Genomic DNA, 72,089 nt, shown 5'->3' with positions numbered 1-72,089 from the left:
AGCTACTGGGAAGACAGTTAACTCTATCCCAGCTGAAACCAGGACAGCTACATTCTTGCTGGGAAGGGTCTTGTTCAGTCAACATGGCTGTGGTACTCAGCCCTTGGTGTGCCTTTTATGAATTTGGTAGGCTGTTTCTCAAAATATTTTTTTCAGACTTTTTTTACTTCTAATAATCCCTCATGCTCTGCTGTTGACGCATGCAGCATTTGAGGGGAGGAGTTTTGTAGACTCTACTTTGATTACTTTCATGGAGCTTCTTTACTGGAGACTGACACAGAAACTTTAAAGTTAGGTTAAAATCTTATAAGTAAGTGTGTGTGTGTGTGTATATATGTATGTGTATGTGTGCTTACATAAATATATAAAAAATGTAACCTGTCCATAGTGACATGATTATTACTTTGGCATTTTTAATACAGATTTCATGCAATGTACTGTATTCTATACTACATATTTTAAGTATATTTGTAGATTAACATAAATACTATAATTACATAAAGCAAAGATACAGATTACTGCCATAAAATTGGTTTATTCTGTTTTGATGTAATGAATCATACCATTTGTGGGACTTCAAAATGAATTTTGAGGAATGTCTCATTGCTTATATCTATTTGTTCAATAATTATATCTTTCTCTTAGATTCCAGATCTAAGGACAAGTTCCAGCCTGTTTCATTTCCAAGACATTTGCTTGAAAAAAGAATTTTGAAGGCAATGAGTGAAATCGTCATTGTTCTACAGAGCCAAGTGTTCAGAGGTCTGCTTCTGCCATTGACACTCACATGGATAGCAGTTAACTCTGCAGGTAGATCTAATTTTTTATGAGACTGTAAATGTTTAAAAATATTTATTAGTTTGCTATCTCATAAAACTTGAGTTTTGGACATATTAGCCTATAAATATTCCAGTAATAATAATAAATCCCCCACATTTATTTAGCACCTTTCCTCCTAATGCAAAGTGCATTAAAATTTAGTCCTTAATGATATAACACATTATTTATTGCTTCTTGAATTTCTGTGATAACTCTGAAATGCCTTAAGTCGCTATGAGATTTTGAATTAAATTACCCAGTTAATACCTTTATGTTGTTCTAAGGTAAGTGTCCAGAGTAATTTCCTCACAATGTCTGTAGAAGAGAAAGAACATCATCCTATTCTAGTCCATTCTTTGGTAAATTATTTAAATTTTGATTAAAGCTGAAATATGCTTCTTCCTTGGACTCTTAAGTTACCTTATTATTTTAAGTTGTAATGTGAGGGGAGGAAACAATGCCTTTTTTTTAAAAGGTAAAGTTTTAATGAAGGGACATGAATCTGTCATAAATTGTGTTTCTTCTCTTGTATCATAATATCAAAAGTAGAAAAGCAGACATTTAATATAGAAGTTCATACAAAATATTGTATTTTAATCAAATGCCTTATGAATAATTTCATTTCTGCAGACTTAGAGTTTCGTTATGCTCAGTGGTTAGTGGCTGGGGTGGCTGCAGTCCCTTCCACATGTGCCTTGGTGATCAAGGTGCAGGTGCGGATGACAGGCTTATGGGGAGCCAATGCCAGCAGGCTCTAGAAACTGATGACATGTGCCAGAAAGGAGCTGAAGACAACATAGCTTTGGAAACTTGAATGCCATCAACCTCGACAAAGGTGATGTTCAGAATTAAGGCTATTAGGTTTTAATACCTGAGGAATTTCTGGTACATGGGGAGTGGAAGTGCTCAAAACAGGGTTATCTGCAGGTAGATCTGTGCATCTTCGGTATGCTGTATCTTGTTAACAGGGCCTAGATGCTTCTATCACTGCAGAAAACTTCCTGCAACTAATGCTTTGGTGTGGATTAATTGGATTTCATAACCTGAAAGTGCATGTGCAGATGGTTCTGGAGGAGGTTGGTGACAAGCTTAGAGATAGTGCCGGGTTACATGGGAAATTCTGGTACAAATGCAATATGTATCCATGTATTTGTGATTGAAGACGTGAATCTGATGTTTTGTGTGGCTCTCATAAGAGTGTTCTTTCAGGGCATTTAGGAAAGGTCAGTTTCTTCTGCTATAAAAATCTGATCCATTGGATAGAACAACAAGGCTTTAGATGGTTGGTTGGTTTTGGTTTTTTTTTGGTTTGGTTTGGGGTTTTGGGTTTTTTTTCAGAACTAAGACCTGCGAAAAGAAAAAAAGGGTGTATTTTCCAGCTTCCTGAGGCATCCCCTGGTATTCTGCCTAAGCATAAAAGCAGTTTGATAGCTGAAAGAGATCAGATAATTATAAGATATACTTGTAATATCACATCCTTCCCCTCCTCCCCCCCCCATTTATTCTCCTCCAGAAGATGTTCACACAGACTATGGTTATGCTTCCATTTGGTTATGCACTGGGCTGTTACTGTGTCTATGTTTTTTTATGATATATGGTAGTGGGTCAAAATAACCAGGTATGCATTTTCAGAGGACACAAGTTGATGTGTCATTAGTTTGATGACAGTGCTGGGATCGGGGCGACCCAATATGTTCATGCTGCAGCTGGGCAGGAGCAAGTTGGGAAAACTGCAGCTGCAGACCTAAGCAGAAAAAAGCAGTGTTGGAGTATTGCAATAAACTTCAGTGTGCTTCTTGCACTGTCATGTTAGCCTATTCAAGGCTGTGTGAAGTTCATGATGAGGATATACGTAAAGGCTAATTATTATATGTCAAGGATTGTAATTTGTATAGGGACATAAGACTATGCACAGACATATGCACTGTCCATCAGAAAAGCTGCTTCAAGGTGATGTATATGTCTATTGGACATGGGGCCGATGAAAAATAAAGCACAATTTAAAATAAAGCAAAGAGAAATTCGTATGGAACAGGTAGTATGGAGAGATATGCCAAATTCCCTAATCATAGGGTTAGTGCAGTCAGGGGACTAAAGATAATAATAAGTAAAGAAATTATTTGCGGAATGAGAAGCTCAGAGCCAACCAGTAAATTTTGAGCTTCTGGAAATATGGATACAGACTTTCCACTTTCATGGACTATGTCTTATCCAAGTCTGTTCTTACCTAGATAGAGGAGTCTGGACATGTTTTTGTTGTCACAATACAGATGGAAATTGTATACCTGTGCACTGAATGTAATTAAGGCCTGCAGACTACTTCCACAGTGGATACTAATAAATGTTTAGTCATACACAGATTTATACATAAAAGCTGTCATTTGAGATTTTATCCCATCACCATGTCTTGATTCTTCTTTGTGTGACTGTGGCTGAAATGCTTATCTCACTGCAATAGAACTTACCTTTTGCTCTGTAGCAGGGCACTTTGAAACTTTTTTCTTATTACGAGTAATTAACAAAATACTGGAGATCCCAGTTCTCAAATGATTCTGCTTTAGTTTAAACCAGAAAAGTCAACTTGGATAATTATCTGAATGTGACATAGACAGTTGACTTCATATGTTAGATCTCATATAGTGTTAAAACAATTGCAAGAATGCATTAATGTCAAACCAAGACAGCAGTTGTTGTGGTTTAATTGTCTTCAAGAGCAGCATGATCATCTGAAAGTCAAATATGGTGCTTATGTTTTGGCCTTTTGGGGAAAGGTACATTTTAGCAGTTACATGACCCTTTTGCACAGAAATAATTGTCTGGTTTTGGTGCTGCATAAAGGCTAGAGTTTTTTCACTGATAATGTATTCCTGATCTTTGAATGCTGGATTTCAGCCTATGATAGTCGACTGATAATTATTTTCAAACCCAACAGGTCAAAATGCTTATGTATATTTCAATAGTAGCTGCAGACAAAAACAATAAAAAAGAATTGCTTTTGTCTTCGAATGAGTTGGTGTATTTTGCAAAGGAAGAACATTGCACAATAACTGCTCATTTGAGAAGTAATTAACCTTCTTATGCTATTTGCATTATTAATGTACGAGAGTTATCATAATGTCCTAATGTATCTGAATTTCTGTTAATGTTTTCTTCACTAAATAAATAAAAATGAATCAAGTAAAGAAATGACATTTGTTTAATTGTTCATCAGGATTCTTTTTTCCCCTCATCCAAAGCCCTGATAGTTTGTTAAATAGAAATCCTTAAATGGATGGCATTTCATGATAGGTTTTGAACCTAATTATATCAAATGTCATAGCATTATTTATTTAAAAGGCTTTTCAAGATTACTGTACAAGGGGAAAAATGTGTTTTCTTCCTTTTAAAGTGCTTAAAATTTTCTATTAAGTTCTTCTAATTTGTTTAGCACTTTCACAAATACCCTCAATCAAGTTTACTTTTAGACTCCTTTAAAAATGTTTCATTTAAAGGTAGTTAGTCTTGTAATGCTGTTAGCTGCTACTACTGCTTCCCTATATGGAAAGATCTCCTAGAACTGGAATCAGCATAATGCTATGCTTGTTCCGGAAACCTTGGCATGGTTTGCAAGTATTGGAGAGACTAAATGTTGTCACATAAAAGAAGTGATGACCAAAGTAATTTATGTAATTTAATAGTTTTCTTTACAATTAAAATACACTAAGTAAACAGAAAAATTTAAGTTCTGTGTAAATCATGTATACTCTGGTGAGGGAAGAAACTCAGTATATTAGTATGTGCATTGGCCATAACCTGGGGCTTATACAGCTTTGTAGTGTACCAGGAGGAAGAAAGAAGAGCCCAAGAACTACGGAGCATGTGGAAACAGCAAGACTGCTGTATCAGTAGAACTGCATGACAGGAGCAAGTAGAAGGAGTTCTGATTTAATTGTCCTCTTCCACTGCATTTGAATTACTCTAACAAGACATAAGGTATTCAACTATGACTTAAGAAAAACTAGAACAAAAACAGGAGAAAAATTATAATTCAAAATTTCAACAATTTTTATTGAAAGCCAAGAAATCTTTTGTTTTGAGAAGTTAAAACTAATTATTAAAACAACTATTGGAAAATAGAATGCAAAAAGTGTTTTCAACAGCACACATCCCACCCCCAAATAATGATTTAAATTTTTCTACAAAAATGTGTTAGTGATATTGTCACTGTCCACTGGAGACACTGACAGAGACTTCACCCAGCTCTACTGGCATTGCCTAACACTTAATTTCTTATCAGTCCCTAGTGTTTTCACAGGAGGTAAGCAAGGAGAATTCGGGTGTCTTTAATCATTCTATAATGTCCTGCTCTGAATTTCCATCTGGAAAAGCTCAATTCACTCTAAATCATAGAACAATAGCTTTTTTGTTTTGTTTTATTTTATTGTTTTAAATAGGCTTATACCATTACAGAAATGCTTTTATGCATGACCAGCCTTCTCTTTGGGACACCATAGTGTTTAATGAACCCTAGTCAATATGTCTGACAAACAAAAAACCCAACAATTTGTGAGGGCTTCCATCTTCAGATCATTGGGTGACTATTATAGTTCAACCCAGGCCATTTCTTATTTATTGCTTTATCCCCAGAGTATCTTTGGAGAGCTAGTCTCTGATTTTTCCCCAGATTCTTCCTCAAAGCTTATACATTGAAATCAGAGAAGCTTTGCTGGTTTATACCTGTTAAGTCATCCTTTCAGAATGATATACATGCCACAGTAGACTGATACTGTTGTGGCAAGCTACAAACATAATGGTGAAAGCTGATTGAAATACTGTATTTTTTTTCTTAATATTTTGAGTTCTTGCTTGCTTTGAAGTCTGAATACTTGTTTTATTTCTCAAACTAGTGCTTGTAAAAAGAACATTTAAGATCATATTTTTCAGCACTCCTAGTTTGTGCATAATATCTTATTTGCAGCTATGAAACGCAGCTCAGAGAGGCTCCCAACTGTAGGGAACCCAATACAGAAATGAATGTGTGTCTGTGTATTTCTTTAAAGCATTTTAATATTAATGATAGAAATAGGTCAAATAGAATCTAAATGACCAAATCTATCTGTTAAATTGCTCAAAGTATTTTAACTGTAGTAGGTGTGTGCATCAGAACATTTTATTTTTAAAGTTATGAGTCTTTCAATTTTTAGTTGCCATATTGCATATAAAGTTAAGTTCATTTTGTTAGGATTCTCTAGTCTTTCAAGCTTTGAGGAAATGCCACCCCCCAAAAGATTTGAACTAGAAGCTGATACTCTATGTTGCCATGTTTGAATGCTACCTTGTTGGGGAAAAGACAGCAGGTTTCTTAAATAACCTTAGCTACCCTTTACCTTTCAGCTTTAAACACTTACATATAAAAGTGTTGAACTCTTTGCCAGGGGAAAGATTCTCTTTCCATCTCTGTCTCACATGAATCTGCTTGTCGACTGATATTAGAAATAGGCCAGTACTAAAATACTATTGAAAACTACATATTCAGAACCATTGTAACAGTTGTTGGTATCAGTTTAAATCTCCATGGCTAGGAATGAACAAATCATTTGGGAGGGGGTGTTATTTGAATTCTTGCTAATTATCACTTAAAAGGTTCTGCAATGATTGGTGATTGTTTCCCTGCTTTCCTTCCTAAAGTTCTCCAATTGTCTTTTAGTTTCATACCTTTACCCTTTTCCAGATCACACCAGAATCAAAAGTGTGTTACATCCTTAAACATCTGTTCTTGTAGTATTTTTACCTTGACTATAAGATCGCAATTGTCATTTAAAACGGCTATTAAATTATCCTGCATATGTTGCAAATATCATAAAAATCTTTTAAAATATATTGCTAGATTTACAGGCATGCTTTATTGTCTAGGGTTAAAAATAATTTACATGTCATAGTAGCCTGAATGTATCTAAATTCCATTTAGCCAGTTACTGGTACATTCTCTTTTGTAGGTTAGCATTGAGATAATGTAGAGAAATAACAGCACTTTACAATTTCCCCAACTCTGGAAGAAATCCTACCTGCAGGAGAGAAAGCAATGGCTAGGGTATCCCAAAGCCTGCTGATATCAAGGGATATACCAAATATTTGTTAGAGGAAACAGGCTTTGCTTATTTATGATAAAGCCACACCTAATTAAGCATTGCTTCTGCTGCCTTGACCTCTTAGCCACAACTCTGGATCTAGCTTCAAGCTACCTACGACAATTTGTCCAATTCTTTGCAGGGTTAGCTTTACAACTTAAAGAGGTCCACAGAGAAATGCAGAGATAGGAACTAAATCTGTTTGTGAACAGGTTAGTAATCAGTATATCTGACCAACATATTTCTGATCATGGCATAATTCTCCAAATGATTTGATCTTAGGCTTGTTAGACTTCCATTGGAGAGAGGCATAGGGAAAAAACTTGCAGACTTTTGCCTCCTGTGATTTTGCACTTCCTCCTTCAAATCATACTGGCAACCTGTGAAGCATGTAATATTTTTTTTTTCCCCTCTGGTCACAACCACACCAAGAAATCCTTGGTCCTAAATAATTGATTTTTATCTTGGTGGCCATTGTCATAAGAATGAAAGGCTGGAATATTACATTAAAAGAGAGAACTGAAGAATTGACAGTAACCTCAAATTTAAAAGCACACAAATATTCTTTAGTTTCTGTGAAAACTTTTCAGACCTTTCCAAAACCATTCATAAATCCTGACGTCTCAGCTTAACTACACCATAAATGAAACTGCTTCTTAACTCACCTTATCACGTAATTTCCTTTCCCTGAAATCCAATCATTTTCAGATTTAGAACTGGTAAAATATCTGTGTAACATCTGAGATATTACAAGTATTTCTATATAACCATTTTCTCAGGGTTTTAGATGACAACATTATTCCTTACTTACCAGAACTGAGATTGAAGTTCAAAGAATTCATTTCACAATACTTTTAGATGAACTTTTTAATTCTGAACCTCCTCTGTAGATATTCTTTCAGAATCATCACCTTTAAGAATAGTAAGAGGGGTAACATAAATGTCAACTACTAGCACTACTGCAAAATGAAAACAAACCATGTGTATTTGGTTGGATTATTTCTTCCATTGTATATAATACAAAAATCTCCATGACCTAAGGCACCTGTTGCTAGTGGAAGAACTGAGGTGGATGATTTTTTGAACTACTTAAATAGCAGGACACTCAGTCAAAACACAACTTGGATTTACGTTACCAGGCACAAAATGGTGAGGACTGATTTTACAATGGAGCTTATCATCACATCAGGAGTTTCAAATTTATACTGTGAAGGCCCAAGCACCTGATAAAATGTCGATACCATCCTGATTCATTAGGGATGAGTACAGTCATCAGTAAAGAGCCTTCCCTTACTTTCTGTGTATTGGAGATTTTTCCTGTTTATGTATCAAGGGGAGAAAGGGCTAATGGACACCTTCTACTTCTTATTCCCCAGTTCTCTCCCTACTTTTGATCTGAATGAATTCCATGTCACCTTCTTCCATTTTCACATGACCAAATAAATTTCATCGAAGATAGTAGCAGGACAAAGAAATAGAAATTCAGTTGAATTCCAAGCTTTGTACATGAAGATTCAAATGAAAAAGTATCGCTTTAGTAACATTGTAAATGTCATTTAGTCAAATTGAAATAAAAGACTTGTGTTGTATTATCTATCAATCTAATATTGTTTAACCTAATCTGATTTAGGAATAGGTACAATACTAAAGAAAGAAAAGGACATCTACATTGATTCTGAATCTCCAGGAAGCATTGATTTAGAAATGCATGTAATTTTCTGTCATCATACTTGGGGATAAAGGTCTGAACTGTTCTCTGTAAAGCACCGTAGGTATATTACTTTATGAATTGCAATTGTTTGCTTAAAAACAGATGGTGCTCTGAGAATTCCAGAAGGTGTAATATGGATCTAAAAAATATATTTTCTTTGTACAGATAAACTAGGTTAGTTTATCTGAAAGGCACTCTTTGTATTCCAGTTTCATGAGTGAGAACATCACATATTTGTTATGGGTTTGTGCAGATGTACTGTTCAGTGACAGAGGTGTTCAGGCTTTGCTCCACCAAAATAAAGATAACGAGGGTAGAAAACTGTAGAAGGATGGTTCCTTTTTTTTTTTTCCTGGCAGGTCCATATATTTCAAGATACCTGCTTCTTGACATAGGAAGATTGGTAGATTTAGCACATTTATGTTCCAGGACTGTGAAACAAATGTTTCCCTGTCAATAGCAATATACCAGTAACGTTCTCTCCCAGCAACTGTACCAAACCTGTACCAAAGGGGAGAGATTATACAAAGGAAGGAGTACTCTCCAGAGTTTGAATCACTTCAAATTATTTGTTGCTGTTGTTGTTCTCAGACATCCTCAGAGGTTTTATTCAGTCCCAAGGAAAAAAAAAAAAAAAAAAAAAAAAAACGAAAAAACCCACCACCTCTACTCCTCAAATAAACATTATGTTAGTCTATGAATAATGTAATGTAATTTAAAAAAACAAAACCAAACTACAACACCCATTTTCTTGATATCTTATGGACATGTGCTGCATTTGGGAACATATTTTGGGATTTATGGTACTGGAATTAAAGCTGTCATCTTTTAAATGTTTGCAGATCTTTCAGAGTTGATGGATTGCTAAAGTGCTTGCATATAATGAATATGAGATTACATAGATAATGCAAAGCATTTCCAATTCTAGGCTGATGTCCCTGCTCCCATCCTCTGTCTTTCTTTCTATGAAGAGTAAAAATAAACAGAATGTACATTTATATATATATAAAAAAAAGACAGCTCAAATTTCCAGGTGATGATTCAGAATGGAAAGGAATATTAAGTTTTAAATCTTACTTTTAAAATATTTTCCTTAAAGTGAAGCATTCTACTTCGGTGGCATATAACATTTTCTACCTTGTATGCAAATGGAAGAAGAAATGGCACAGTAGCCATCACACTTTCCGTTTTCTCTTGGTAGTTTGTTATCCAATAACAAAAGTTTGTTGTGTGTGTTTACCTCCTATTTGAAGACTTGGTTAATTGCACAATAAAATTAAAAAGCCAGGTAAACTAAAGTTTTAGATTATGACATGCTAAAGCAGCTTTATACAGTATGTCTTAGTACCTTTCATGCTTTTAATATGGCAGGGTTTGTAATAGCAGTCATTCTCTGTGAAAAAAGATGGCCAAAACTACCTTGATTTTTGACAATAAAGACAAAGGATGTTAAGCCTGCCAGAATGATATTTTGGTCCCTTTGAATAAATATAGACAATCTAAACTATCAGTTTCCTATTTTCTTGTAGTCCCCAGCTTCTGGTCTGTCAGGTTTTGTGATATTCAGCAGCATCCCACTGGCAAGAATGGCACCAGTGTTTCTCAGCAATGTTTCTGTTACTTTACTGCTGTACTGTAATTTGCTTCCATATGACAACAAATACTTTTAGGTCTGATTCAAAGCTGAGTCAGAATGATCTTGTGCAAATTGATATCTGATTTATAGATCACCACCTTAGGAAATTCTGTCTGGAAACCTGTTTTGATGGACAGCATTTCAGGATAAGACAGACATAAGCACATGCATCAAAAGAAGAAAACAAAAGAGCCGACTGCTCATAGTGTGTCTTTCTGCTAAATGACCTTTTGCTAAACTGAACCATCCACAAGAGTATTGCTTCAATTTCTCTCCACATTAGACTCTCTGCACATAAGTTACTTGCAATTATAATGAGGATATCTGGTAATTTTAGTTCTTATACTATAGTGAACTGTTATCACATTACATGCTTACATTGATTCCAAATGGTGCTTGTTGCAAGCCCTCAATCGTGCTAAATGTGTTTCTGACATGTTATAACACAGCTGCCCTCAAGAGCTGTGACAGTCTGAGCATTTCAGTAGCTCATATGATCAGAATCTTTATTTTGAAGAGCGCTTCAAAGTCAGCAGTGTTAAAAATCAGTCATCCTTAGCAGAGTGAGAGCATTGGACTAACAGAGTACAAATAGGCACAGCACGGACTCAAACTATTCTGAATATAAGCATGATCTGAATGTTTGAGCTTGGAGGATATCAGTAATGAGACACTTTAGAAAGGAGGAACAAACAAACATGCTACATATGTTTGTTCTTCCCCAGCTATTGATCATGTGGGTTTTTCAAATGTCTGCTAGAAGATATTTTCTGCTGAATCATATCTGCTGTCACATAACATTAACTAGCCAAATCTAGTAAACAAATACCATAATGAGGCAGGCTAGAAATAAATTTATACCAGTTATATCACAGGAACTCCTTGCATATATATCACAACACTTATCTTTCAGCCAAGCTGGGCTGCCACAGAAGGGAAAGAATAGAGGTCAAGGTCTTCTCTTTTTTTTTTCCTCTACCTTTTTCCTTTTCTTTTTTCTTTCTTCTGTCTTTTTGTCTCACCACAAATCAATATGGAATGAGATCGGCTTGCTGGACAGCAAGCTGGTACCTCATGGAAACGGATTGCATGAAAGTTGAAAGCAAAAAATAGAGTGAAATTTCTAACATAAAAAAATTCAACCATGCTATTAGACCTCCTCAAAGAAAAAAGTCATCATGGCTTTCAATGTCCATCACGTTACTCAGTAGAATACATAGGATTATTTTTAAAAACAAATAATATTGAAAATGTGGGGTTTTTTCCTTTGACTACATTAAGCAAATGTATACAATTGTTAGTGGTGGAACAGCATTTACTGCATTCAGCTAGTACATTAAAAGAGTTGTCATATTCATGTTATAAATAAAACACCCACCCACTCAGCCTTAAATACCCACAGGCCCACTTTTCCGTGACTGATGACATGTGCTCTGTAGGCATGACTACACTAAAGTTATGTTTATTGTGTGTCATAATAATGCATATTAAAGATGTATATCATAAAAGAATAAAGGGTTCTGTGACATGTATTGTTTTCTGCAGTACTCCCAAGCCTGAGAGATTAGTTGATGTAAACTATACAGGATCTCCACATTTTGTAGATGAGTTAGTGAAAAGAAAACACAAATGAGAGCATCCAATATGAAACTGAGAAAAATGATTGAAGGCGGTGCTGACTTGCAAAATGAATGGTGCTGGTTCGCACTGTTACAAGCTCTTCTTTCCTTTGTGGAATCTCTTTCTTCCCTGGCAATGAAGTATGTCTTTTCTGAGTACCAACAGATTCATGCTTCTATAGCGAAAAGGTACCATTGTAGCACCTAGTTTGACTTCCACTCTATCACAGGCCATTGACATTTCACTAAGCCATTTTGATAGAGTCTTTAAACATATATTCTTCATCTTATTTCAAGCCTATACTATTTGTTTAAATAATTTAACTTTGGAGACAGGAAGATTAAGAAGTGACCATCACAGCTGACGTTCTTTAAGGTGTTTGGAACCAGCTAGTGTGTAAAGCAAGCTGCTGAGCTGGATGTAAAGCCCAAATATCCCCAAACACTAGTAGGTGAGCTGGGTCCCAAGTGGAAGATAAGGATTCAAATGTTTATGTATTATTTAAGGCATCAGGATATTCCAAGTATGAAAATTCGTAGTTAGCTGCTTCTTACAAAAAGTGTTTCCTATCTTATGAGCTGGAGGTGATTTAAACAATTTAAAGGTGATTTATATATCAATTAGGGTGATTTAAACAGAACTCTCCACAGCTCTCTCACAGCTTTCTGAAATATATAAACAGTGTTTAATCTGTGAGGCCATTTGTGAAGAAAAAATAATTTCTTATGTTCGATAAACAAAAATTCATTTGTTCATTATTTATAAAAGTCATCCTAATTTCACAGAACAACGGCAGTAAAATCAGAATGACATGCTCCTATTTACAATGGAATTTTTATAAATCCTTTCCCTGCTAAGTCATATTTGATGGGATTTTTAGTTGTTTCACCAGTACTTGCAGAATGCAGTCTGCTCAGAATAGTGAGTGACTTTTTCCTAATTCAATAAGCTGTTCAACCGTAGAGCATTGACAACTGCCTTTGTGAAATCCAGTATGAATTGACTTGTGAAAGTCAATTAGAATTCAGTATTTGATTGGAGATTCTTATGCACACAACATCCAGACACCACATCAGTCAGATTCTCTCAACACATATATGTGTAGATTTATTTTACCTGCAATTTGTTTATTTACCCTATGACAGAATTAAATCCTTACAACATTTAATCCATTGTCCTTCAGCACTAGAGGCAGCCTATTCAGCCCTTCGCTGCCATTTTTTATCAGCGTGCTGAATTCCTGCTTGTAGATAATTGTATTACAATATGCAGTCAATCCATAGGGGCAGAAGTACTCTAAACCCAGCTCAGTACTTCTATTTTCCTTCTTACTAAGCAATGAAGAACTGATTGCTCCACCCCTCGTTACTACTAGTCCTTCGAAGTCAGCTACAGCCATTCCTTGTCAAACTGGCTGAAAGCTTTTATGGGCACGTAACAAGCATGGTACAGCTGGCACAGGTTCCATCAGTGCAAAACTAAGGTGTATGGAGATTTTTGTTGTGCGATAGGTAATTTACTATTGCAGACACAGTGTGGACCACAAAACTAATTGAAGTAAGGGTCTAGATTTTCACAGATAAGCAAGAAAAGATGGATTGGGTCTTTTAGTTTTCAAGAGACTAGAAAATTAAAAATAAACAAAACGAAACAAATTGATTCCAAGTGCATCTTTTCAGGATTTCTGCTTGAGAACCTGTGAGACTAAGTTTTCAGGCTATTCAAACCTTGTTTTGTTCTTTAGACTGCCCTGTAACATAGTGCTGTGTTTCCCTACTCTTTCTGTTTCTTCGTTCCCATTTTTCCCTTCAGCATGGCGGATGAAGTTGCATCACTAACCTTGTTTCTTTTGCTTTTTTGTATTTTGGGAAGAGAAATGTAGCCCTTCTCAGCGCTATTATAAAACACAATCAGCTGGATATTTCTCAATCACTGCTCGGTGTCAGGGAGCGGTGAGGACAGCCTCGCAGCCACGGCCGTCCCACCACCCCAGCCAGGGAGCCTGGCCAGCCAGGGGGAGCCAGGGGCAGCCCCAGTCCCGGGCATTGGGCACCTCCACTAGGAACAGGGATGAGCCCAGGCTTGGATTATATTACCTGACCCACTAGCTAGTGACTTCTTCCAGGGCCATAGAGGTACTTCTGAAAGAACACCACAGCAAATTGTTTCCTAAATATAAGGTTACTACCTTCAGTAATCTATTAATAAAGTTTTTGAAAATCCATCTATCTTCCTCTGGTGTCCCTGCCTCCTTCTGAGTCTGAGAAGGTAGTCTGAAACGCTGTGTTAGGTATTTTAATAAGATCTGAATACATGATATCTACCTGCAGAAATATGAATTATGTTCTCTTGATACAGAGCCTGGTTTCATATAGCCTCTATTATGGTGCAGGTACTCTTCTACTGTGTTGATTATTCTTGTCAATATCTCTTTTAATTTGCTCTGGCATTCTTCACATTGAAAAGCTTTTCTTGTGTCTTTGATTTACCTCTGCAAACCTTAATATGTAACTTCAGGTGGCTGAACTTATCCCATTTCTCTCCTCATTTTCTCATCAGAAAATGTCAGAATGACAAATACACACTCTAAAGAATCCAAGATTTCCATGCAAAAGAAATATGAGTAAACAATGGTAGAGCTCAGTCTACTTTCCATTTAGATGTTACCAAAAACACTAGGTATTTTTAAAAGTGCAGCTTCACTTGGTAATATTACAAATAGATGGGCATATTTCTGGCTAGTATGTTCTTGCTCTCAGGGCAGCAATATTGTGCTTTGTTAACTAACAAAAAATGTATTCACTTAGCTGCACAAAAGTGTCAATTTATTACCATCTGTCACAATGGAAATTACAAAACCTACTACAGATAGTGAAGAAATCTGCACGTATGTACCATGCATGCATCCGATCGTGTCTCTGTTGTCTTGTAACCACAGCATCTCCCTTTAAAATGCAACAGATAAATTTTATGATGGTAGTCAACAGTGTTTATCTAGCTCATCAAGGATCTTCATGGGGAATTTGGCTTCCTTTTTTTTTTTTTTAATGTTCCCCAAGTGTATAGGAAACACATATCATTTTTACAGATGAAAATCTTCTTGGTAGCAAGCTGCCCAGAGGCAGAATTTCAGTTATATCCTCTAGCAAACATTCGTGTTTGTAAGTTGCTTAGGTGCAGCTCTGTGTCTCGTGGCAAGAGGTATTATTTTAAATGTATAGGTACTATAGTACAGAAGCAGAGCTGGTGGAAGAAAAACATTTGCATCTTATCTAAGTATTCCTGTGTGGCAAATGCACAGTCTCAAGGTCACAGCCTTCAACTGGTTAAGAGGGAGTCTGACTAGTCATCCTGGGTAAGGGGGACTAGATTTTATGAAGCTTTTTGCTACATTCAGGGTTATCACAGAAGTAGGCGGGTGGGCTGTCTTGGTGAAGATGAGTAAGATGGGTAAATTTCTCCTCAATTACTTCACAGTAAAAATCTCAGTGAATGAATTTAGAAACAGATCTCTGGTATGCATGTGAGCTTGTTAGAAAACAAAGCACCCCAGTCCTTCCTATTCCTATGGTAAGGCTGTTAACATACACACTGATGAGTCCACTTTGAATAATATTCACAGGCCTTGCAGATATCTGGGCAGGGCAGGGCACGATTTCAAGAAACGTGTGACCTAAGAAGTGAGTGGGAAATGTATAAACGAGCAAGTTTCTGCAGACTGCTGAACCAGGTGGTGAAAAGACTCTTCTCAGGAATCCAGAGGTGACTGGGGTGTTGCTCCGGCTGACGAGCCTGTGGGGCTTTTCAAAAGGGCTCTGGACTGAGTGAGTTCATAGCAAACAGAGAGGAGAGTTATTTCTAAGACTTCCTATTTATATTTTGCACTGCCCAGCACACCTAGGCTTTTGATGCTAAAAAATAGATTCAGTTTATGTTCTAATGAAACCTTGGTTTTGCGACGCAAAACTCTTCTTGTGTTTTGATGTTCTCTTTTTTACAGAAAAGGTGTGGGCAAATGCCCACCAAAACTCCATCTGTCTCACCACGTGCTCTAAGGAGATTTCAGAGCACCTTCCTGACATAGTTCCCCTTCGCTTCAGGTTTCTGCCATATTGGAAAGGGGGTTAAAAGTCCATTTTGTGATCTCAGACCTAAGGCAGCAGAGTTAAAAAAAAAATAAAAATCAGAGGCGCCAGCCCAAACCCATCTGAGGTTCCCGGTTGTGATACCAGCTTTCCAGAATCCACCTTCCCCAGCTCCTGCTTCAGAGCTGCAGCCCAGGGGGAGCCCACTGGGCCCGCTGCGGCCAGGGCACGGGCTGCACCCCACCAGCCAAGGCAGGAAGCAAATTCACCTCAGCTGATTTTTAATTACCAGTACTTTTCATTACTTGAACCCAAGCCACTCTCACAGTGGGAACTGCCATTTTAAATGGGTGCGGTGTCCCATGCGAGACCTGATTAGGAGAATCGGGGGTGCCAGCTGGAGCTGATAAAAGGAGAGCAGGGGCAGCTGGGGCTGACTTATCCCGGGAGTCTGGGCTGTGTCTCAGTGTCTCAGTAATGGGTTTCCTGAGGAGTTTGTCCAAGTTGACTCTTCTAATCTAGTAAATGAAAGTTGTGATAGGCATAGACTTTAGTAGTTGTGGATGGGGCTATCTGCTTGCTTCCCTGGTAGAGGGGAAGAGTATAGAGCTGCCCTTGCCTGGGAGGCAATGTGCTTTCATGCCTGTCTGAGGCACTTGCTGTGCAACCTGAGGCTGGTCTCATGCTGGTGTGGCTGGAATAACTGCAGTGCGGTGTGAGCAGCCACAGGAGAAATGAGCTGTAGTTGCTGCCGCCCTTTGCTGTGTATGGAAAGTAGAAGGTAGGAGCAACAGTGATCTGTTGTCTTTGAATTTATTATTACTTAAGGTTATAGCAAATAATGGGCATGTGCTGAGATGCAAATTGTAATTGCTCATCTTCCCAAAAATATATATAAATACCATTAACCTGTGCCCTGTTTATTTCTTCTAACTCCCTAATTTACTGCAGTGGTTTTATAGTGCCTCTTTATTATTATAGTGTCTAAGTGTAGTGGGAGAACGTATATCTTGTTTTTTTTGATAATGAAACCACTCTCCCTAGCCTCGTGATGATGGAATCTACTTCTCTCCTTTTATAGAACTATGTTTTTGACTATATGGCTTCCTTCCTCCCTCTCTCCCTCCCTTTTCTGCTTAGGCTTTCTCACCTGCTGCTTTTAGTAGGAAAGGAATGTACAGCTGAAAGGCTAAAATCCAGCATAGTTGTGACCCTTAATCAATATTTCCCTCTTTCCATCTCTTAAAAACTCTTTTTTCTGGACACTGTGTGCTATGTCTTTCTTGAAGCTCTATGGCTGTCTTGAATACTTACGGTGTAAAAGGCAATCCCTGATATATCTGCAGCTCTCTGCCCAGGTGGGGACTGCTGGAGATGAGGTAGGACTGGCACTGGAGTTCTGGAAACTCTTCCAGAAAGTGAATCTTATTTGAATCATGGTAATGATGACAAGACATGCTAGTCAGGGTGGTGAGCTCTAATGTGCAAGTACTTGCAGTTTTCTGTCAGCAACTTACAGTCAAGGGATATAGTCCCTTCTTATTTCTGTCTCTGAATTCTCTATTCTTGCCACACTCCTTCAGCACATTTCCCATTGTAATCCTCCATATTTTCTTCCTCTTTCTGTGACTTTCTATACATGATAACCCTTCATATACTCTCTGTGAGCTTGCTCAGTCAGATGAAATAGTGGTGATGTTCATGTTGAAATTACAGGTGCACAGGAGGCAAATGTGGCCTTATATGGGCTTATGCCTACCCTCTGTGGGCAAACCTGCTTACCAAACCTTCAATCAAACTTTGAAAAAAGGCTTGTCCTCAATAGTTTGTTGCTGTTTATGCATTGATAAAGCCACACTTCCATCTCAACAGACTTAAGCTGCTGCAGAGCTGGAATTGTTGCTTTAGCAGCAGATGTGCTAGCAGGGTACTTACAGCTACATAAAATGTTCCTGTTCTGGGACAGATTTCTGCATCATCATGCAATACAAACTATGCTTTAAACTGCTCCAGTGCAAGTCATGCACTCATGCAGATGTGTTTTCAAACATAAATATTTATATACATAGCGAGTGGTGTCCCGTGGGAGGGAGGGAAAACACTGAAGGAGACTGATCTAATAGCACACACTGTAGCTTCTGCTTAATATGCTGGGCAAGAGAAGCACAAAAACTGTCTGCCCTTCGTTGAGAAGGATATAATTTTTTTTTATTAGCCTACAAGGGATAAACAGATCTCTCAATATCTTAATACCTCTTTTACTGGTCTCAAACTATTTAGAAAAGTTATAGTATTTCTCCTATTTTTCATCTGCACTTCTGAACTGAACTGTTCTCCAGGCTGTCAGGAGCCTGAACAGCTGCCATGGATAGAGCAGGTGCCCACCTGTTAATTAACAGCAGCATCTCACTTTATACAAGTTGTTAGTGCCTGTGGATGTGGGAATTCAGCTGGTGCTTGGCTGAGGGCTTGAGGACATGAAGCTCAGAGGTACTGTGGTGGGAGAAGGGATAGGGCATAGAGTGGAAAGTCTTACACAAGCAGGTATATGTAGGTGTCTGGGGGTGTAGGTGGGTATTTAACTGGTTTAGGTACTTGTGAAACTATCAAGAGCGCCTGTCTCTGACTTGACTTGTGCTTTGCTGGACCAACACCAAGTAAGTATCCCTATCTGCAGGTGTCCAAATATATGAAAAAAATCTCGTCCTTAGCTGCTGATGTGCAACTTTGTGAAATGTTTCAAACATAAGCTTTCACCTTTCCCAGTCGCGTTTGAGGATCTTGTGCTACAGAAAAACATGACTTTTTCCAACTAAAATTCATTCCTGTTGAACTTTTTTGGTTTTGAGGATGCACCTGCTTCATTAAGAAAAATATAATCTGATTTTATTGTTAAAGCTAGCTAGCAATAACTTAGATTTAAATAACACAATGTCCTTTTCAGGTTGAAATCTGTGTTCTTTTGAGAATAAATCTGTGATGGAGTGGTTACATGTCTTCCATTGGTAAATGCTGCATTTAGTACAGCAACTAAGTAGTCCTATTTCATAGTTAAATGTTCAAGTTTTCATAAATCCATGTGATCAAGTGCATGTAATGTGGTCTCCCTGTATTCTGCTCAGAAGCTGTCTCAAAAACTTTGAAGACTATTTACAGTCTTCATGAATGCAAGTTAATATGTTGTTGCTTTTTGTTAAAAACAGAAGCCCAATGATGCTGCAGTGGTCAATAGATCTTGCACTCAGTAATGTAGACACACTGAAAAAGAAGTGGTTCTCTCCTTTTCATGTGGCTAGCTTGTCTCTTTACTTCAGTCTAGAAAGCATTTCCAGGAGTATTTCCCTGCTGCTACTATATCCCTGTCCCTTTGAAAGGGACACGCAGTAAGCATCTGTTCTGGCAATAAATGATGTCTCTTGTGGTTTTGAATCTGATGCTAATACTGTTTTTTTCTAAAATTAGCCTTAAATTCTCTACTCACTTTAATTTTGTATTTTACACTTGCCACTTGAAAAAAGAGGTCTGATAAATTTTATTTTCTTGTAGGCATCTTAAATTGCACCCGTTTGTATATGAGACTGTAAAATCCTAAATCACACTAACAGGATGCCTGAAATGGACACTGCTGGAGAAGAAAAAAAAAAACCAGAACACAGCTGATACAGATAGTACCTGCTATTTTTAGTTCCTGACAGCCCAAGATTGCTCTTACCCAAGGACCATTCACATTGTTTCTTTCTCTTCTCCTTGCAGCTATCAGTTCTATGATGACTTGGAAACAAAAACACAAAATAAGGGTATTCAGACTAGACGGACATTACTAGGATTAAATAGCAATTTGACAGGAAACTGATCTGCATGATTGCCCTCCTCTGCAGAAGATTGTAGTAGCATGATTGCAATCATTTCTGCTGGTCAGTGTTTTCAGCTTTAACGTAGATACCTAGGGAGCCAGCCAGGCTTTATGTAAGACTTTCTTTGGAACTGAAAGAAAAAGAGGAGAAGAAATTCTCTGATATTTTACTATAGCAGTTTCATATGCTATTGGTGGCATGCAACACAACCACATTTCATATATAGTGTTTACTTGAGGTGCTGCCTTCAGATGTGCTAGTTGTGAGAGCTGCTTCTATAGAAAGCTTATTTATATTACTGCCTGGTTAATCCCCCTTGTAAAATAAAATAAAAAAAAAAAAATTAAACTTCCTAATCTCTTCCAGTTGTTTGCATAAGTATTTGTACCCCTGTTCTGAAGATGGTCAGAGTTAAACAATACTTAATAGATCCTAGATGTTTTAGTTCTGTAGTCAAGATACCCAAATGGTTCAATAGCTGTATACAAACAATGGTATGTTTGGATGGTATTCTGGGACAAAGATGGTGCTCTTTTCTTTGTAGTGAGTATAGTCAAAACTGGCCAAGTTTTAACTTTTTAATTGACAGGCATTTTTAACTGGAAAAATAAAATTTAGAGGTTCAGTTTTTAAATCCTCTAAGTACATAATGTAAACATTTAGCTTATTTTACAGGCTCACTATGGGAAAAGGTTGCAATTAAATGCTGCCTCCTGAGGAGAAGAGGAGGTATTGCCTGTCTCTCAAATTGTATATCTTGGGGGGGGCGGGGAAGAAATAGGGATTTAAGTGAGAGAAAACAGATAACCCAAGACATTTTCACTTCAGTAAGTCCTGTACTGAAGTGGCTGTTGTGTTAAATACAACCAGGACCACAAAAATTAGCAGTCTGAAGAACTTGTTATACAGCAACAGCTTAACTTCAGTGTTTTTCACCCGGTGCTACTGCTAGCACTGTTTGTGCATCCTGTGGTTCACCTCCCCGGGCAACCCCTTCTCAGTTCCTGTGCCTTGATGCTGCTTGCGTGTGGGTCTGCAGAAGGAGTCTGGGTCTTTGTACTGCATGGGGGTGAGAAGCAGGTGATGTATTTTTTGTGGCAGCCACCTAGCCTAGAGCTTGCTCCCTGTCCTCTTACAGAACAGGAGCTTCTTGTAGTGACAGCCTATTCCCAGTCATGGTGTCCTGAGGAATCTGGCTTGGGAATGTGCTTAGTGCACTGGGTCTGTGCGTGACAGTAAATGTGGGCCTATGGGTGCAGGCTGGATCTCTTTGCTGACCTTAGAACTGCAGCTCTCAAGGAGAGAGGTCAGTGTTCACCCTCCCTGTCATTAAATTAAACCAGCTGGTCTAAGTCTTTCTTCAGGAGGGGTGCTGCTCTTAGGCTGATAAGGTGACAGTGTGCATGTGTCTTTCCTTGGCTTAGTGCCCTTAGTGAGCTTCTTACTTGAGCTAGAATTTGTGAAATCTTCAAAGCTTGCTCTTTTTTCTATTAAGAAATTGAATTGCTGAAGTCCCTGAAATGTTTAGTTTTCATCCTTATGCAAGATACTGAGGGATACACTCTTCTCATCCCTTAGGTAATTATTTGCTTTATTATTGCACTGTAGTGAGATAGGATTAATGTAAGTTACAAGTAGTAACAGAATATGAAATAAGACAACAATAAGCACAAGAGCAAAAGATAAAAATAGACTTGGGAATTAACATAGTAGTTTGAGAATTGTATGCATTTATAAAAAGCTTGCAACTATGCTTAAATATATTTTTCTTTCTGATAAAGAATGTATCTTCAGATATTACACATACAAGATTCACTTGGGACATAAAAACTTGAAGAATTTCAAGTGTTCAATGGCAGGAATGAAAAAATAAACTTTTGACTTAGGTTGTCAACCTGAATAGACTATTAGTTAGATTGTGTAATAACCAATGGATAGCTAATAAGAGTGCAATAAAAACACAAATCAAACTGCTCTTTTTTCCCCTTAACCTTTTCCCCACTGTTCCTGTCAAATTTGTTTTTTCTGCCTAGTTCTTTAGTTTGTTTTCCAAACCATTCCATGTCTTCAGTAAATCTTAAGACTATCCTCATGAGTGTATTTGAATAATCAATTTTGATCGTAGGAAGTAGTATCATGTAGTATCAGATTTCACAAACTTGAGTTTATGGATTGAAGGCTTTAGATAATTCAAGGAGACACTGGTGAACGTTCAACCTGATCCCTGGCAGCCTCCAGTCTCTGAAAGGCTGACAATGCAAAACCTGGTGTTTGCTCTGAAAGGCAGGTTACAGGAGAATGAGGAAGTGGCCCTGGCAAGCTTGTTTCCTGGGTGTCATCTTTTATAGTTGTTTTCTTCTAATATTATTAGTAACCAGGCCAATAACCTTTAATTGTTTTTGTTTGTTTGTTTTAATTTATGGCCAGTTGTGCTGGCAGATGGCTGTGACTGCAGTGTAGTACCCCCAGCTTCTGCCAAGCTCTGCTTTATTGGAGCTCGGCTGTACATGAATGCTGCTGTATGTTGAAAGAAATGTTAATGTGAAAAGAAAATGATCACAAATGCAAGCCAGATATATTGTGACATACAAGTGTTTATATAGCACTCTAAAGTCAAATATAGCATCATCATTTAACCACATGCAAGGGAACGTATTCTACTTCTGCTATATAAAAGCTTTGGGATTAAACTGATTTGAATAAATTACAGGCAAATACAGTCTGGGGTGATGTTATACTGAAAAGCCTAGCATGTATTCTGCAGCAGATACTGTGATGTTGACTGATCATTCTAGGAAAAGTTCTTGATTAAGCACTTCTGGGAATCTTAGTTATATCTGATAATCAAGGAAATGCTGTACCTAAATATAAGCAAACTTGATTAACAAGAGGATTAGAATGATTTGATGTAGAAACTTTTTCACTAAACTGTTAAAGATGATTATGTTTGTTTAATCTTATAGTTTAAGTGCAATAAAAATTTGGAAGAGCTGAAATTGAAATACATTTGTTTAAATGGCTTACTTTGGGACAGATTGCATCATCAAAGGGCCTTAATGTTGGAACTACTTCTAAAAGTGTGGATTTTCTACATAGCATGGTCAATTTATAATTTCCAGTCTAAAACTTCTTCACAAAACACTCTGAATCGAACTGTTAAATTAGCTACATCACTAAATTTTTATCTGTAACTGTTTCTACTTCCTCATTGGAAGAAGGTCAGGGGATGGGGGAAGTTAATGTTTTCAATGACTTCTGTACCTCTCTGCACAGAGGTTGCTTTCTGTGTTGAGATTGTTTTCATAATAATTAGCTGACTGTTACAGATGACCATGAGTAGCTAGCAGAAAATGAGAACTAGAAAGCCTAAACTATGAATCTACCTCCATCAATATTATTGTTACTGTTTCAAGGGAAGAGGCATCATTTCAATCAAAATGTTGATACTATTCACTTTTTAACTAAACACTGAGCTCAGGCTGCTGTTCTGTTTGTTTCGTAAATAAATGACATTTTCATTGCAGTAAATGCTCAATGTTATTTGATAGCAGTTATTCCCTTTAATTTAAGTTAATGTGTCTCCATTAGAACTGACTTCTGTACTCAAGAATCTCTCCGTGGTTTATTGAATGGGCACTTTACAGCATCAGTCTAGATTCTTTCCTTTTAGGGCATGAGTAGTCCTATTGACCTGAGTATGTTGCTAGTTTATGAAAGAAAGGTCACTGAATGGGGAATGACATTAGAACAGAGTGGGAGAAAGTAGAACTTGAATGAGTCTACTTGTGGAGTTCAGGTTAGGCGTCTCCTAAATACTTCACTGGGTGGGGGTTTGAAGCTGTAGAAACTATATTAATGGATTAGTCAGAACTAGAGGCTAAATATGAAACATTCCTACTTGGTTTTGCCAACACGTACACTATACAGGGAAAAATCTACATTTTGTTTTAACCTGAGTTCCCATGCTATATTTGATTATAAAACTTTGAGTTATCATTCCTGCCATTTTTGAAGAGTGCAATAGTACATTTTGGGTTTAGGTCTGTCCGTTACTTAAATCAAGAGACACTATGAAAGTGTAAGGCAGTTACATTCCTACTGCCTATTTGTTTATCTTATTCTTGTTTCCTTCCTCAGCCACACTTTCTATGAAATCTAGTAAAAATAGTTATTCTATTTGTTATAAGTAAAAACCAATGGTTTATGCTGTCTACATTCCTTTATGCTCAAGAACCGCTGAGATAGTATTTCTACTATGAGCTATGTTCAATTTTTCTGCCTTCCAAAGATAGACTGGAATATTTTCTGGGGAAGGGAGGGCAAATGACCTCATGTAAAGAGTAAACTGAGGTTTATATTCACTTATATACATTCTATATACTTCCATGCTTGAGCAAGACACAGCTATTGTACTGGTGCTTAAGATGCCAATAGCTTGACGAACCCAGGAATATTGTACAAATCTCTTTCCTTGAAATTGTTCTTATTAGCAGCAAAAAAAATAATTAATACAAAACCTCCAAGTTTAGTGCTACAGAATCATGTTCACCCTCCTCTTGGAATTGGCAGGAATGCTTATTTGAGTACTGTAGACACAAAATGTGCCTCTGATAGAAGCTTTGGTGCCAATGTTCCCTCTTAAGGTTTGACTCCTTCTGTGCTTGAGTGGTACCAAATGTAGGAGGGGTAGAGGAAGAAATCAAACAGCTCGGGAGGCGGAGAGGTAGAAATTTTTTTCCTGATATAGCAAACTCATTGTACTGTCTGTCTGCCCTTCTTAACTCTCTTAAAAGGTGGTCAGTAAAGGAAGGAGAATGATGGACTGCTGGGAGAAAGAAATGGAGGAGCATCAGACTCAGCATCAGCTTTGTCATACTCTTCTAGTGTAATGATTTATGGTACATTGGCATCAGCTGCTAGGTTTTTTTTATTTAGTTTGAAAACAGCTATAACAGACAACCTCCAGCAGAATACTGATTCTTTGAAAACTTTATCTCATAATACTTTGAGGTAAATTCTGTATAAACATAGCAGAAAAGCTAAACAAACTTGTAAAAATAATTTTCCTAGAATGGTGGGGGTTTTATGTTTGTGGGTTGTTTTGTTTTGTTTTTCCTTTTTTCCACTTGACCATTAGAGTCTCAACTCAGCTGAGAAGAATATAAAGCAGCAGCTCTTTCATGTATGGTAAGAGAAAAGCTCCCTCTCTAGACTAAATACACATCTGAGTAGTGGCAGATTGAGGCAGATTTTCTATTGCTGACGTCAAGGGTGTGAGTTACTCCTTTTATCTTCAAGAAGACCTATGAAGAGTTACATCCATTGGGGGAGTTACGTTTGGTGGATGTTACAGCTGGATGACAAAGACTTTGAAACTGAGCTCATAGGGTTTAAGTTGTCAAGTCTGATGCACTTGTCTGTTTTGTGTCTTTTTTTCTTTTTGGTTTCATGATCTTTTCTTTAGTTGAGCCTTTCATCATAATAAATATGGGTTTTCAATTTGTTTAACTTTGCCTCTGGATGATGAACATACCAGTAATCTCTAAAGTGGTGGCTGAACCTATAAAATCTGTTGATTTATAAATCAAAAAATCCGTGACCTCTAATCTTTTCCATGTTTTCTTTTGAAATATGAATTTCATTGATTAAAAAAACTTAACCTGTTTTCACTAAGAATGAAAATAAGCATATCACTGAACAATGGCAGATTTATAAAAGGGTGTAATTTTTATTTTTAAACAGTTAAAAATATTACAAGGCTGGGTATCACAATTGTAGTTTCAGGCAATGCCTACTTGCTCATAGCTTCTATCCAGTTAGCACTTGCTTGCTCCTTGGTGCATTCAGAGTGGAATGAATGGCATCGCCAATAGATGTTGTATTTTTGACTTACTGACAAATAATGCCATTTAAAAATATCTCAGAATGAAATAGCTCCTTATCCTTGTCACAGTGCTTATGGTTTTCCAGTTTGCAGGAAACAAAAGCAACTTGAGGTAAGTGAAATGTGTGTGCGAATGTGCATCTTGCAGATAGCTCAGGAGCTGATCCTGTACACGTAAGGACACAGATTGTAGATGCTAAGGCATTACTCTGTTCTTAAGATTTTTAGCATAATAGCTCTCTTAAGTGAAATTTTTAATTAATTATTAATTTTGGAAACTAGTACATCCTGACCTCTTCCTTCCAATCTCCTTCAGTATTGCCTTCATATAAAGACATCTGACTGCAATCTGTTGGTTGTTCATTAGTAATGACTTCTCTTGCTCTTCTACTTCTTAATGTTGTCAAGTCTGGAAAAAGCTTTCAGTTGCTTATATGCTATGTCAGATTGTTTTCCTGGAGTCGGAAGCCTTGTTTACATGGGTTAGCTTTTGGTTTTACCAGGATCAGATCAATACTGGCTAGGAATAGTGATTTATTTTTTTTTTCCACTAATTCCCATCTAACATTAAATTGTTTTTTTTAAAATGCTTTCTTCCATCTTGAGAGCTAATTAGTATATAGAAGTGGTTTGTTTTGTAAACTGAAGAAAATGTTTCTCATCATATTCTTTCTCTCCCTGGCATACCATGTTTATTTCAAATGTATCCAGTGATACTTTCATCTTTTTATATCTGAGAAGTGGTCTTATTTTGCATAAGATAATACCTAGCATATGACTGCAGGATTTAAATAATTGTTGTAGAAATTAAATCATTCAATTTCTATGTAATGAGAGAAGGAATAATTAACTCAAATTTGGAAAAAAAAAATAACAGCAATAATCTTTCTCAAAGTAGTATTTGGCAAGCCTAAATGCCTTGATGGACAGTTAAAAATGCAAGGAAACAGGCAAGTGTGGGAAACTGGCCTTTCCAAATCAATCCTGAGTAAACAACAAAGTCTTCAGGAAGCCAAATAGGTCAGGCTTACACCACCAACCTGGCTTCACTTGGTACCTGTAACAAGCTGTTTTTTGGCCTATGCCCCAAGAAATAAATAATTAGTGAATTAATCCACTGCACCAAATAGTCTCCTAATACGATGTGCTACTAATGCATTCCCAGGTACACTTATTGACCACTGCTAGTCATTATCATTAATTGAATGGCGGCTCCCTTCTGCTGTTGTCTGAATCTATTGTTACTAATTTAGCTAACGCAGTACTTCCAGCCAAAACAGTTAAATAACGATGCTCTAAGATTAGTTTAATCATCAATTAAGCCTGGAAAGCTGAAACACCATACTAACTGGTATACACAGGTACTCAGGACTGTGTAGCTATAATGTGGCTTTGCTTAGCTGTGTGAATGAGACCTGTTCCTGGGCTACCTTATTGAAGCTCTGGAAATGTTCACCTGGCAGAGGATTATAAACCCTCTCTATTTCATGTCTATGACTGGATAGGTATATGGGATGCATGTTTTACAAGCAGATAGAAAGGGATGCAGGGGTAAATCTTTAATGTTTCTGAAGGGCTCCTATTATATCAAATTGGATACTTCTACTTTTTTTCCCAAACTCTCAGAAAGGCAAGTGATGCGTCTCCAACATGACATTTTTACGCTTAGATGTAAAAGGTCATTTATCTCTTTTCTCTCAGTAAGTGAAAATGTATTCACATGTCAAATCTTTCATATCAGGGAGAATCCAGATTGTGGACTCAAAAGCTTTTCATGTCATGTTTCTAATTAGATCTGTGACTCATTCTCATGAATAATATATCAAGCTGCATATTAACATCTAATCCACCTAAATTGTCAATTTACAGTAAACCTTGGCTGCAGCAACTTTAGTAAAAAAAGTCAGAGGCTGCAACATTTTTCCAACAGCTGTTAAAACTTCTGCAGTGTCTCTGGGTACTAAACTTGCAAAACAAGTGATTAGATTCATGTTGCAGTATTTGGGCATGAATGAATTTGATTAAAATCCTAACAGTAGATTTCTAAAAAGGACTCTGCAGTTAAGGCCGACCTCCCCCCCCGCCTTAGGTACAAATTATTTTCCTTTATGATCCAAGGAGGAGACTAACCAGGTTCAGACTGAAGTGCTGTGTATTTTTAGAATATATTGCTTTTTTTGGTAAGAAACTGATTTGTTTTATATGTGCGAGTGCTGGAACGAAAAGCTAATAAATTATTACAAAGATTTTTAACCTGAAATGAAATCACTTGTCACTTGACCTCAGTCTTGTGGAATATTTTGAAGGATTGTCCCAGCTCCCTTATTAATATGCTGGGTGGGATTGTTGTGGATGTAGCTGGTGTTTTTTGTTTGTGATCATGCTGACAATTGTCGAACAGCTTCACTCCATCATGTGGTATTCATCACCAATTAGTCATTTGACAAGTATAATTTCTTAGTGCTGTGAATCGCTATTGTAACTGTAAATTACCTGTGAAAGTGTCTTCAAATTGTCGTCTCTTCCCACTGTTGTCTGTTTTCCATCACCTAGTTCACGATAGGTTGCTGGCACTGGCATATGCTTCCTTCCTATCTTATTTTATAGACAGAATGATATATTCCTGCCACTCCCTTTCTGACCTTCCCTGCTGCTCCCATCCCTTCTCCAAAGAACTGGGCTTACAGGAGGCTCCACTTGATGACTACTGTGTGTTTGTGTGTCAGAGTAGGGAGAGAAAAATGGTCTATGCCTTTTTTTTCGGTCTTTCCAAATGTTGTTCCATTGCCACATCTGTTGACTTTCACGCAGTAAGAGAGTCTTTGAAAAGGATACAGCTTAGATGTAGCTTCTGTCAGACCACATCAGAATAATCAGCTTTGAAAAAGACAGGTACCATGTGCTTGACTCTTCATGCATATGTATTCTCTCTCCTGCATACATGTTATTTCTGGGACTGTGAACCAATCTCCTATATAATACCTCACTGGAGATCTGTTACAGTCAGAATGTTTGGGACATCCATAAAATATGAGGGTTTTGAACTTAAATTGTGTAGGTCGTGGCTGTTCAACTTAATGTAGCCAAGTTATCGGATGTGATCTGATTGTGCATGTACAACTGTTGCTAGTGAGGGTCTTGTATGGGAATGTGAGATGTTAAGCTAACTTTGCCTTTCTGTTTCAGATGGAGCAAAACTGTCTTCCAGACAGGATCTGGCAGCAAATAGCAAATGTATAACCACCATACATTGAGTTAAAATGTTTCAAAGTGAATGACTTGACAAGGGACTGTTACCAAAAGTTAATGGGAGATAGCGGACAATATTTCCAAGGTGACTTAGAAAACTAAGTCAATAATGCATTTCAAAAAGCAAGATAATATTCTTGTGGGGAAGTAGCAAATGTGATGCCAGTGTCACAGGTTGTTGCATATTGGCACGTGTATGGTATGTAAGGAAACAGTAGGCGTGCTTAGCTGTGCTAGACCATGATTGCAAACTACAGTGACTTTTAAGTATCTTTTAAGCATTTTTTTTGTTGCCTTAAACTTTCTGAACAATAGTGTGGATCTCAACATTCTGAAAGATCCCCTTAATACAATGTCTTTATATTTGTAATGCAAAATCAGGAAAAGAAAGAAAAGGATTGAGTAAATATCATGGACTATTAGGATCAGAGCTTCAATTATGAAAGAAGAAAGATGAGGCACTTCTAAATAGATGATGTGTGCTTGTCATAAGTATCAAAAATCAGAATATACAGGTTGCATATAGGTACACTAGTCTGCATGGGTTGATGTTTAAACTCCATCATATTGCACTTCTCCCTGTTATGTCAATATTATTTGAAAACCTGGGTTAGTGATGATTTTTTAACCTATGAATCTGAGTGCTTTATACACCTGACAATGACATGCATGTACCTTGGCATCCCTGGAAAGTCGCAGTTAACTTAAAATGGTTGCCCTTGTTCTTAAGGACTGAATGTGGGTAAAGAAAAGGTGTTAAAAAAGGATTTCTTGAGTGTGGGGAAGTACCACAGTTTTACTGCTTGCATGTACATGTGTACAGACTTGATACAACTTTTAAATTTGCCTATAACAAGCCCTGGGTGCAAGACCTTAGACAGTATGATTTGAGCTGATTAGCGAGCTGAAATTTTTATATTGTTCCAGCAATTAAAGACTTTCACATAGATTTATGCTCCAATCAACGTGCAGAGCTTGATGCTGTAGTTCTTCAGCAGGTATAATTTTCTCCAGTGGAAGTTTTGCATGAGGAGGGGCTGTTTCTTGAGGCTTTTTATGTACTAATAATGAAAACATTCACATTGTTAGCTTGTTGTGCTCTTAAACAAATGGGTGAATCAAGTTTGTGGAGCTTAGGAAGACAAATGGCACTTCCAAGGTTGCCAGCAATTCTGCATAAACAGCTGGTGATTTAGTTGATCAATAGCAAAGAAAAAAACGTATATCTGTGCTTGACTCCTAGAAAAGGAACAGGATACACTGTCACATCCACTATATAAATTAAAGACTGTGGCAGTTGATTTTTCTATTTTGATTAGATCTTAAACTACATCACATGTTATGAACTACACAGAAATTAGCAAATAGATTAGATTAATGTGGTACTGAACATGAAGGCTAACAGCAGTTTATTTTGATGCAGTGATGATGACAAATACTTTCATTAGAACACTTAAGTAAAGTCGCTCTGAATACACAGATTGAGAACTCCATCTCACTCTGTCTTGTTTCAGTTCTGATATATTTTGCCTACATCTTGCTAATTTCTGCCTGGTTTTGTAGGCTGAGTTGATGTTTTACTTTTTTTTTTTACTTAACAATCCACTTTCTTTGCACCTTTGTTATATATGTGTGCTGGGCTTCAGGGTTTTTTTTGTTATTCTCTTTCTGGAAGCTATTTTAGTCTATTCACTTTGAGTGGCTGATTTAAGGAAATTGAGACATTAGGATAGTGGACAACTGAGATGAATTGAAGTAGTTCATCTTTGTCAGAAAAATTCTGTCTCTCACAGCTGTCCCTCATGCAAGAAAGGAGAAACTGGGCAGAGAGCTAAACTTCAGAGGCACAGAATAATTAGGAAGAAGCAAAGTGAGAAAGAATCTTAAATCTGGGAAAAATGGGTACCCTTTGGACTGAAGTGGGTGCATGGAAGCACCTAATTCCATATGAATCTGTAGCAGTCCATTAATATAGATAGCAAATCTTCAACAAGAGAAAATTCTTAGGGGTATGTTTTCCAAAGAGTAAATATTCAAACTTGTGTTCAATTGATAAGGGTGAGAGGGATATACTTTCCTAAGAGAAATTAAAAAAAAAATGTTTTTTGGAGTAAAAATGTGCAGAGAAGAGAAAAATCTGTATTGTCGCTCAAATGTTTCTTTTTGCTAAGCTGGAATAAAAGAAATATTTAAGCCCAACTTTGTAGTTATTAAAAATATAAATAGTTAAATACAAGTAAACTGTCTTGGGAGGGAAAATGGTGCTATTAATATTTGAAAGGAGAAAAGAGTATACCAAGTATGATAAAGAGATTGACATCAGTGTTAGTAGCTTCTAGGTAATATATTTCAAAGAAGTGTTGAGCTGGGTAGGATCAAAGTCACTTGTACATGCAGACTTTCCAGCATAAAAAGCTATGGGAAGATATGGGTCTGATATAGTCTGAAAGTCTCAGAAGCTATTTGTTATCTGAAAACAGCAGAATAGCCAGCATTGATCACACTTCAGCAGAAGCAGAGGGAATCAAGGTCATGGCAAGGTATGTTCACTTGATCTGCTGAAAACCTGAGACTGTAAGAAATGATTGGTAACATAAAAGCAAAGAGTCTCTTGATAACTTGCTCCAGAGACAGAAGGCCTGCAAGCTTCTAAGGATAGGAAAACTTTAATCACCTTAATCACTTTGAGATTTTCAGAGGAATTAGGTGAGGTGCTTTCCTGGCTCTGTGCAGACGTGGTGCCTCCTGGCTTGCCTCTCCTCAGAACACACTATTTCAGTCTGCTCTGTGCTGAGGTTTCCATGCTGTGTTGAAGCACCCTCCGGCTGGTCTCCGAGTCTTGTAGAAGTACATAATTTTGGAGGGCTGGGGATGGGAGGAGGAGGAAGGGTGCAGGGGGAGATGGTTCAGGCACATATGTAGAATGGATAGTTACAGTGACTTCCCTGGTCTGTCTGACAGATGCTCTGGGAAAGGAAAGCAAGCAAGGGGTGGAAGTCAAGTGCTGGAGCAGGCTTGTTGTCCAGCCTGTGTTTAGCATTATGATTGCAGATGTGAGCACACAGACTTCCTATGATCCGATTCGGGGACAGACATTCAGTTGCAGTGCGTGCCTAAAGAGGTATTTTTTCTGGATGAAGGTGTGCTGTGGGGCATGTTCAGCTGCACCAGACACGGCTCCCAGCCTGTCACTGTGATCAGCAGAAAGGGTCCCTGCCTGCTCGGGTGGTACACTTACTTGCCCAAGGTAGCTATAATTATGAAATTTAAGGAATAAATTAAAAGCAATTGATAATATTTCTTAAACACAGCTGATCAATTTGACCAAGTTGCAAACATTAGAGACTTGAAATGCCTTTATTTTTTAGAAAAATGCTGAACACCCCAAAATTTCTATGATACAACGGGCATTGTAAAGCCCTTCGTTTCAGAGGTTACCTATAACACATTGCTCAGTGAGTAGTGTCTTAGCTACAAAGCCTCAACCAGAACATTTTCTTTTGCTACTGTTGCACTGTTTTACTATGCAAGACTTGCAAGTCTGCAACATATGGCATGGCTATATTGTCCTATAAAGAAGGAAATAACTGTGTATCACTTTTATTTGGATGGTGAAAACTGGGGGGAGAAGTCCCAAGAGTTACTCTTCTAAAACTAAAAGCCAAGGTGTTTGATGTGATGTCAAAGGCTGTTGAAATATGTAATTCATTCCATCTGCTGCCTTTGGTGCATGAGAAGAACGCATTGGTGCCAGCTGCATACGCCTAAAACGGAGAGAGGAAAAACCTTGGCAATCATTCTGTTTACTCTGCTACTTGTAGAGTGCCAGTGAACCACGAATTCTCTTTTATTTTTAGCCCATGTGTCCTGGTTTGCCTGACAGGCCAAGCTTAGAGGGATGTAGGCTGCATGCACTTGAGCTTAGGAGGCTTTCCCTATGTTGCCAATATTGGAGTTCTAAAAATTCATACCCATTCACCAACTTTCTATTGCCATCTGTCTAGGAATTAGGTAGCTTTGGCACTCTTATTCTAGACTCAGTATTACAGAATTTTTATTCCTTTCATTGCTCCTTGGCTGGTCCAACCAAGCTCAGCTATTGGTTATTCAGAACCTGTAGTTAACAGTGAGGTTAGTGACCTAAAAACCACTTATGAAATAATTGGGGTTTTAACAATAGATATCTTCTAATGCTGCATTTCTAAATAAAATACAATGTTTGCAGGCATAGCTCTCTAATCGACAAGTTCTAGGAGATCAATTTTTTCAAATCTCAGAGTTTCTAGTCAAGGATTAATAGTTGCTTGTCCTTTAGGAACTGTTCTCTCCTCTCTCCTCCTCTCTTCTTCCAGAATTTCTAAAACACCCCATTAGTAATCTAGTATCTGTACTTTGTGTGGAGGGCAAATTCAATATATGAAATAGTTATTATCATTAAATCATTCTCCAGCCTTTAGGAAGTCTTACTCTGGCTTGCTTTAGTGCTTTACTATGTGTTACAGTGGTCCAAGAACAGTCAAATGAAAGTGGAATTTACAATTTTCCTTGAATATTTTATTCATGTAAGTAGTAGCACTTGCCTGAGAATTTTTAGATGTGAAACTTTCAAGTTGCTGTTTAATAGAAGGAAGAAAAAATTGAATATCAATAAAATCTTCCTTTTTTCATTTATCAACCAATTATTAAGGAAATAGAAAATTAATCCCATAATAAATTATATTCAGCCCTTTCCCCCTTTCCTGTTATTTATGGAACAGTGGTGCCTGGAAGCTGTGCTGACTATAACTTGTAGCCAATGGATTTGTACATACAATGAAAGACCACGTGGTGAGAGATGATAAAAAAATTGTGAAAAACATAACAGGATTAAAAAACAAACAAACCACAAAATGCTCATGGGCAACAAGATGTCTTAGTGTAATGGAGAATACAGTAACACAGCTGCTGGGTCTAAAAAACCTTATTTTCTTAATATTTTTTTCACTGGTTGTGCTCTACAGAGGAGAAATAAGAATTAAGATCCAAAACAACTTTTGTGGATCTATGTCTCTGTACCAAAATATAAGCATATTCTCAAATCAGTGTGCCATTTACAGGATTCAAGCTTGCTGCATCCTTAAACAACTGCAAGAACTGAAGCCAAATTCACCATGTTACGTGAATCCAAATTGGAGGAGGAGTGTTTAATAGCAATTCATGGGTAATAGGGAGTTTTTAATCTGAAGCCTTCAAAGCTGTTTTTTATTTTGCCATTGAGGGAATGGCCTCTAATTTCATCTGCTTTGTGCAGGCAGTGTTGTTCAGCAGTGACTGACAAATATATTTCTGTACTATGTATTGCTAATATAATAATAATAAAACCAAAAGCACATGTGTGTAAAATCTTAATCTTCCACTGTATCTTTTGCATGCTATAAACAGAGCTTATGCAGATCCCTGCAACTGTAAACTCTTTGATGTGGTACTTCTATAATAAGAGTAATGGGTTTCTGCTCCATAAGTGGTTTCTTACTTGGAACAAATACTACTGCACATCTAACACTGTACTGCTGATAAGCAGTCATCTCTGCCACTATGACTCTGTACTGGAGTCTTTTTGGGGAGAAGTGAAGATGGATTTGTCATAATGACAAATTTGTGGGAAATTGAATCACAGCAGGTGAACTTTACTTACCCAAGCTGGCACTTAACCAGAAAATAAAAGTTAACATTCTTCCTTTTGCAAATATGCTACAGGATCTTTAATAACTGTGAGTAATCAGCACATCTGCTGAATCACAATCCTCTTGGACTGATTCAAAGGCATATTTTTCAAATATTTTTTGCAATTAAAAGTTCTATAATACAGTCAAATATGACAGTTAAAGTCCATTACTCTTCAAAGATTTCAGTTTTGTGTCAGAATATGTTATTGTCGAGCAGAATTTCCTTTATTTGTACATTTATGTTTGTCAGTGATACCTCATGTAGCTTGAGTACTAGTTTACTTGCAACAAGGTGAAACTACTGTTTATTAAAACCTGTAGATGGTTTAGGTAGTAGATAGCAGGTTTGATTATGCATAATACACAACGTGAGTAGTTATTAGTTTTGCAAGCAAGACACTCGGAACAGGAAATGCCAATTTTAGGACTGCCATAACTGTCCCGGATAGCATCCTTTTGTTTATTTAGGGGGACTATTGTTTAAATTCACTGAATTCTTGTGACTTCTATGTCCATGAGAATAATACCTTCTGGGTTTTTAATGTACTTCAATATACCCATACTTTGCGTATAGTATTTTACTACAGATTGTGCAAACCAGATACTGTTGCTGTGGCACAGTACTGATGCATTGATGAGAATTTTGTTATTCACTCAAATATTGAGTACATATACATTAATGAAACTATTCAAGTTTGAAAAGTGAGGAAATTTAACCAGAAAAGTTAGTGTAGACATTTTCAGAAAAGGTCTCAAAGTTTCTCTTATGTAAGCCCCTGTAATGGAGAATTTTAGTGAAACCCCAGATTTTTGCACAATATTTTTTTACTGATCTTCATTTTGAGGTGTGCTTTGTAGGAGAATAACTTTTCATCCGTTGGTCTGCATGAAAGCCAGAAGCCCAAGGGTAAAGTGGAAAAGGAAGGCTTTTAAACATTAACACGTATTTCATTGTTCAAATCTAGAGATAATATTTGGTTTGCACAATCTATGTCTATAGTGTAGAATCAATTTTAATAAATTAGGGAACTATTATAGATAAAGAGGTGAGGTTTTGTATCAATACGAAATAAGAATGTTGAAGGCATATGCAGTTTGGTTTCCTCTGTTTTTTCCCCACTTTAAAAAGCTTTAATTATCCATAGGCACAGAGTAGAAGATAGCTGAAAACACCCATTACAAATATTTACATTTCAAATTATCTGATTCCTATAATTTTCAAAATACATAGGAAGATTATTTTATAGAATAAGGAAATTAATGTTATAGGTAGGTGCTTTGAAGATATTACTCCAATTCACTTTGCTGTTTGAACCCATTTATTTCGGAAAGAACACCTTTACTGTCCACCTAGAGTAATCTGTGTATTACTCTTGTATTTAATATATATTTATTTTCATTTGTATAACTTGTATATTGTTGACATTATGTGAAATTAATTTCATACTGTAATAAAGGATTGGCTAGAGTAAAAAGACAACAAAACAACAAAAAACTCCAAACACAACACAACTCTGCCCCTTTAGCTTTGGTCTTTATACACATAAGATGATCTAACACAAAATATCTTCTAATAAAAGATCGTTTGTGGGATTCTGAAAATAAAATTTTATCTATTGTTTCCTATAAATACTTAGGTTTGCTTGGTTATCTTGTTGCAACATTCGAATTCCTCCCAAAAAATAAGAATCTGTTTTCAGAATGGGAGAAGAAAGTCTTGTGGTGAAAAGACTACCTTTGAAAAGAGGCACGCTTTCTGCCTGAATTGGTTAATTTGTGTCAAACTGCTTAGAAATTATAATATTCTTAAAGCATGGGGAAAGAATGCTCTTAATATTTTTAGCTAATCTCCAGCTTACAGAAAAATAAAAAATGCTATCACTTGATTTAATATTTCCTTAAAAGCATTGAATGAATATCTAGAATTTCCTGCATGGACAATGCATGATTTACCTGTGAAGACTGCTGTTGGTCTAAAAAAGACCAAACCACCCCACAGCACCTCATTTAATGGCTAAGGGAGTACAGGAGTCAAAAATCTGTCTTTGGGAGGAAATGTCATAATTCAGGCTTGTCCCTAATGGTGTGTCCAGTATGGAGACACCGAAACTGGCTTTAAAGCAGTGAGAATCTTTCATTGGCTGCCTGCCTTCTCCAGGAGGACCAGAACTTCCCAGTTTAAGTGACTCCCTGTAGGATTCCCAAGGGCTGCCAAGAGTGTGTGTGGCAGAAAAGTTAAGGGAGACGATCAGTTATTCTCTGATGTCACAGGCAAAAAATGGTAGATATCCCTACATATTTTTACTATTAACTATGGATTCAGTTTTGTGTTTCAAGTTTCTATCTGTGAGCAGGTGACACAATGTGAATCACCGGAGAACTGTCCTACCCATTTAGTGATCATAAGAGGTTATACTCTTGAAGCTAAATGTAAGCAAATGGTGCAAATAACATCTAATTTAAAGTTTGATGGTTTTGGGGCGGGTTGTGTTTGGGGTTTTTGTTGTTTTGTTGGTTTTTTTTCCATGGGAATATATACATTCTTTTAAAATAATACATCAACTTACTAGCTGCAGATTTTTTCTAGTCACTGTTTTGTGCAATGCTTACCAAATTATTTTCAGATCTTAGAAATAATCTACACAAAATGTCAACCTCTTCCAATATTTATCTAGCCTTCCTCTTACTAAAACTATTTTTTGTGAAATAATAGACTACAAATATAAATCCCAGATGTACTCTCTGAATCTATAAATTGCTCATTGTGAAGAAAATACTTTTTTTCGATAAAAATGATGGATTGGTAGAACATAATGGCTTGCTGCTACTGTTATAGTTAAATTTTCTTTGAAATTACTGAATTTCTTGTTGTTTAAAGTAGGTACATCCTCCATAAGGCTAGACAGACAAAGTGCACATCTACAACTAAAATAGGGCAGCTATAAAGAATTCTGATGTTACATTGCTCTCATATTTACTTTTATTCTTTTTTATTCTGAAATGGAGTGGAGAATGCTGAATGCTGTTTCTTTCTAGAGTATATTACACATAGACATGACTTACATATACTTGAGCATTAACAGTCTGCACTTAACTTTTCGCATATACAAGAAAAAAACCTGAAGTGTAGATGCCATTTTGTTTTCCTCCTACAATGAAGACTTAAAAATAGGATTGAATATAATTATCATCTGCAATGACACATGTGATGGAACACATTTGTTTTGAACAAGACACTGAAAAGACTGAATTTACAAGAGTGACAATTGTAAATTGCAGAGACATTGCCTCCATCTTTTTCTCAGGTAACCTAGACTTGTTTTCCTTTATTAAGAAATTAGATAGTTGCTCAGCTGCACTGTTCCTGGCTCTTCCAAAGGAATTACTTGTTAATGGCCAAAGAGGGATTTCACTACCAGGCGAATGAGCAGGAAGCAACATTCCCTGAGAGCTCCCAAGATCTCTGATTTCATACCCAACATGCATATTGGTAAAAGCTGAAGTTATCACCACACCTCTTGAACAGGGAGAGGAAAGAATTTGGGTTATTCATATATCATGTGATGTTTTCAATAATTTTCATCACAGTCTGTGATTCCCATGTGGCCTTGTACTTGTGCTTTCCAGAATCATTTGTAGGGAACTCTACACCTACTGCAGCTTCAATACCTTCTGTCAATGTTGTTATTCTTATCAAAAAATACCAGCGAAACTCAAGTTGTCTTGATGTCTCTTCTAGGGGAAAGTCTGATCTGAAGCGGTCATAGCAGAGTTAATGGACACTGAACTGATCATTACCTTTTTGAAGTGTCTTAAGGTGGTGACAATTAGTGTATGTTCTTGGAGCACACTTAAACCATTATGGACTTTTGCCTCAAATAGTGAGAAGTGTTATATTAATGAGTGAGTGTTACATGTCAAAGAGCAAAACAAGAGGTGTGTGTAGCGAAGAGGGAAGGTGACTCTCAAGCTTAAGCCTTCTATGGATGTAAAACTTTGTTTTAGAACCCAAAAGCTGTGATTCTTTTTGGGTAAGGGTTTTGTAGACTGATGGAGCACATACTGTAAGGGAGGTGTCTACAGTGCAGTCTGACTTTAAAGCAGCCTTTTCACTAGCAGAGGTGAAAGCTTAATTTGTATGAGCCATACAATACAGTGTAGGAATGTACCGCCTTGCAGTAATTTCTGAGATCTGTTACTGTATATAGCTTGGAGGATGAATTTTCAAAAGGAACTTCAGATTTCAGGCACATTTCACCTGAAATCCAAGACCTAGTTATCTCTAAACAGAGAGTTAAGGCTTCAGTCAGAGCTCCCACTTCACTTAGGAAGGACTCAAATACCTGTGAAACAAATTCTAAAACCTCCTCAGATTTAGTTATCACAGAAATTTGGTAGTAAACAATACACTTCCAATAACCTTATTTTTTGGTCATGTAATTTATTATCTCCTTTGTATATGAAAGGAACTGCTCAGTGTAGTAGATCTGTATAAAGGTAGGGGAGGAGCACAGAAAACTCTTGCATTTCTTTTGTTTACACCAGTAAATTTGAGGAATCAAAGTACTTAATTGCTTCAAGGAGTACTGAAATGTAATGAAAAGGATTTAGCTTTTCTTTCTGATTCCTGTAAAACTGCTGTCTATGGTGATAGTGTAGATTAACCTAAATGACATGCTACTTAGACATATTTTTTTTCTCTGAATAACTTGTGTAGTTTATGTAGTACCACCTGCAAAGTATGTTGCACTTAAGATTCTGTGAATACTGTTCTAAGTGTACTGATTCTGATATGTATACAAGAAACTTAATCAAAATTTTTTTAAACCGGATGGAGTGAGCAATGTCCTTTTGTGACCAGAATATTTCCTTTGAGATCTAGTGGCTTAAGAATGAGAATCCAAAAGGCTTGAAGCAATACTGTTATTCAGATGTTTAAAACAAGCAAGCTGGATGCCCAGGGCGGCTGTAGTCTAGTCAGTTGGCACTAAGATTAAGTGAAATAGTAAAGAAAGGAATATGCATTAATGATGTCTGTGGATTTATGGAAAATGCCCTCTGAAATAAGCTGGTTTTATTATCTGGCACTTTAATTAGGGCAAATATTTCTACATGTGAAGGTAGGTGATATGTTTCCATTTCATGCTGTATAACATTGTGGGGAGGAAAAATAGTTATTCCTATACACTGTCGCTTAAGTACAGCTGAGAAGAGATGAATATTTGTTATGGTTCAAAACAATTATTGGAAGGAATCTTATTTAAAGAAGGAATGATTACAGGGAGTTTTGGTGAGGATTGCTACTATGTCCAGTGTCATTTAATATTATCTAGCAATTATCGAAAATAAAGAAAAAGTGAAGGAGATATGGGGTTAACAAAGGTGAGTAAATGAATAGTGAAGCATAAATAATTCTGAAGAGCCAGCCAGGGTGTGCAGTTTAGATTGCTCTGAGAAAACGGATCCCGTTCAAAGAATTCATGTTAATAAAACCCAGTGTGCAATTACTGATGTAGAACTCCACAGAACAAACATACTCAGTCACTTCTTACGGGAGAAGGCTCTGGGCTTCATGGCTAACCATCACCTTAATTTGAATATCACTCAAAGTTTTATATTATCCTTGAATATACAATCAAATATGAGTACAAATATAGAAGTAACTTACCTTTGTGACACTGATGAAATTGGTAATGAAGTTAATGGGAGTTTTAGTGTCCATACTTCAAAACGAATGGTAGGCTTGAGCAAGGTGGAGAAAGCAGCTTCCTTCTGGAAGTTCTGTGTAGAGCAAATATTCCTAATAGAGTTAGATTTAAGCTGTTACATATCTATTTATCTAATATTATATTGTTATGTATGTGATTTTTCTAATATGTGAAAAATCACAAGTGATTTTCTAGTGTATGCTGATAAGGGAAGCACTCTGAATTGAACAATTTTGAAAGAGGAACATTTGCCAATGGACAGTGGCAGGAAAGAAACTGAAGCAAATCGGTGTTTGGACTTTTTCCATATGTAAGAGGGTAATCTTTGGATCGTATTGTCAAAAATAATTGGTTGCTTTTCTGGTTTTTGGTGTCTTCGCAAGAAGTATTGGCACCTTGAGGAAGGTAATCTTGACAAATGTAATTTACTGGATCTAGTGAGGGAGAGGTAGCTGGTTGAAAGTGCAGTGGTTTCTAATACACAGGAAACCAGATTACCTAATCTAATCAAATCATCTCACCTCAAATATCCTATATTTGTATAGCTCTGAGGTCAAAGCCTTTTGGTTCAGAAAAAAAATAGAAAATAATATGCAAATATCTTTTTATAAATCTCTGCTGCATCTTCTGATTTATTTCCTTTATCGTTAATATTCAAACGTTTGAAGTAGCACCACATTGTTGGCATTTGTGTTTTGATGGAGTGGTGGTGGCAAATTTGTAAGACACCTGGAAGTGAAGGAAGATTTGGTAAGTCTGTTCTATACATTCTCCTGCATGGGAGCTCCTTGACCATTTGGCCCATAAAAAAAGGATTTTTAAGGGCTTAGGAGAATCAAAAAGCACACCTCTGTTGTGCTGAGTATTGCTTTTATTTAAAAGGTTGTTTGGGCTCCTTTCATGTTACAAGTTTGCCCTTTAGATCCTTTTGCAATTAGACACACCATTAAGTGTAGTAATTCAGTCTTTCTTTTACGTATGTTCTCATAATATTAAATTAGTAATTCTATGGACAAACTATGTGAAGTCAGGTGGATGTGCCTTTGGAGTGTTGAAAAAAAATAAGTTGGCAGAATGAACAATGAAACTGCCTCTTTTGGCATCATGCTTGTTTGGGTCTGTACTTCCATCATTTCTGTTGAAGCGGAATATCCTGGAGCAGTTTCAGGGCAACTTGTGCATGAATATCTATTTCTTTCAGCATATCATTCTTGCTATGGTTTAGTACCTGGCTTTGTATTCCTTTCTGATTTTATTGTATAATCATAGTTCTCCCCCCCGCCCCCCACAGTCTTTCACAAATAATTGAAGCAAACGTGATAGGGTTTTGGCAGACCATCTGTTATGTACGGTATCACATCCCCAACAAAGACAGAGTGGTCTCATGATAAACAAGTAGACAGATTAAGGACTTTATGTTCCTAAACCTTGGGTAAAACCAGCTTTTCCTTTCTTTCCATTCCAACCATGTTGGCTGGATAACATAATCACTTTTAGCATTTCAATATTAGTGACAATTATGTCAGAAGTTCTGAGTAAATAAAATAGGTGATGATCAAAAAACCTCAACCTCATGATATTAGATGCTCATAGTTCAAGTCTTAGTGGTTTAGTGACTTTTCTGGGTAAAGTGAATGGTGTTCAAAGTGAAGCAGGGAAGTTTTCACACTATACAACTCTCTTCTGCAACCAGCTTTATGTTTTTAGAAACTTTCAGATATATGCTAGAATAGGTGTACTTTCCAGTTACTATCAGAAAAGGTATCTTTTTCAATGCAAATGATACTCCAGGGGATTTTGTATTTCAGTCTTTCATTTTTGTTAAATAAGGCTTTGGCCCAACAATGTAAATGAACACTGTTAAATCTTTACTTAGTGGTAAGACAAAAATAAAATGTTTGCATTTGTCAAAAAGAGAAGTTCATGTACTTTGAAATTGTCACAGCAAGCTTCTGAGTTCATTTTGGAAGGTTGAGTTTACATCATTAACCTCATCTTTCTTCTCAGAATCATTACATTACATACAGGGCAGTTGACCCTAAGTCTGATGGGATGATTGTTCATGGTAAGGAAATTTTACATGGCGTTTCCACACAACTTACAGCCAACCCGGCAATATGGCTTTAATCCACATGTTGCAGATTGCGCAGCTGAGCTATGGGCTGCTTTATCTTACCATGGAGGTAGAAGATAGGTTTGAAATTTAAAGTCATCTTTGTATTCTTCATCCTGGGTTTCTGTTTGTGCTTAAGGAAGAACTTCATTTTACAGTCCGTAGAGAAACATGACATTCTCCATAAGTCACTACCAGAGCCCAGGGGTGATAAATGGGAAAATCCCCACAGGTTTTCACTCCAAATCTTCCAGCCCCCAGTTCCGATTACTCTGTCTCTTCTGAAACACATTTCATGTGTCAAGGAAAGGTAAGAGGATACCTGGAACTGGAGAAAATTACTGAATGGGTTCTATTTTGTATAAAACGTGTTTTGATATTATGGCATAAACCACAAATTTGTCCGCCAGCCACAGATTAGTAAAGCTTAAAAACTTTTCTTATTCAATTAAAGATAAAAATCTCTTGATATTTATCAATATCCTCTGTAAAAAGGATAGGTCATACTTAGGAATGTTACTCTAACTTAGGTATTGGAAGGGAAAGCTCTTGAGTGTGACCTGCTGAGCATATTATCAGCTTTCATTTTATATTCATGTTTGTGACAATGCAGCATTTATTTCTCTCCTTGTAAAATGAGTTCTATTCCTGAGGTCTGCTCTACTTGTATTATTCTTAGTTCACACTGTTTTCTGTTGCTGTGAATATTTCTCAAAGGTATTTGGAACATGCTCATCACTGAGGCATATGTGTGATTTCATACTTGGAGTACGTGTGAAAATCAGAGTCTTCTGTCTCATTTCTTCAACAGAAGTGCAACCCTGCCATGTATTCCCTTTGGTAATAACATCAGTTGTAGATGAGCTATCCTGTTGGTTTGAATAAGTTTCTAAACACAGTATGAGCCCTCATTTTGCAACTCCAGCTTCTCTTAGCTTTTTTTATAAGCCCTTGGTACTTGGTCACTTTATAGCATTTGGTATGGTCCTCAGCTGCATTTCTGTCACTTTGCATCTCCATCAGTGCAAAGCAGTTCTTAAACTGGTCTATCCAGCCACCCAAACTAGAATGACCCATTTTAAGTCCTTCTGACAAACTGCAAATGTAGAACAGAGATTTTTATAGGGTTGAAGCTTCTCTTGGCCTCTCTAAAATCTTCATAGAGCCCTTTATTGACTCTGCTGAATACTGCTGTTCTGCTGTAGTTTAATACATTGGCCTGGGACATGAACAGTCCCAGCTTAGGGAGAGTTTGGCACTGAAGTGACATCTTTTTTACTGATACTTGGCATTGCTAAGTACCATACAAGTTAGAGTCTAAATCATTTAACCACAATAGAAAATGGGTGCCATAAAACTTGCTGCATTTCTTTCAAATCCATTTGTAGAACTGTTGTGTGTCATCTTAAACACATTTTCTTTTTTTTTTTTTTTTTTTTCTTTAAAACAATGTTATATCTAGGCTGTGCCCTAGACTTGGCAATCTAATATGCTTCTCTTGTTTCTTCAGGGAATAGGTCAAACCAAAACCTGCAGGAAAGTCTCTTCAGATTTGTCAGAAAGTATTCAGCAATCAGCTCCACTTTCCAGTTGATTTCTTGTATTGATTGTATTATTTCAGTATAACACCACAAATGTACCATTTTGTGCTCCCTTCCAGGGTACTCTTTTATTCTTAGAAGCTCTTTTTACTTTCTTCCAAGTCTAGTGAACTACGATATCTCAAACTTCTGAACACTTGCAAAATTATGCCCAGAGTTATACTAAGAGGGCAGAAGAATTTCTCTTCTGTGTTATTCAATAATAATTCAAAGGACTTTGAAGGAAATGCTTTGATGGTACCACACAGAGAATCATGTATTTACTGACATAAAATTTATAAATTGGCTTTAGATTTTCACATGCATATCTCAATCTGTGAAAAGCCACATTTTTTTCCTTTTAATTTTGGGTCTGATTAGCGCTTCTATTTTGTACCACCTGTGTTTATGTCTAGTTTTTATAGGAATTTATCTATAATGGAGACCTGGAGAATTCTTTTCTTATTTAGTCAAAGTTAATTAGGATATGACTAAAGTTGTTTGTTATTGCATGAAATGTGCCTATCATAATCTCTAGGTACATGTACATAAATTAATACCTAAAAATGACCTCATTGTCAAATAAAGAGCGCTTACCAACCTTCTCTTTGCTTCTGCAGCCAGCCCCTCAGGCAAAAGCCTGAATAAATAGATAAGCCCTGCAGCATGCCCTGAAGGCTTGTAAACGTGGACTCTGCCAGACTATTGGGGTTAGGGAATTTGAGAGAACCTTGCCATTGGGCAATAAAACATATGCATTTAGGGTTGTTGGTGAGAGCAGATCAGCTGACCTCAACTTCAGGAACAGGACGGAGACTGATTTAATGTTTCAGGGTTTTGTAACTCCAAACAGGACCTTGAAAATCGATGATTTACACTATTACAAAGTGATGCTGCTATAATGCTGCTATAGGACTCCCCCTCCCTCCGCCCCCTCCCAAGGCAACAGTATTTTTCAAAATTTTTCCACCTGGAATAGCAACTTAGTATTTGGGGAGTAAGTCATCAGGCCCAAGTATAGGGAGGTAATGACTACTTACTTTGCAAAATTTGCATATTTTAAAAGTTCAAGCCTATATGTATGTATTATGATTCAGTATTGGTATAAAAAGGAAACAAAGTAAACCACCCCCCACCCCCCATGGTTGTTTCCCTGGGCAGGATAGAATATAGTCCTAAAGTAACAGAAGGAAAAGGAGCTCTTTATTGATGTTGCTTTTTCAATTAACATGCACATTTGTTTTTATTTTGGCTTGATATATTCTTCAGGAAAAATGTAGAAAAACAGAGATCAAGTCTTGCAAATAGTCATGATAGCAGAAAAATAACTTTTTCGTGCTTACCATAAGCTATCTATTTTCTAGATTTTTAGTTTTAATTAGGGCTCTTTTTTTAATGTGTTTGGTTAGATATAGAGCAGAAGGGAAAGAAGGAATGTGATATTAAAGACCCTTGCTCCACTGATTAAAAATCCAAATAAAATTTTTATTTGAATAAGAAATAGCATGGCAATACTATGGAACTTATGCTCAATAAGAAAATTAAAATTTACTAATAACTCATTAGTATAAATGTGCTTTTAATGAAGTGAAGGAACAGCACTAAAGACAAGTGGAAAGAAAGCAAAAAAACTCAGTGAAAACCAATCCTTGATTATTGGGAACACGACCTGCTGCACATGTCTGTAATGTGGTAAACAGTCTCTTGTGCTTTTGAGGCTAATGGTAAGTCATCTGTTGATTGCCAGGGAAAGCTTATCGACTGAACATAATTCCATTAATTTATTCCAGTTACTCTAAAGGTTAATACAATTTATCCTTCAAATATGTATACAAATACTTATTGCAGTGCAATCTGGTGATGAAAAAATAGGAATAAACAGAATAACAGTGAGATCTTTATGAAGAAAATTTAAATCAAAAAGTGCTTTGCATTCACCTAGCCAAAGTGATAGGAGTCTTACTGATTTCACTTGTCTGGGAATAAGTTCTATGTGGAGGGGGTTTGTGTCTTTTTAGCTATTTTTATGCATAGTATCTTAAAAGAAATGAGACTTTATTTGATTATTCAGGGCCAAATATTTGGTGCATAAGTAATAAAAAACTGAGACCTTCAAAGATTTCTTGAAGTGTTCATCATGGTGGAGTGTATAGTATTTGGATTAGCTGTTTGAAACAAGTAATCTTTTTTCCAGTTTATTACTATAGGAAAAAAAACCACCCTCAACTCTTTAGTAAGCCAGGTTTCCCTTTTGCACATAGCAGATAGGATAGTGCTTTTTGATTACCAGAACCTGACCACAGTAGGACAAGTACTGATGGACTTTGAAAGAGCAGAGCTCCTACAAGGCATTCACAAAAGGCCATTTCTTCCAAAGCCTTAAGATGAAAACAAGAGGTGAATATCAAGATGTAGAAAACATATTTCAAAGCTCAACCTCATTTTTAAGATTAGGGAATGAGTAAATCATTGGTAGTAGAAAGAGATAAGCCTTTAGTGCTTCAAAAGTGAGCAATACACTTTTCTCAATCGGTGTAAAATCTAATGTGAAGTGACATGTAGTGCTTACTTGGCACATAGAAATAGCAAAGTACTATCTTGGTATTTCTGAGGAAGTTGAAAGCTGGAAAGCAATTTATCCCATTTCCCAAGGAAGTAAATAGTTTGATTTTTGAAGTGACTTCTGCATAGGTCAATATCTAACTATCATTCTGAAAAATAACAGGCTTCAGTTGCTTTAAAACTTACTGTCTATTTCCAGAAATGATGCTAGAAGATTTGTAACAGGGAGTTGAATCCCTTTACAAAAACTAAGGCAAAAACCTAGAGAGGGAAGCAGTAAGGAAATAAATTCTTTTGTGTGAGCCCTGAAGTGTTGAATACTGATGTGTGCTATTAAAAACAAAACAAAGTAAGACAAAAAACAATGAATTTGAAAGTTTAACAAAGAGAAAAGGGTGAATCCAACTTATAAACCATGGATGTTAGAAGACGTCAATGAACTAGCATAGAAATCAAAATTGGACAAGGAGCAAGAAAAATGGACCCAAAATGTGTTAAAGCACCACTTAACTAACCAGAAGAGGAAAGAATATACTATTATTTGTGGAATAACTTTAAATTATGCTGAATCCTTAGCATGTATGCCAACTGGAGATCTAGTTATACTGTAGAATATTTTTTATGAACAAAATCTGACTCAACCTGGTTTGGGGAAATTTTGGGTCAGTTCTTTCTCTGAATGGCTAAAATTAGCAGTTCTGTAATGCTGTATTAATCATCTGCTTCTAAAAATATATCTTAAAACAACAGCTAGTTCTGACTGTTATACATAAACAGATCTTTTCTATTGATTGGTGATATCTTAATTTTATTTGGCATCCTGTATTTATTATTTCTAGTCTTTCACACTAAAAAGGACCATGGTTCCTTTATGTTTATACATCCCATCCTTACACGGACTTTAGCTTTTGTGTGTATTATACCTGAGCCAATGTCTTGGACATCTTTTAAAGACAAATTTAACCTGGTAAAACAAGATGATTAACTTAAGTAGTTCTTTCACAAAACTTGGCCTAATTTTTCTTCCAATGAAGTAACTTTCCTTTTTACTTATGAGAAGATTTTTACAAATAAATATTTTCACTGTCTCAGTATTGGTTTTTAATTCTTTTCATTTCAGAAAGTCTTTTCTGCAGTTTTATTTTTCAATTGGCAACAGATTATAATGTAAAAATTTTTACAAATCTCATGTTTTCCAGGAAAGTTTCTTTTCCTTCAATGGAGTACAATAGTGCAGAAGACTGTATTATCCTAGTGGTCAAAATTTGGATGGAAGTCCCTGAGAAATGTCAGAAAAAAATTTCAATATTTAGGTAGAGTTATAAACTCTAGATTTACTCTAAATGATTTCCAAGCTTCCTTCATTGAAGTAACTCAGTTAAAACAAAAAAAGCAGCTACTTCTCATTATTAATTCTATTTTAATCAATTTATTAAAAATAATATACAATTGGAAAGCTCCCAGCCTTTTTCTTCAAGCATAATTAGTTGGGACCAACCTAGACAATTAAAGAATAAAAATTGCAGAAAACACTACTATACATTCATGAGCTTGACACTCTACTTTTCCGTTTATAATAAAGTACTTTCTAATCATATTACACATAAACCTAACTTTAGAAGTGTGTTTAAATTTAAGATGGAAGACAATTTGTATTAAAGCATCACATTTTTTCATTTAAACATGGCACATTAAGCAGAAATATTAAAAAAAAAAACAAACACCAAAACCCACCAAAAAAACACAACTATTTACCTTTGGAATTTCAGCTATGAGACCATATTTCATGTGTTCAACTGGGGCACTTCTCACCCAAATGCTGAAAGCTGCTTGTCTAGGTCGAAAAAATCCCAAATTTCTAGGATAAGGCTTCCCTGTGAAAGATCTTCAAATATTTAAGTCTTCTAACTTTTATTAGGAGAAAGTAGCATCAGGAATTTGTGTGTACATTTTCCTTTTTCTCTGGAAAATAAAACACATACATGCCTCTTTGGAAACTCCAGAGGTTTTCTTGCATTATGTGACTGTCTCTTGCTGAACAGAGTCTTGGCTGGCTTCTGAGTGAATGAACTGTTGTGAATACTTGCATGGGAATCAACTATATTACTATCAGATTCAGAAGGGGGCTCTGATTAAACAATACAGGAATAGTCATGATGTGCAAATTATTCTAAGGGTTGGCCATGTGACTTCTGTGGAAGTTGAATTTGGATATCCCAAGTGAGACAAATACGCTAGAAACATCAAGAAAGTCATGTCATGGATTCTTGTGCCTCCTGTGTCACCTACTTCGTTTTCTTGTGATCCACAATTCAGTTTTGAGGGTTTTGCCTCCTACATCTTGAGGTTTTTTTCAGTCCTGTTGTCTTTTGTTGGAGCAAATGAAACTTAGGTGAATTCATTTTGTTGCTGTCTTTCAAGTGTCTCTTAGTCTCTTTGCTGAAAGTATCTGCAGTGTCTCACTGAAACACAAGTTGTGCATGCAAATATGATATATAGTTGTATTTATGATTTTTTTATTCATAAATCAACAGAGTAGACTTAAACTGCTATTTATAGTACCAAGGGAATTTTTCATTTATGTTAAATACTTCCATTTCAGAACATACGGATTTTTTTAATGACCTTAGAAGCTTGGAACTGATCCCATACTGCATTTCTTACCTTCCAAATATAAAAGTTTTCTGTTGTCTGCAAAAATGGGTGGCAAGATTCAGTACCATGCTATGAAGAATGATAGTGGTACAGTGTTTCATGTAATAACGCCTTTCATACTTACTTGTCAAATAGAAGAAGAATAATGCATGAATACATGTCTTCGGGTTCAGTTTCAGGATACAACCCTTTTCAGAACACATTCTGATTTGCTTTCATAAATAGCATTGAATGTGGTGAGTATATACAGCTTCTCCAACACACCAATATATGAAATATATTTGATATTTATTCTAATATTCTGAACTCAATATTCAGTAAGCCAAAACATAAAATGCTAGCATGATTTTACCCTGCTGTCTATTTTGAAAGCTTATGTTGATTTTATTTTTTCATTATCCTACAGAGGATTGTTTTAAAATAATTTTTTTTCCTGAAAGTCTACTTTTTGTTTTCATAAGCTAAAATGTTCTGCTTCATACTGAGCCTCAAATATACAGGGTTCATGATACTTTAGCTACAACAGTTCAACAGAATATTGACATGCCCAAAGGTGTTTGTTTTTTTCTGTGGAGGCTAGTAGTCATCTTCTGCAGATCGTTCCTTACTTTGGAGGAACTTGCTTCTGACAAAATGTGAGGGCTGTGGGCTTGCATCCCCCATAGATGATTTCTATAAGCGTTGATTATAAATACCAGCTGATGAGAAAATTTCTGGCGGAAATCCAGAGGCAGGTAAGGTGCAGTGCACCAAAGCTCAAATCTCTAACCTTGGTGAGACAGTCCCAACACTTTAATAGTAGAAAATCAGACTAGGCAAAACACTTCATTCAGAGAGATGCTTCGTGTACAGAGATGTTCTGCCTTAAAAGAAGGATAAATGAAGGAAGGATAAATGAGCTTCTAGCAAGTCTTTTCTATCAGCCTTTGATTCTGTTGACTCTTACAAGTTTGTGGAATGGAGTATTTTATTAAACACATTTTCGTCAATTATGAATCTCTTTCTGTGCTTTTGTATTGTACGATATGTTCATTCTGTCAGTTGATAATTTTGCTGATTATTGCCTGATCCCAGATTGTGTGTCTGTAATGATGTAAGTAAATGAAGTAATAGTTTAATCTCAGAAGGCTATACAGTAATGAATCAGATGGGCTTTTCCAAATTTTGTAGTGTTTTACAAATAGAATTCAAAAGTGGCTCTGACAATCAAAGAGAAAACTCATTAATGCCATTTTATGCCTACTTCTTCCTCCCACTGGTGCCCCCCCCCCAAAAAAAACCAACCCCAACAAAACAAAACAACCTAAAACAACAAACCCAGAAAACCACCAGACCCCACGAACCCTCACACCAGCTATGTGGGAAGGCATCTTTAAGGTTTTGGTGTCTCCAAATTTAAATAACACTTAACAGCCTGGAAGGCAATAGAATAAACAAACAGTTCAACTGCACTGAAAGAATATGTCCATGGTAAGTAATTTAGCTTATACTGTGGAAGAAAAAAGTGACTGAACAGTAATTAGTTTACTGTATTGTTTGTAATAATGTTATGTGATTAACAGGGCATAAATGGAAGAAGAGTGAGGGATTTTGCATTAGTACTATGGATTGCTGCAGCCTTGATATAAACATGAAAGGATTATCTCTTTATTAAAATGCCTGTTGGCAAAAGATGAAATATTCTTGGTGTTGCTCTGTATAACATCCAATTTTGCAAATAAGGAAATGAAATACTCTTTTTCCAAGGGTCAAAGTTAGCAAAGGAAGAATAGAAATCTACTTTCTTGGGCAATGACACTTGGGTCTGTGAAAAGGAAGGACTACTGCAGATGTTTGGGGTTTTTTAGGCAGTGGCCAGGCTACTGCTTGGCCTAGAAGAAAGGTGACAATATTTTGATATTTTAGGGAGAGTCAAGTGCTGTGGTAAGTTGCACTAGGTAAGCAGATAGAAAAACTTGCTGAGAATTAGTCAATGCCCTTTCCACACAACATTTTAAAACATGTCTATGTGTTCTACATGTTTTCCAAGAGGTTTGAAATTTAAAATTGAAAACTCAGACTTTGGAGCTTGTAATATTTAACTGTTCCTATTTTTCAGTAACAAAGATGAGGAGAGTAAGAAAAATTCAGTTTGTATAACTTGTTTATTATTGAAATTTTCTATAGAAGCTTGCTTACAGTCAGAAAGCTCTTTTTTACTGTAAGCTTGTAAAAAAAAAAAAAAAATTAGTCACCAACTAGAATGATACTACATTTTGCATCTCGTAGAGCTGAATGTTACTGAATAGCAAGGAAACTGGTAACCTAAAACTGTGAAGTGGCTTTGTAAGCTCCTAGCTGAAGAGCCAATAGAGATGAGAATCACAAAATCATTCAGGCTGGTAGGGACCTTGGAGGTTTCTAGTCCAACCTCCTGCTCAAAGTAGGTCAGCTATGAGGATCATTAAGGCTTTGTCCAGTTTGGTTTTGAAAGTCTCCAAGGATGGAGGTTGCACAACCTCTCTGGGCCCCTGCTCCTCTGCATGATTATTATTGTAGCGACACTTTTCCCCTTGTCAGAATCATTTATTTCAATTTATGCCTGCTGTCTCTCACTTTGCTGTTGTGCACCACAATGGCTTTATCTTCTTGATACCCCCCTAGTGCTGGATAGTACTGGAAGGCTACTATTAGGTCCCTCCTAAAGCCTTCTATTTTTTTCCAAACAAAACAAGCACAGTTGCCTCTATCTCTTCAAAGGACATGTGCTTCTGTACACTGACTATTTTTGTGGCCCCCAACTTGCTTGAATATATTAGTATCGTTCCTGTACTAGAAGATCCAGAACTGGGTGCAGTAAGTGCAGACAGTCTGACAAGAGCAAAGACGATTAATTGCTTCCCTTGAACAACTGGCTATGCTTCCATTGATACAGCCCAGGATGCTGTCAGCCTTCACTGCTGCCAGGACACACTGTAGACATGTGTATCGTGCTGTCCACCAGCCCCCTCAAATCATTCTCTTTTCAGTAGAACTGTTCTCCAGCCAGTCTGTCTCTAGCCTGTACTGTTGTTGGGGTAAGTCCCTCCCAAGGGAAAGACTTGGCATTTGTCCTTCTTGAATTTCATGAGGCTGGTCCATTCTTCTGCATCAAATACTTCCTAACTTCTTGGTAGTAGTGGGGTTTCATGGTAGAGTGGATGATAACAGTACTCCCTCCCTGATAACTTTCTACCTGCAGATGGTGGCTTGTGAAGAAGAGATGTTCTTTGCATTCACATCAGATGCATGCCTTCCCCAGGAGCGGGGTAGCTCTGTGGCTAATCTCTGAATACTTGTATGAGATGTCTGTGTTCCCTCCCACCTTTTCTTTTCCCAAAGAAGAAATAAGGAAAAAGAGTCTGTTAACAATGACTTTCATATTGGTTCAAAAGTATAACAAATCTCCCAGGTAGAACAAATATGCTGAATAACCCTGAATACTGAGTGGAAGTTTCTCTTTAGGGAATGGCAATACCACATTTTGAGGACAGGGGAGATTAATGGATATCTTGAAACTATATAAATTAGTAGTCTTCCATAAGATAAGACCACATGCTAGTTATTTATAGTTCCAACAATAATTCAATAGTTATGTCTCTCCTATGCATTTAAACTGTGAGATAAGTAAGAGTTCTGCACCAGATGGTCTAAACTACTTGACACACCACGTTAGAGGAAAAAGTCAATCCATGCACTTGCTTTTAACCTCTGATACAGTAGGTGTTGTTCTTTGGAATATACCACTAAGCACTGCTTCTGTAATGCCTTTGTAATGGTGAGTCAGCTCACTGAGCAGGTTTTGTTTATTCTCTGCATTCTCTTCTGTGATTTCTGAACCGGAAGTTACTTCTGTACGATCTTTTTAGAGCTTTAACAGTAACTTGTAGATGATTGCTATCAGAGGTACTGCGGAGTTCAGGAAGTTTGGTTGTGTTTCTGAAATTGCCACAATTATTACATGGGGTAAGACTACTGTGGTACACATGCAATAAGTAGAACACACATCACTTACTGAAACAATGAACTGCGCTGTAATGCATGTTGAAGAATATTTTTTATGATTCTTTTAGTAACTATTTGTAAGGTGTTTAAAGGGTCAAGGATAGCTTTATCTGTTTCCTGGATGAAAGTATTATGACATTGCACAGAAAAGTGGTTAGCCATTTAAAAATTCCTATCATGGATGAATGCCTTTAATGTGTAAGATGTGAATATTCATTTAGATTCTGATTTCTTTTGACTCTCCTACATTATGTCACTGAAACTTATTTTTCTCCGATAGTCGTATTTTCCTTTATAACTGAAGAACAGTCTTTTACTGGGCTGTCAAAGCAGCATAATATTTTTGTAGTGTTGAGAGTGACATCATGTTTCTGTCGTCTCTCTTTATATGGAAAGAAATCACTTTGCAGTGATATGTAAAAGACTTTACAAATCTTTGGGCTTGAATGTGTTTAGTACAGTTGACATTCTTGAGCTAACTGAGGATGGGGGTGAAAAATGCCAATATCCACAGTTTAGAGACTATCTTACTTTCAATTAATGGGTGAGATCCCCTAATGATTTCTTACTATGGTCATTACATGAAAACAAAGTTTGCAAAGTCTTGAGCCAGAGATCCAATATTTCCATCTCCAAAAGTTGGAGGTAATTGAAGAGAACTGGAGCTGGGTAGATACTCAGTATGCTCAAATCCCCTGCAAAGATTAAGCCTTTCCCTTTAACTGATAATCTAGATCCACAAAGGAAGGTGCTCTTCAAGGTGCTGGGGCGGAGGGGTAGAGCAGTATTGGCACAGTTGCCCCAAATCTGCACTGTCAAATCTATTGCACAGCTTCAGTTTAAATCTGGCTTTTATCTTAAGACACACTTTATCCTTGGAGTCTTTTATGAATTGTTTAAGTGTCTTGCACTCACCTGACAGAATTTCATGTGCTGAACCTAGACAACTCCATATGTTTCAGGAGGAGCTGAGGCATCTTCTTCTTGTGAAGGTGTTGTAGGTTCCAGTAGGGAATGAGAATCCCATCTCCAGTTCCGTGATAGTTAGAGTGTAAGGAAGAACATTGTATCTGGTTAGCATTTGAGATAAAACTTTGCATGGGCAGGTAATTTTAAATAGATTTTCCAGAGATGTAAGAGCCAACTTGTTTCTGGAGTGAAATGCAGGAAGTGCAGTGGCCAGAATCTGTTGGATTACTTGGGGAAAAAGTGTTCATACCTGTTGTATATGTGCAAATGAAAGTGTTTTTTTCTTTGTTTTGGTTTTTTTTCCTTTGGCTACTCGGATGTTTATGCTCCATGTGATTGTATGTTGTTGTCTTCATGAGGGGTTGGTAAATGCTAGATAACCCTTCAGGAAGGAAAAAAAAAGCAATACAAAAATCAAAGTGGGCAGACCCCTTCCAGAGAGGGAAGGTGGTCTCTAGGGAGAAATGAATTGGGTGTTAGGCTGAAGCAGGAAGTTGCTGTGCTGTTTTTGGCTGGAGTCCCGTTGTCAAGAAAGATGTAAATTATTACACTGCCTTGGGGTGTATAGCTTCACTGTGTTGTGTGAATACACAACATTAATGATGTAGCTCCATGCAGAGCACAATGCATCATGTCCATCAGCTTTTGCTGCTGATCTGCAGCACTTGCAGGTGATGAGAAGTGCTGAAGCACCTCCACTGACTACTCTCCCTTGTTCACATCCATACTCTGAGTCTGCTCAGTCCTATCTGCTGTCTCTAATGACAAAAAGTGTTATTTTTTATTAAAATCCAAAGGAAGAAATGAGAGAGCTTGTGTTTTAAGGTAAAGTTGGGTGGCTATGCGCAATTAGCTCAATGCAATAGTTGTCTTGTAAAACTCCTAGTAATGATAAGACCAATTTGAAAGACTCATTTGCTACCAGATGTCTTCTGAGACAGAATGGTGAGAAAATGTAGGTCTTTCTGTGCTTCTTTCAAGTTTGTTGAACCTACCTTCACAATCTCTCTTTTGAGAAAAAAGCTGCTGTTTTTAACTGCAAGGTTTTTGCCACGTCAAATCCAAGTTGATGGTATATTGAATTGCAACAGGAATACTATTACAAGTTCCTGAGCAGAAATATTTTCATGACTGCTCCGTGTTTGAATTAACTGTTGCATGTTTCTAGTTCTTGTAACTGAACAAACATTTTAAAATTCTGATTGATTATCTTTCCTGAATATGGCTACAGACAGGGTTCCTGGAAGTGTTTCCTCATTCATCAGGACTATGTCAAGGGCCACCACTTGCACGTGTCAAGTGACTAGTTCACATTTATGGTATTATATATAACATGACTCTTCTAGGTAATATCACTTTGGGAATTTGGTATTGATTATTGATATTTTTTTTTAATTTCTTTGTGGCAGTGCATAATTGAGAGTAGAAACCAAAAAAAAGCTTTACATAAATTCTCTGTTAAATATCTACTGAGTCTATCCAAGTAAACTTATATGAGATTTTTAAACCAATTTTAATATTTCTTTCTAATGAAATAGTGCTGAAAAAACGGCTACAAAATCAAATACAAACAGCTTACCTGTCCTGTGTGTCTACTGTAAGTTTTTCCTTGCTTTTCAAATGATACACCTTGTTATAGTTACAATTAAATATTAGTGCAAACTGTTATAGGTAAAGGCTCATTGTCATTGCTAGTAATTTATGATACCTGACCCCTTCAGGTTTGGGTTTTTTTTATATAGGTGTATATATATACATCATAAGCTTTGAAATCAATTGCCAATGTAATTACAGTTCTGGAGACAAGCATTTAGTAATTGTCATCTTGTGATGATACAACATGAAAAATCAATCTCTTATTTGATCAAGTAAGAATGCTTTGGTTATATATTTTAAAGATTATGTATTTCAAAGATTATATTTATGTATTTTAAAGATTTGTACTGCTAGCAGTATGTTTTCAGGATAAAGTGTTTTAACTTAATATATCAGGGACAAATGTATGTCTATTTTGTAAGCCTTCCAAATTCCATGGGTGAAACGATAATTGTCAGAACACTAGTCAATGGAGAACAATATAGGTAACAGCTGTGTCTGTACTGCAGAAGTATGAGGTATGTCTCTTCCTGTGCACCTTAGAACCAAATGTAAATGTGCTGTTTCTCCACTCATTCCTTTGCTTTTCTTTGCAAGTAAAGCTGGTCATGCTAGCTAGCGGTTAGGAGCAGCAGGTTCTCCACTTGGGATGCTTAGGAAGGAGGGACTGCGGAGATACCTGCCCTGAAGCTCAGATGTAGGTTAGACTGTAAGAATATTTTCATATCTGGTCTTCATGGATCCCATCTTGATCAAAGTAAAGCAAGAAAGGACAGGTAGCTGCCTCACTTATTAGGAAATGTCTGGGGACAAAAAAGGGCACTTGTCTGTATTTCGTATCTTACTTCAGTGACATGCGAAAGCACATTTTGCTTCAGCGTTCAGCTGCTGCCCTGGTCCAAAGTAGAGCAGTCTTGAGGTTGTTTTAGTCTGACCTAAAATCAGAGTATTTCTTCCCACTGTCTCACAAATATTGGCAAATATAAAACCATAGCCTGAATTAAAATGCTTGTGCCTGTAGTGGATGATGGGACAGGAACAGGGAAAGGAGATGGCTATCTTCACACTACTCTTTCAACTTCAATATATGTCATGAAAGTGAAATGTGTTGGGCTATTGTCTGTATAAATGCTTTAAGGAAATGAAAGGAAGATATATTGTCTCAAGTATTTCTATCCTAATGTTAAGAGATAAGGAAATATAATACTGTGTTGGAAATAGTATAGAATAGGTGTTGTATGACTGTATAAATGTAAGCAGTCCTGCCTTTCTCTACCCTTTTCCTTGTCCATTTTGATATAGGTATCAGTAGACCTTTAGGGTCCTAGCCAGTCAGTCCCTAGCCTGTACTGTTGCTTAGGTTTTACTACTTACTAGGAATAATCACCATATTTTTGTGGTGTTTCCTGCGCCATTATCCTTAAGGTGGGATCAGCACCACATCATCTGATTAGCTTCCTATGCTCACACCATCTCTCTCACTTGTATGTATTTGCTGTCTTGGTCCAGAAGATGCTAACCTCAAGCATTTGGCTTTTTGATAGGCAAAGAATTTTGGATAGTGATCAGAATGGAGACATCTTCTCTTTCCTTTTCCCTGCCTCAAGACTAATGTCACAGGAAAAAAAAAGATACTTGCTTTGTGATAGTCTTTTGGTAACAAAGTTAGCACCTCTCTGATCTGAAGCAAATACTGGTTCATGGCATTAGATTGTGTGTAGTTCTTTGGATGCAATTTGAACAACCATGTAGCTTTTTTTAGACATTGCTTTGTCAGTAAGCAGGTGACTTCAATGACAGCTTTGTTTGTCGATAAGCAATCAGGCCCAAAGGAATGTGGGAAAGCCACAAGAGAAGATTTCTTGTCATCTGTCAAGACTTGTCAAAGTAAAATTAGCAAGTGGAGAAAAATATGAAATTATATGTATTTAGCCAAAAAATGAAATAGGAAAAAAATATAAATATATATTGATATATATATAGATGCAGAAATGTATAGATGTATATATTTCTGCAAAACACTGGGGGAAGGAAGATATGAACTGGAAGCTTGCAACTGGTTCATAAAACCATCTGATTAAATAGAAGTCTTTGAAGGCTGACTTTTTTCAATTAGGGTTTTTCAAAATCAGCTAGTGCCAAATTATCTTTGCCCTTGATAACATCTATATATTGACTTCATGGATTCAGAATGAAGCAAAAGGTGTTTGTTTAAAATTACACAAACTAGGATGATAAAGTCTTCAATTATGCCAATATTAAAGTGGGAGGTGCTCCACAGGCTTCTGTCTGGACAAACCCACTCAATCTAAAATCAGGGGAGAATAAGACAAGTAGTCCAGGTTATTACTGCTATCTTCTTTTTAATACTTAGGAGGGATGATATTAATGGGAATCTAAATTAGGAAGAATGGTAAAGGAAGTGAAATTATGATACGAAAAAAGGACACTACCAGGAGTACTGAGGTGTGCTTGAGTTGAATACAAGGTAATGCCTTAAACCTGAACCATTAAAAAGATAGAGAAGCAGAATGGAAGTTTTACATCCTTGCAGATTTTTAAATAAAAATTCATTTTCATGGAATGACTTAATGTGCCCAGATAAAATATTGAAGTTTAGCATATAAAACTAGCTCAGACGATGTGACACTTTTGGCTATCCTCTTGAATTGCTGTCACGCCTGTAGAGAATTGAGTGAACACCGCCAACTATTGGTAGATAAATTGAAGGCATTACTCCCACAACATGCGTATTAACATGCCATGTGCTGGGAGCTAACATAGTTAAGTTTATAAAATTGCCATAGAGCATGAGATAAAATATAGTAAGATGTGTTACCAACTGCATTATTTCTTAAGCTACACAAATCTTAGAAATCAATATTTTACTCAGTGTAATTCCACATGATACAATTAAAAGCAACAAGAGAGGAAAATATTTCTGTGCACAGGAAGCTTCTAAACCAGACTGGTGCCACAGGACACCTGTACCGCAGTTTGGAAATGACAGTGCACTTTAAATGGAATAACTGCAGGAACAGATGCTCATGCATTAAGCTCTCAGCCTTACATACAGCTGAAGTTTACTTCCAGTCTTGGGAAGCTTATTTTCAGGCTTGTAGGGTATCTCAGTGGGGTGTGTGACAAGTGGTCACCCTGCAGGAAGCAGGACAAATTTACATTTTACTTCCATTAATTCCAGGTGGGTTTTTTTTCTTTTTTTTTTTTTTGATGTGATGTGGAAGTTGATTTAATGATCATAGAGGATAGCAGGCTGATAGCTCTGAAAAGAGAACCCTTTTGTTTATGAAGAGTCTTAACGTTCCTAATTCGCAAACTGGAGAAGAACTCATCCATGGCAAGAAAGTTTCCTCCATAGCTTTTTTCCTCTTTGGGGATTTCTGTTTATGACTAACCAGGAATGCAACTTGGATATGCCTTTCTGCTCTCTTCTGCTTACTGGGATAAAAAAGAGTGAATCTGAAAGCTAATCTCATGGATGCTCCCATACATATGTACAGTATTTATATGAAGTGTTTTAGGTTTGAGTCATTGTTTTCAGATACAGTGGAAGTTCAACTTTTGTATAGTGTTCTTTGAGTTGTTGTAGATCAGTCTGATGGAGTTCATAGTGATTTAGGAGTGAGTTAGGTAGCTTTTCTGGCAGCTCAAGAAGTTATACTTTTTCTCAAACACCCAGGACAAAAAAAAAGTCAGTGATTTCCACACTGAGTGAAGTGTTTAATAAGATATCTAAATGTTTTGCTTAATACGAAGTGTTTGGAAACAAGAAACTATAGGAATACTTAGTATGAGAATGAACCAATATCAAATATTCTGAATTACGAGCATATGAAGATAATAAGGCAATCAATGGAGTAAACTTTTAATTGAAGTTGGGCTGGTAGTAAATTAAATTTTTCTGAAGGAGTTTATAAAAATCCTGCAGTGGTAAATCCTACTACACCACAAAAACAATGCTTTGCTCTAAAATCCTATTGTATGTAGGTAGAGGGATTGCAAAATAGTTGCCAGAAGAGCTGTGTGTCAGGATTTTGACCCATGCCTTTGACTCTTCTAAGGAGACTATGGATTGCTTCAAGCAGGTGGCCCTGGCCTCTGTGTTCCCTGCCTAATCTCTTAGAACACCTTACATTTGCTTCTGTGTGAATGGTTGACTGCATCTGCGTGCGGTGTGGTAATCCCCACCCAGGTCCCATCTCTCCCAGGGAGAACTGTTTAGTCAAAACAGCATCCTGAATTACTGTTTGACACTGGAAAATTAAACAAAGGTGATGAAACTTAACTTTTACACGTTTCCAGAGTGAAGTATTTGAGAAAATGGTCTTGCCAAAATTTTGCTTGTAGCTAGAGCAATCTCATCTTTCTTTCAGAATGTGCTCAGTGTGGATTTGTACTAGAGCAATTAATAAAACCTACACCCTCTTCATGTTGCCAATATAGAGCTGTATGTTTGTGTTCTCATCTGTCTTGTTAGCTCTAGTGTTTTCCAAACTTATCGCAATTAATAGCAAAGAAGGGAGAGATTTCAACTACATGTTCACTTGTAGCCTAGTGTTTTCTTTAAGCTGATATACTGCCCTCAGGAAAAAGAACATGAAATAACAGGGAAAGTCTCAAGCAAAAGAAATATATCTCATTGAAGGAAAAAAAAAAACAACCCAAACCCAACAACATACCACAAAAACAAGAGACCACTTCTGAAACTAAAGCTGCCAAAATTTCATTTGAAAAACTAAAATCTGTGTACCTTTATAACATCTTTACAACTTACAATATCTTTATAATTACACATATAAAGTACTACTGAGATAAGGCAGAGGAGGTTGAGGTAGAGTTCAGGGACACTGATGCAATGTAAAAACAGTCATGATTTCTTGATTTATTTATTTTTTTTCTAGTAAAATGGTGTGCATTGCTTCAAACCATTGCTGTACCAATTAATGTATTTTGTAAAACATTCTGACATACTCTGAAAATCTGGAAGTCCAAAGGGTTATACATATCTCATATTAAAGCATTTTGCAGATGTTACTGACAAAATTAAATATTCTCTCCCATTTCTGAAATGTGTTTGTAGACGTTTTAATTAGATCATATTTTTCCCTGAGTATTTCATTTCCTTTAAGGCTTCTGTTCTACATAGTTAGATATATTCTGCAGGCCGTTAAAATATCTAGCAGTGAAGATAGATTATGAGCTTCTATTCTTAGAATGACTAGACTAAATGCACTCTTTGCCATCTTCTCTTAACCTGAATGATGGCAAGTACTTTTTTTGTTCTGTTTTTTTTCTTACCCCCCTAAATCATATATATTTAATCAAATAGATAAATAACAAATGTATATATAGATAATACATTAATAAGAAACTTAATCTTGCATAGATATGGAACTAATCCTGCAGCTCAATTTCACGTGTTTTTTTTTTTTTAGTGAGCTCTGGCAGGCTTTCAGCTCCTTCAGTTTTTATTTTCCACTTTGAATAAAAAATACTTAATTCATTTCAGAACAAGTAGAGAAGAGTTAAACTGCTGTGATGTTCACAACCAGTCTCTTTTGAGGGTTGTAAGTCTGCTTAATTGAAGCTACTTGGGTAACTGAAATTTTCTGTGCTATGGTATGATGCCACACACAAATGGGACCTGTCCCAGGTGTTTTGTCTGGCTCCCAGGTCTAGATATGTTCCTTGGCAGCTTCTTTGTGGGTGTAAGGATGAGATCAGTGTGGTCTAGCATCCTGTAAGCGGTTAGTTGCCAGTGGAGGGAAGTCTTTGCCTTGAGCTAACTGGTCTGGGGAGCAAGATTATAGGGTTTACATTGGAGCATGCCTGCAGTACAGCACAGGTACAATCAAGAATCTCATATAAAACTGAGTTAAATGTCAACAAACAGTCTTTAAGTATTACTAACCATCAAGCTTTATCTTGCTTTGTCCATTCTTTCTCCTTTCTAATGTAGATTTTTAGTTTTTTCCTAGGTTTTGAATAGCATTTGGAAATCATGCAGTTATGACATGGTAGTTCATGTATCTTTTAATACCATGTGATGTGCTAAGCAACATTTGTTCTTATAAGACCCCTCTCACCTTTGCTGAATGCCACTTAAAGTTCAGCACTGCTTTTGTTCTGTAAGGCCCACAAAAAATGCTGGGGCACCTACCTACTGTTTGTTATTACATTCTGTACCCGCATTTAAAATGTGCAGAATTTTGTTTATTTCCTTTCATAAGTATTTTGCCTGCCTTAGAGCTCATTCCTAAAAATGGATCTGTGTAAATCTATAACCACCAAAAGCATAGTTAGCTGTTTATGAAAAGAATAAAGCATATCAAAAGGGACCAGGTGCCCAAATCAAAATACAGGTTCTCCACTACGAATGCAATTTCTTGAAAAGGAATAGGGCCTATGTAATTTTTAACACAGTTTGCTAGTACATCTTGCTTAGAAATTCAAGCAGTGTGTTGTTTCTCTGTTTAGAATGTAGTTTCCTAGGACAAAATACCATAAAGTAGAGTTTATAGGATAATTCAGTCCAACTGTTTTTTTTTCAGTAGTCATTAAAGTTAACACACTTCCAGGGTTTATTTTAAACTTAATGTGAGGAGTATTTATGGATATTTTGTTAAATTAAAAGGTTGATTTCTCACAGTCTCTTCTAACAATTATTTTCTACTTTAGTTTTTATTTAGTTGGACTTCGAGTATGTATTAGAGCGACTCCTTTCTTTTGTGGTTTCTCTTTCTTCTGAAAAGCTACTATAGAACAACCACCTAGAGCATTTCTAAGCTGTATTGTAGAATCATATTGATAACTAACATTTCTTTTTAAACATGGAATTTTCTTTCATTGAAATGGGCAGAATGAAGACAGTTGCATATATAAAACTTAAGACAGAAACAGCAGCTGTGGAAATATCTGACTTTCCAGAAGTTCATTAATATGTTGCAACTTTCTCTTTCTCAACAGGGAGAGGCAAAACATAATCCAATATCAGAACTGAATATAGCTCAAAGTCCATGAGTTCAACGTACTCTAGCTGCCTGCTTGTTACTAAAGGCACCTTCTCCCAGTTTGATTAGTGGCACTGAATATAGTTTGTGCATGGGTAGCATCTGGCACAAAGAACATCTCTGACAATGAACCTTCCTTTAAGGAATTTGTATCCACTTGTAAAACACATATATCCAAAGCTGGTTTGAGTTTCTCAGTTTACTGCATCTTTATAATTTTATATGTCCAGCAGTGTCACTGAAGTCATAATATGCTCTATCCTCAGACAGACTTAACGTTAAGTGAGCAAGATACTTACTACCATGAATTACAGCAATATAAGTTTTTTGTTTAGTATTATGTGAGAAACAAAATGTGATTAAAAAAAACCACTGTAACTGAAAATAAGTACCCAACTCAATTCTTAAAGTATAGTTTCAAAAATTTTTATTTCTTAAAAAATGGGAGTAGGCCATCCTTATGTAAATCTGTTGTGATTATGGATTTTCTCCTTAAATTCGTTTTCCTACCAATCTGAATTAAATGTTCAAAATTAATTTCGGCTAAGATAAACTAAATTCTAGATGTTTTGCTTGTCATGCCACTCTCTCCTTGTGCTAAGAATATAGGTCATTGTTCACCAAAGCAGCAAAGATTGTATTTGGCTTCACACACGGTGATAGCCTAATTTAGCATGTGGACAGCTAACCGGTCTGGTTATGCTAAAAGGCTGAGAAATACAATTATCTGTGAATTGTATAGGAGGTGATGAGGTCTCAGGTAATTTAATCAGAACTGATAGCGACTTATGGTGATCAGAAAGCATAGCTGGCTCAAGTGGCTTAAAAGCAAACAAACAACAAAAGACCACACACACACAAAAAAAACCCCACCAACCATAAACTTAATAAATTGTTTCCAATATTTAGATCATTTAGAAATGGAAAACAAGACAAATGGAAGACCCACGGTAGTTTTGTGTAGGGAAGGATGAGAAAAAAACCCTAAAAGTAAGGGAGAGAATGGTGACAGGAATACCTTAGATTTCCATATGATATCCAATATTTACTCATGATCTTGAAAAGGAGAAAGCAGAAGTTAGGATGAAGTCCAGAAGATTATTGTTTGATTATTCTTTGCCAGACAAGACTGAGATATTTCAGAGGTATCCTTGTGAAAAAGGATGTTCAGTATTCATAAATGCAAGGTCAAGCAGTGGAGGGTAACATTTACATTGTATGGTTTAAATGATGTATAGTTAGGAAGCCTACCTGGAGGTCTTAGTCGACAGCTCCGTGGGAACCTTTGCTCAGGGCACAATCATGATTTGCAACTTTAGAAGGATATACAGTATAGTGACAATCAGTTTCTTGATGTCTCTTATGTAAAACCATCTGGAAGACTAGCTAGTACTAATTGCCTTGTATAAAGAAATATATATTGAAGAATTTGAGGTAATTCAAAGGATGAGACTAGGAAACCTTTACTATAAGATGTTCAATGCAGCATATGGCAATTTATAAAATGGTGAATGGTGTGAAAAAGATTAATCGGGTGTTTTTCTTTTCTTTTTATGTGAGAAAAAGAGGGTGGCTAGCCATTACATTTAAATGTACTAAATATCAAACCAACAGGAAGAAACATTTTCAGACACAATCTCATATTTTATGGGAAGAAACAGTGTTGTTGAGTCCAAAAAAAATGTCCTATTGGGTCAGTGCTGGTCATCTGGCCCAGCATCATGTGGCAATAAGATGCTGTTTAGGGAGAGCAGGCATCACATGACCAATTTTTCATGTTTGTATCCTTATAGTTTACATATCTAAAACTGTTTTTGGGAATGTTAGAGGATACTTACTATTGAGGTCTTCTAGTATGTATTAATGGATGTTATCCCTGAAGTAATTTTTAACATGCTGACACTGTTTACCTCCCAATCTGCCTCCCAAACTCCAGAAGGGCACTACCTGCTGTGTAAACATTGACCTTCTTTACTTGCTTTTATCAACCTCCTATTAGTTTTAACAAGTGCCTTCTAGTCTAAGTATTGCAGGATTTGGTGAACGAAGTTCCACATCTACTGCCTTTGTGATTTTAGAAACTTTAAACATCTCCCCCTCAGCCTCCTCCCTGCAGACCAAGGAACTTCAGCCTTTTAGTCCCTCCTTGCATGGCAGCTACTCCCTCCCCTCCTTCAGTTCAGTTGTCCTTCTCTGTACCTTCCCCAGCTCTATCCATTGTGTCTTTCTTGAGATGACCAGAGCAGCAGACTGCAGTCAGTGCACCAGGTCTCAATATCCTAGCAAAATGATGCTGCTTTCTGGGGCTCTTAAAACTCCTTCCCAGCAATGCCCAGCTCTTATTTTGTGACCTGTTTGGCTGCCACTGCATAGTGGGTGGATGGTTTTACATTGCTGTAAGTGGTGGCTCCAAGTTCTCTGTTGTCAGCTGGAACTGTCAGGTCCAGATTCAGGTTATGGTGCCTAGGGGCACTAGCACACATTTATTTCCACTGAAGCTTGTTTGGCACCTTTTGCTTGCTTTCTCAGCTTTGGGAGGTCCTTCTGGAGTTCTTCCTTGTTAGCTGCAGTGTTTGATTTGAAAAGGCTTGGAGTCCTCTCCCTGTTCCCTATTCTAGGTCATTGATGAAGATGTTGACCCAGACCAGTATCTGGGGGAGATGCCACTGTTGACTTGCCCTTCACCCTGTACAGCAATGGTTAAGCCCTAGTATTTGCTTTTGATCCTTTGATTAGCATTGATTCCGGAAATGGATGTTTCCTCCAGTCTCCTAGAACTTTATTTTTTTAAAAAACTTTGAAGGTATTTTGGAAATACAGCTATGGTATGTTCACGGAATCCCCTTCATTCATGTGGTTTTAGACATTCTCATATAGTGTTAGTTTTTAGGACTGACAGGATTTCCCTTTACAGAAACCATCCCGACACTCTCATAACAACCTGTATTTATCCACTTTCTCAGTTATCTTTTTTGTTATAGATGTTGTCATCTGTTGTGGTTTAACCCCAGCTGGTAACTAAGCACCACACAGCTGCTCACTCACTCCCCCCCCAGGGATGGGGGAGAGAATCAGGGGAAAAAAAAAAAAGTAAAATTCGTGGGCTGAGATAAGAACAGTTTAATAGAACACAAAGGAAGAAACTAATAATAATAACAATAATAATAAAATTACATTAATAAAAGAATTGGAATATACAAAACAAATCACCACTTGCTCACTGATGTGCAGTTAGTTCCCAAACAGCAATATCCCCCACCCCCACTCCCCCCAGTTTAAATACTGGGCATGACATCACATGGTATGCAATATCCCTTTGGCCAGTTTGGGTCAGGTACCCTGGCTGTGTCCCCTCCCAGCTTCTTGTGCCCCTCCAGCCTTCTTGCTGGCTGGGCATGAGAAGCTGAAAAATCCTTGACTCAGTCTAAACACTACTTAGCAACAACTGAAAATATCTGTGTGTTATCAACATTCTTCTCATACTGAACCCACGACATAACACTATACCAGCTACTAGAAAGAAAATTAACTCTATACCAGCCAAAACCAGGACACCATCTTACCAGAGATGACATTCAAAGTCTCCAGTCTGTTTGAATCCCTTTTAGACCTTTTTTGTGAAAGGGAGTTTCTTAGGAAAAGTCCAGTCCTTCAGCATGGTGACTGTGATGAGACTTTATGTAACAAGGGAAAAGGCACAAAATGATTCACTGTATGGTGTTATGTTGCAAAAACCCAGTAGACCTTAATTATTTTGGAAGGGAAGGACAGTCAGCTGTGTATTTCCTGTTTTTTCTGATTTCAGTATTAGTGAATTTCAAGAAGCTTCATGTGTCTCCTCACTGGACCTGATGGTCCATTGATTTGATCTAAACCAGTCATTTCTGTATTTCTTTATCCTGAAGACTAGTCAGAAGAAAAGAGGATAACATGGAAGTCCAATGTGAATGTCAATACTTTTTGAGATTCCTCAGAGAAGAATTTAAGAGAAATTCCTCATTAGAATAAGGAAATCCAATATAATCTGTATTTGACTGTAGATTTGTCTATTTTACTGCTTTTGAGATTTTGTCGAAGTTTTGTCCCCCTTTCTCGTATTCTTTTCATAATTTCAGGAAAGTACAACTTGTTTCATATTTCTCTCTCCCTTTTTAACTACACAAAAAACCCCTCAACAGCTTTTCTTAAAGACATGCTGTTGTTCTGTCTGTACATGAGGCAGAGAAAGCTTAGGTGGGATTACATTCTTTTCTAGTCTATTCACTTTAGAGCTTTCTCCCTTGGGAAGCTTAACCTAAGGCTTTTATGACACTGATACAATATTATGTGATATAAGGAGAATTTTCCCCCCTAACATTAATCCAACTGTAATGATAGAGGAGCCTATGTTGGCATTTGCAGCAGTGCCTTGTCCCTTGGAAGTTCTGGAGTTCACTGGCTCCCTTTCTGTCTACGCTTTTGCACTTGATTCTTCCATGCTTAGGAGCATTTGTGTGTACAAAACCTCTGAAACTGGGCCTACTGTACAGTTTGGGCAGCCCACGGTCTTCCTCCAAGTGATATAGTTCAATCTGTTAGAATCAAATGCGCCTTTCATCATTGTCCTCTTTGTAATTCTCTGTTGGAGGAATACTTTAACATATTAAGTGGTAATTTATGTTTGTTCTCATCCTTCTATTGCACATCCGCATAAATAATAAAATCAGTTAAAATATCTGGAAGTTAACCAAACTTGCTCTATAGTATCCCTGTATTGAAAAGGAAAAAATTGAGAATTTTCTGTATTAAAAGATATAAAAATATAACAAAGTTTTTAATAAGTAGATTTTTCTTAGCTTTTCCAAAGAGTATTATTTTTAAATGTACATTTGGCAGAAGACCTTTAGTTAAAAGTCAATGTTTCCAAGTATGATGGATATTTATATATTGCTCCTGAAACAGAACCATTCCTATTTATTTATATGACCAGACTGTGTGCAATGGCCATACTGTTCAAGTGCATTTTTTCAGAAATATTCAACTAAATTTGCGGTCAGTTAAATCAGTGCAATTTGGAAACAACCATAAGAAACCCACCAATCAAAAAACCACTGTACATACTTGGGTTTTGCACTGGTGTAAGTGAAATGAAAAATCTGTCCCTGGAAGGCTTTGATACTCAAAATGAGCACTCAGTGAATATTGATTGCGTAATTAAATTCCTCGCTTGTATCAGTGCTCTGGATTTCAGTGCATTCAGGCAAGCTATCGCCTGCTGATGTCAGAATTATACCCAAGCAGAAAAATATTTTCTCGGACCGTTGAGACAATAGTCTGATCCCAAGTCTCTTGACAGAAATGCCGACATACATATTCTCCTTTCATGAGGCACAGTGGTCTAAAAGCAAAGAAGTAATACTTGGATATTTCACTATAACCAAAACCCTTAAAGCAATTTCTCAGGAGTGGTTAGCAATGTTGAAGTGTTGATCCAATTTTTACTGGTGAGCCTTCAAAACCACAAAGAGGAGTTACATGCCTCCTAAATATTTTCTTCCAAATTTTATAGTTAACTTTGAAAACTCTGAGCTTTTCCTCAAATATAATTTCAAAAGGGCTCTTTGCTTCAAATCCCTATTGAAGTCAATGAAAGTTTTAGTGGTCTACATAGTGAAGAAGAATTGCAGGTTAAACATCTAGTTTAAGCTTAGCTGATCTTGATGTTTCTGCTATATTGCACAGAAACACACTAAAATTGAAAAGCAAACAATACTGGGGCTACACACTCAATCATGTTGTTTTCTGGCATATAACATACAATCTTGGTGCTCCATGGAAAAGTCAGTCTGTGGTCCCCATTCTACTTCACAGCTTTCTTTAAAAGTTTCAGAAGTCCTTCAATTAAGTTTTTTTTTTCCATGGCAGATGCAGGAAAGAAGGGCCCACCATCTCTTTGAAACTATTTCTCCTCCTTCCTAAAAGCTCACAGAGCCATTGATCATGGCATTTGAACACAGAATTATGAGGCAATTATCTCAGTAATAGCCTCAGTGAAAATCATGGGGTTTTCCTTTCATAAATGGTACTTTCAGTATTGACATAGATCAGTGAAGTAAGAACATCCAAAACAGTATTAGGTCAAGGTTGATCTTTCATTGTTTACCTCCTCCTATCTCCTAGGAATTCCATAAATCTCAAAAAACCTTTAGGATTTGGAGTCCAAATTACTTTGGCTGAAGCAAGGCCTTTGAAATAACTTGGACTGATTATGTGATAGTAATTTATGTCAATCTGCTCCTACATATTTGATTTATAACTATTTCTCTGATTGTTTAATTGATGCAAATGTGAAATGATGAACAATTCAGACTGGAAAAGTATGTTTGATTACATATAATGATTTTTTGGTTTGAGAGTATTGTCCAGTGGCAGAGTTGCAGATATAAATTTGCAACTTGCAACTTACTGCTTCATCATGGCTACTCATATTCAAATTTGCTATTTGTACTTGTTCTGTGTGATTCATTTATAATCTTCTGTGACTTTGCAGAGAATAGGCTCTTGCTTCTGTGTATGCAGAATTGAGGCTAGTACTTTATGTGAAGGAGCTCAGGCTGGTGAATATGGATCCCGAGTTGACTGATGGTCAATTCCTTCAATGAGCTCAATACAAATCTGTGTTAGGAACTGTATCCTTTTTTTCTGAATACTGTAAAGGAGTTTTTGTTAATGGACCAAAGCCATACTGGCAACTGGAAGAAGACAAGTCTTTTTGGTGAGGACCAGATTGCTTATTTGTAGGCTTAAAGAAAGTTGGGTTTTCCCATAAAATACCAGCAATGTGATTTTTGAAATAGTTGCCTAGGGTTTTTTCTTGCCGGGACTAATATTTGTGTCTGTTATTTTAATTCTATCTTTTAATAATGGAAACTAAGCGGCCACTATAGTTGCTCAGAAAACAATGTGTCCTTCCTATAGATGACCACTCAGGTATTCCTGTGACCACCATTGAAATTGTAAATCTGGTGATACTGTCAACAAGACAACTCGCAGTACAAGAATAAAATAATTTCTCCTTCCAATGGCGTGCTCTATGCATGCAGTATTAACTAACAAAGTTAAAACAAATTTGTCAATATACTATAATATCATTTAACCTGAAGATAGCATGCTAGCAACACCTTTTGTCCTAAGTGAGCTGCATTAAGAGGTGACAGATTCCTGCTTGCCATAATTTACTGAGTACACGAAGCGTAGATAAGAGTAATTAAAGTGCAATTCAGTGTTTATAATGTTGTCTCTTGATGAAAATCTGTGATATCAGCTAAAAATTTCAACTTAATATTTTTTTTTAATTTAAAAATACTGGTTGATCTGGAAATGCCCAAGGCTTCCCAATTCTTTGATTACAGAATTTTCTCTCATTTGTTTACCGTGCTTTTTAGTTCTTCCTCATCTTCCTCAAAGGTATGTAAGTACCTAAGTATGGTAATAACTTTTTTCTTGCATTTGAAGTGACTATGGGTAATTCATTCCATTCAGTTATATCCTGAAACATAAATACCTTTTTTAAGGTCTGTAGAAAGCAATTATAAAACTGGTAACTTTGAACTATTGAACTGCATGCCCCAGTGCTGTTGGCAATGCTAAAAATGGGAATATTAGATTAAATTTTTTCAAGCAGAAAGTTCTAATAACTCAAGTAATAATATTCATTAACTTCTATTTACATCATTTTAATCTGAATCCACATTGTATGTTTGTTTTATTTTTTCAGAAAACCATTAAAGCCTTAGCCAAATGCATATTTCACAGCATATGCTAATTCAGATTTGGTATAAATTATGGTTGAATTATCAAAAGGTAGCACACTACTACACAGCTTGGTTTTAATTTGAAGGGGTGGGGCATTAAGCGCTACACTAAGTTACTCCTATGGTGGGTTGGCAATTACAATGCCATGCACTGTAACAGCACAAAAGCGAACACAGGTCTGTTGGTGCCAAGTTGAGCCTACAGGAATGACAGTGTGATGAGGCATCCAAGCCTTACCCCTGCTGCTTGCAGTTGTGTATGAGGAGATGACTGGCCTTTCAGTTAGGCTAGCTTTCCCTAGTTCCCCAGTAAGTTTAACAATTAAATGCTAGCCAAGTTGCTCAGTGTGTGCTATGAGGAAAAAGTGGGTTTATATGATGAGAGATAAAATCAGTAGGAGAGGCTATTCAAAAAGACAGCTTGAGATTTATTTCAGTAAGTTCTCCTAAACTTCTCAAGTTGTTGGGTTCTGTGACCGATCTCATTTCTATTCAGTGAAAAATGCTCAAACCTGTCCTGGAATGAGTTAAAACCTTTCTGACTGCCCAGGCTTTGGGCATGGTGCCTAGCAGGAAACTCTCTCTGCTCAGGAACTGATAACAGTGCAGGATCTGCAAAAGAGAAGACAAAAGACTTAAATGCTGCTTTCTTGGCATCCTTTAAGAGAAAACAGCGGGGGGAAAGAAGAGCAGCACTGCAGATGTGAACAGAGATAAGGGTATCCAGGTTAAACCTGCAGCTTCTTTATTAACACAGGAGTGCAGAAGCTGATACGTATATATTGTATAGCTGCATGAAAAGAGTGAGTACCATGGTACTGAGATGTGATCTTATTAATTTTCCTTTCTTAATAGGTTTGTTAGAATATGGCTCATGCTTTTGCTTGGCTACTCACCACTGGTATTGTCATGGCTTAGGTTGTTCACAGTAATGGAGATTCATGTGGGATAAAGTAAATGAAGCTGCTTTTCATTGCCATTATCATTAATAAAAAGGCTTTTCAAAGTCAGATCTTGCTATCAGTGCCACAGATCAGCACACCCCTAAAAAGTGATCACAGCAGTGTCCTGGAGAATGTATTTGTCCCTTATAGTGCCTGACCAAAGTACTGTTTTATTAACTGCTAATAAAAAGAAGTAAATGTTTGGAATTGTCATTAGTGAGACTCCTGCTTAATAATGGTATTATAACATACTGTGATTCCCCTCCCCCCCCCGCTTTTGAATTAGTTTCTCTCCTGGCTTTAGTGAATATGGCTGCTGTGATTACAGCTACAGCCATTTCATCTGGTAGCTGCACTTGTTCTGGTTCTGACAGACTCACAGATTTCTTGCACACAAGGAGTGGCTTGAAGGATTCCTCCAGATTCCAGATGATATCGTTGTCTT

Source organism: Buteo buteo, chromosome 5, assembly GCF_964188355.1.
Source record: "Buteo buteo chromosome 5, bButBut1.hap1.1, whole genome shotgun sequence".
Taxonomy (NCBI): Eukaryota; Metazoa; Chordata; class Aves; order Accipitriformes; family Accipitridae; genus Buteo; species Buteo buteo.
This window is presented reverse-complemented; position numbering follows the sequence as displayed.